At 44.5% G+C, this 72,089-nt stretch overlaps 2 protein-coding genes across 4 annotated transcripts in view; both read left to right on the top strand.

The window, feature by feature from the left end:
* The window catches only part of caprin2 (caprin family member 2), a 35,083-nt gene extending 24,335 nt beyond the window's left edge, over positions 1-10,748 (top strand). The window contains exons 13-20 of the mRNA XM_080491602.1: positions 1-253; positions 517-618; positions 771-911; positions 1,313-1,445; positions 1,537-1,650; positions 1,836-1,894; positions 6,273-6,324; positions 9,626-10,748. The exon at positions 1-253 is cut by the window's left edge and continues 253 nt beyond it. Of these exons, the coding sequence (XP_080347728.1) occupies positions 1-253; positions 517-618; positions 771-911; positions 1,313-1,445; positions 1,537-1,650; positions 1,836-1,894; positions 6,273-6,324; positions 9,626-10,203 (1,432 nt within the window). The 3' untranslated portion in view covers positions 10,204-10,748. The remainder of the gene's footprint in view (positions 254-516; positions 619-770; positions 912-1,312; positions 1,446-1,536; positions 1,651-1,835; positions 1,895-6,272; positions 6,325-9,625) is intronic.
* A 16,294-nt stretch (positions 10,749-27,042) lies between these two features.
* ipo8 (importin 8) lies at positions 27,043-60,074 on the top strand (the record flags this gene model as incomplete). Of its 3 annotated transcripts, none has more annotated exons than XM_080492518.1 (25): positions 27,043-27,247; positions 30,059-30,140; positions 30,460-30,616; positions 31,126-31,284; positions 31,364-31,520; positions 36,477-36,566; positions 37,512-37,606; positions 37,691-37,775; positions 39,067-39,201; positions 43,786-43,885; positions 44,195-44,271; positions 44,525-44,641; positions 44,726-44,815; positions 47,516-47,681; positions 47,956-48,116; positions 50,342-50,467; positions 50,657-50,732; positions 54,372-54,497; positions 56,165-56,262; positions 56,342-56,437; positions 57,260-57,480; positions 58,605-58,810; positions 59,117-59,338; positions 59,511-59,640; positions 59,939-60,074. In XM_080492518.1, coding segments are annotated over exons 1-25 (3,057 nt in total). In that variant the 5' UTR covers positions 27,043-27,163. The 3 variants fall into 3 exon arrangements, with proteins under 3 accessions (XP_080348644.1, XP_080348645.1, XP_080348643.1); XM_080492519.1 differs by having other exon boundaries at positions 50,657-50,723; XM_080492517.1 differs by lacking the exon at positions 59,939-60,074 and having other exon boundaries at positions 59,511-59,644.
* Between the last annotated feature and the right edge of the window lie 12,015 nt (positions 60,075-72,089).

A 72,089-nucleotide genomic window follows, 5' to 3' on the forward strand; every position in this document is an offset into this window, starting at 1 on the left:
GAAGAGCCCGGCGGGGGTGCAGCCGGTGAAGAGCCCGGCGGGGGTGCAGCCGGTGAAGAGCCCGGCGGAGGTGCAGCCGGTGAAGAGCCCGGCGGGGGTGCAGCCGGTGAAGAGCCCGGCGGAGGTGCAGCCGGTGAAGAGCCCGGCGGGGGTGCAGCCGGTGAAGAGCCCGGCGGGGGTGCAGCCGGTGAAGAGCCCGGCGGAGGTGCAGCCGGGGAAGAGCCCGGCGGAGGTCCAGCCCGAGCCTATGCATGTAAGCTCTTAAAGTTTTATGATGAACCTGGTTTTCATTATGAAATTGAACTCTACAATAATTCCTTATTCAGTCCACCCCCCTGCCTGCCAGGCTTTTGGAGCGCAAAGCCAGTTTTGCCAGTGGAGAGCAGGGCCTAGGAACATGTGACCTTAAGCTTCTCCAGAAAGACTTGCCTCATGTAAGGGGCTGGGTAACCGATGCAACATTTCTCCCAAAGTGTAAAGTCATTGAGGACAAGCAAGATCATGTTGTCTCCACAGGAGCCTTTCCGGTTGTCTGCAAGGAAGACGTTTCCTTCTCCCCCACTGTACCGCAGGGAGTCGAACATCTCAATAAATCTGGACATCAAGAGCCGTCCCCAGGTAGATTATGTTTTTCAATAGCTAGCTCACCTTAGTTGTTCTGAAGTATGGCTGGCAGGCCTCTCTTGTGAATGACACCCTGGGCTCATATTACCTGGATCATCCAAAGTTGGGAAGATTTCTACCAGTAAACTTTGCTTCATCCTCCCTAGACACCAGTCTATGAATCGGAGAAGCTGTCTCCTTGTAATGGAGTGGAATCCTGCTCCTCCACACCGCCTCAGGGCCAAACGTTTTCTACTTCACCGTCCAGGAGATCTCTGACCTCCACACGGTTTCAAACCATTCAGTCAGTAAGTTCATTTAGTCTATCGTCCTGGCTCCTTCAAGGTTATGGTCAATGTGACCTTGTTCACCTCACTTCCTTGTGGTCTTATTATTAGTTATGTAAATACATACAGTATGAGAAAAAACAGACTGAATGGTATCTATTGATTTGCATGTTAGGCTAAACCTTTGAACCTTATGTGAATACTGGGATAAGTTGAACAGATATCCACAGGGTATTCCTGTAATGCAGCTACAAGACAGCCACCAGGTGGATAACCACATTAATTCTTAAAGGCGTGTACACAGGACTCTATTGTACCTGTTGATTAAGTGTTGTCTGCACTTACTGGGGTCTTATGGCATTGGAAACCACACAAGTGAGAAGACTGATTTACAAATGTTTGTCATTTTCTGCTTTCTGTAGGTCTTCAATGTGAATGCTGCCATACCAACAAAGCTGAAAAGCAAATCTGACTCTGTGTTCTCTGAGCCAAAAAACACTGTTGGTACTCAAACACCACCAGAGTTTGCACCTTCAGAAGATGAGCCACAGTCCGGTATGCTTATTGTAACATGTTATTAACTCTTCTACCTGACCAGCCAGATGTTTAACAGTCTGAGATGTTTGTCTTGCCATATAATTTGTAGTGTACCAGACGGATTACTTGGAGGATAACAGTGGACAGGTCATCCTCTCTCCTGGCCAGTTGAGTGGGAGGAGTCGATCGGATCAGCTCTACTACATGAGAGGATCAATGAGAGGTATGGCGCTTCGTGGCAAGGAACTGGCACAAAGGTGTCTCTCCTCTATCTGAAGCTTTTTCTGTCTTTTCTACTATTTTTTGTTCAACTTGTTCATCTTTGCACAGATCTGTCCTCACTTGGTTAATGATAAACCTGAATTGAATGTCATTAAGCCTTTTTTGAAACTTGTTCCTGCACCCTAGGAGGACCCTATACACCACAGGCTGTAGGAGACACAGGCGCTCTCCTCTATCCTGCAAGAGTAAGCTCGTTTGGATCGTTTCTTTTTTCACTGAATTGTTCGTTTTTCCTTGCAAAAACAGTAGAAAGTCCAAAGAATTCATTCCATTTTAATGAATAAGATCATTGGGATAGCACATGTTAACTTTTCGATGCACTCCTTGGTTCTCACTGCCTGCTAGCAGGATGCTCTGAAATGTTACTGAGCAGGAGGACTATTGCAACAACACATCATCAGCAGGGTAAAACGAACCTGTCTCACCACAGTCTAAACCCAGCTCACGTTCCCTATTAGTGGGTGAACAATCCAACGCTTGGTGAATTCTGCTTCACAATGATGGGAAGAGCCGACATCATGGCTTTTTTACAAGCAAGATGTTGACATCAAATATGTTTGGTGTATTTCAGTACCCTTATGAGCTGAATAATGGAACCCTTGAATATAGTTGGTAACGGGTCTGTGGTGTGCTTTTCAGCAAATTATGATAATTTATCCCGCACTTGAGGTTAATCCTGGATTTCAAGAGCAATTAAATCATAAGCAAGGAAGCAGAACTCTTGGTGTTGTGTGTCTTCTGGATGCCACTGTTGAATTCTGCCTAACCCCACCATCTGCAAAACAAAGGTCGACTTTCGGTTGGAACCATATTCATTTCACAAGTATGAATGTCAAGTTGTGCGTTTGCATTGTTGGTGATGCCTGTTTCACTGTCTCTCTGCACTGGCTGATTTCTGTGTGAAACCAGAGCAGTTTCCAGGATAGTGAATTGAAGCATTGCCTTCGTATTCTGTGTATTGACAGATGTCAGTTATTTGGTGAGAGAAGACCCCTTTGCCAAGTACAGATTGCTTGCATTTTTTGAAAGGGCTAAAGGTCCCACCTGTCAGGATTGGAGAAGACCCTCTAGAACAGGGGTGTCCAGCTCTGGTCCTGGAGGCCCGAGCCCTGCATGTTTTCCATGTCTCTTTGCTTCAACACAGCTTATTGCAGTGAGCGGCTCGTTATCAGTCTTTCTGTTGAACTTAGGGATGGCATCATCACGACATTCGGGCGTGTTGAAGAAGATAGACATGGAAACCATGCAGGGCTTGGCCCTCCAGGACCAGAATTTGACACCCCTGCTCTAGAACTTGGCAACACTGATGACTTACTTTTATCATTGGACAATCGGTCTCGGTAAGAAGACTGCACAGGTGAAGCAAAGAATGTTGTAAGAAGCCCTTGGTTGTCAGTTTCATATCGGGATGTCATCAATGCTGTGGTAGCCCAGACTGCTTCCTCACCACCAACAAAACTCGGTACCAAGTAATTATGTCTGTCCTACCTGTACTGTCTCCTTTGGCTCCTGCTGCTACTCAAGGTGGAATGCTGAAATATCCCTGTTTGGTTTCAGCCTGAAGTTGCAAAGTCCCACTGCGGCGCAACATAAATCGGTGGTTTAGAAGTTCACTGAAGGGCTCAACCTTCCCTCTTGATGTCTTCAAGTGTCTGTAGCAAAACCCCATCTCTCATTTCATTTTTTTAAATGTATTATTCATTTCAGGCATGTAACATTTAATACATTTTGTGTAATCAAACATATCCAATATTTCTATACACACATGCATCAAAAAATATATACACCATTTGATGTTAATAAATAAATAAATAATTATATCTTATGAAACTATAGTTATACAAAAAAAGATATAATCTACGTTTAATTAGACCCACACATACTTATCAACATAAAGTACATACACATCTCATATATCTGATTAGCATGCCTGAAAAGGTCTTGGAAGAAGTTAACTTACCAAATACTACCCCTTCTCCAATATTTAAGTTATATATTAGAATTATCTTTCTGTATTAAAAGTAGCATTTTATATGTTAATATAACTGTAAGAATGTTATCTAATATCAGACTTTTATATCCACACAGACACTCTTGTCCATAAACACAAAATGTCAAGTTTGCATTCCTATACATTGATTCACACAGTGCTCCCCTTCTCAATATGCCTGGAAACACCCAAAACATATATATATAATTAGATCTACAATCATCCCTGTATAATCCCGTTTGCAGTGTAAGACACCCTATAGTTTCTTCACCGTTCTTCATACATGTATTTGGTTAATATCTTAAGTTTGGGCCTTTTTTTTTTTTTTTTTTTTTAAACCGTCTCATGCTTGGACATTGTTTCAGGTTTTGACTGAGTTTGTTCCAAATCCTCCTCCACTGACTGAAGAGCGCCGCCTACTCACTGTAGCTCCTCCTACGCACTGTAGCTCCTCCCTCCACTGACTGAAGAGCTCCTCCTACTCACTGGAGCTCCTCCCTCCACTGACTGAAGAGCTCCTCCTACTCACTGGAGCTCCTCCCTCCACTGACTGAAGAGCTCCTCCTACTCACTGGAGCTCCTCCCTCCACTGACTGAAGAGCTCCTCCTACTCACTGGAGCTCCTCCCTCCACTGACTGAAGAGCTCCTCTTGAGACTGCAGACCCAAACCCTCTCTATCAGTAAAAAGATTCTGTATGTAGTCTGGTGGTTGCTTATTCCCGCATTAATTTGGCAGTTTCGAATTCTACCAGATTTGGGAGTTTTAGTCGGCCGGAATGAATAAATAAGGTGTTAGTGTGTTCCAGGAAATCTGCCTTATGAAGCAGTCTGATGGTTCTTTTCTGGAGTGTGCTCAACCGTCGGAGTGAGGGGTTGTAGGGGTTGCCCCACACTTCCACACTAATTCAAATAAGGCAGTTCTCTAGATTTTATTAGGAGCCAGTTTTGTATTTGTACCACAGACAGAATTGAATCTTGCAGAGATTTCATGATAATTTTTCTCTTGAGCAAAATGTTGGGCTTCTTCTATTTGTGAAAGCATTTATTCTTCAGAGCTCTGATTCTTTCCCTGTTCAAGCTCTTGTTTTAAAAGGCCAGCTCGCCGACAACGGCATCAAAACAATGAGCAGCAGCTCCTCCGGGCTGTCAGCAGGCGATTCACGCCTCCGTGAAGCTGCGTCCTACTCCACACTAAACTCCCTGGAAATAGTCCCAATCATTTGTGTTGTGTTCGAGCTGGAAGCGCTGCTGTTTGTGCTGCGTTGCTACGGAATATCCCCAGGGATTAATGAAGGGATCCTGAGGTTCTAAAGATAGAACTAGTTTATTATGAGATGATGACGTCACGCTGACCCCCACATTGTCCACATGGAACAAAAATAGTTTTTACTGCTTCCTTTTTTGACCTGATAGTGACCTCAGGGGGCCTTTTGAGAGAATATGTGTATACATTAATACATTTCATACTTGACTGGAGAGAGGAGTTTATTACAGCCTCTTATAAAATCAACAATAATGATATTAAAGCAAACAGAGCTCTGCTATCGGAAAAGTATCAGTATGGACAGATATCCAAATTCTGGTCTAGGGATCGGATCGGAAGTGAAAACACGTGGATCGGTGCTTCTCTACTTTTCCTATCTAAAGAATCAACATTGAAGGTGAAACCCTTGTTTTGTTTTTGTCTAAAAGAAAAAAAAATCTCTTGAAGAATTCCAGAGCTGACTTTTAATGAAGCACATTAGCATTTAGAAGTTTCCCAAAGACTCTGAAAGCAGTTTTATTCTATCAGTTTTTAGAGCCATCAATTTCAAATCTACAGTTTGTACAGATAGCTTAAAAAGAAGAAAAGTCTGAGAATTCAGCGTTTATAAATGGATTGTCTGCTTTGACACAGATCATTTAGACTTTCTGTTGTGCTTCACGCTGTTTCGGCAAGGCAGATTTATTTATAGAGCATCATTCAGACGGGGTAATTCACAATGCTTTATAAAGAAATAAAAGAAATGCAGTCATTTCTATGATGACTATCTCTCTCCTGATCTGATTCAGAAGCTTGGTAATCATATTGGACTATGACAACATATGATCCAAAACTGAGAATACGGTTTATAAATCAAATGGGAGCTTTTCCTTCCTGCAGTTGCTTCCAGTTGCTCGTGTGAAATTGTTGGGGTTTTCTCTGTAAAAGCACCTTGAAATTGCTGCATTTTGTGTTTCTTAAATGGAAATAAATTGACATGAAAAACATTAGAAAAGAGAAACTGATCAATGCTTGTCATTTCACAAGGATGGACTATTCTGATGCTTGACAGAATATTAACTTTGCCACTGCTAGGATTCTAGAACTGATCTTATGTTTTGTTGTCTGCCTGCTTCCAGCCCCCCCCCCCCCCCCCCCCCCCCCCCCCCACGCACGCACGCACGCACGCACGCACGCACGCACACCAAAAAAAGTATTCTGACATTTAAAAAGCAAGAAATGGATTCCAATAGTTGGATTGAAATGAGGTGGAAGTGGGTTTCGTCTGTAGGTTCTTTCTATGTTAAAGTGCCTCTGGTCTTTTCCCAGGATCAGGCGTATGAACAAGATTACAGAAGAGGAGGGAGACATCATTCTGGTGGTAAGACAAATCTTACTAAGCTGTGAAATTTAAGAAATTAAGTATGCAAAGAAGAGCATTGTGGCACAGCAGCTCCCCATCCATGAGCTTCTGCAATCCAGTCAATGACTTTCCATCGGATCGGCAAGCCGACTCCGGATCCATGAGCTTCTGTAATCCAGTCCATGACTTCCCAGTGGATCAGCTAACTCTCAGCCTCCAGGTCTGTGAGATGTGTAATCCAGTCCATGTCTGAATCAGATGGTATGACACCATGGCGTGACGTCACATCATGTGACTCACATGTAAACAGGAAGCTGAGCAGACCGGCTTGAACCGGTTTCCCACTGAACAGAAACTTTGGGAGCCACTGCGTATATCGATTTTAACCTCTGTGCTACATTAAAATACTGGTGAATGTTGGGTTGAAAATAAGAATAATAAACAAAACCTCATCTCTAGAATTAACTGAACATATCTAAGTAAATGAATGTACAGATGAGGACTTGAACCTTCGTATCCCTGCATGGAAGGTAAACGTGCATTTACACATCGGCACGATGAGTTATGAATATCATTTTCCCTTCATTCGTGGCACATTACTGACATTCTTTATGTGACCTAATGCATCTGAATATAGTTCTTAAATGGGCGTGACACTCTTGATATTCATGGGGCATGTTTTTGGCTGCCAAAAAATCTTCCAAGAATATCAAGAATCGCCTGGATTTTTCAAGAGTGTGTGGCTGCAGTACCTCCACTGCCAGACAGGAGGTGCTCATTCAAAATAAAATGCAACAGAATGAAATACCGAAATGCTCGTGGAAAATTCAGAATGTATTAATTAATCAACAACGCAGCATTAAAAACTACTTTCTTGAATGTAGTTCAGTATATATCGTTTTTGCCTTTTATCTATATAGCACATGTAGCCTGAGTGTTTAAGATAATAAATGATTGTATATTATACTATTTCTGAATGTATAATTTACGATCATTTATGGCCACAAATGATCATATGATATTGTGTTGTGTATTTCGAACATGCACAAAATCAAATAACAGTTCATAATAGAAGATATCTCACCAAACAAAGAGAAGAAAGAAGTATAACTTATCAAATCCCCCCCCCCCCCCTATAAATACTAGCATGTTTATTTTTTATTGTATAAATGTGGGCGATATGTACAGTATCTCACAAAAGTGAGTACGCCCCTCACACTTCTGTAAATATTAAATTCTATCTTTTGATGAGACACTGAGGAGACACTTTTCTTCAGTGTCCCATCGAAAGATATAAACCTTCACAGAAATGTGAGGGTGTACTCACTACCTTCTGGTATCTAGGGCTCAAGTATGTTTATATTATAACTCAGCTTGAGTTAAAGCTCTTTTTCTGAAAATGACTTATTTTATAAGCCAACATGTCATACCTATTGTTGTAAAGTGTTCTACCATGTGATACTTAGGATTTACTTTCAGTTATCATTTAAACTGTACATACTATTACTTTAACGTGCATTGCTCCATTTTCCATTTGATCTTTTCTTTTGTCTTATTCTGTGTTAGTGGCCATTATTCATTTCTTATTAGGTCTTAATTCTTCTTCTGTTTCGGTGCTTGTTCTGCTGGATCACATAGATTTACACCTGGGGAATGTCACTAGATCTACTACTATAGCTCTGAGATGTCTACGGTACAATTGAATTGAAATATAAAGTACTCCAAAAAGGAAATATACGAAGGAGAAAACACAAAAAGTCAAGACTATTTTATTATTCTTTACTCAGTAATCTGTGTGGCATTCGCAATGTCCCTGATAATGTCTTGTCAACGATTTCTTAACAAAATGTCCACATGTCCAATATTATAGAGAACAAATTTAAATGGCTCAAAGTGATTCATTTTCAGGAAGGGCCTGTTCCTGCTCCCCCATGTCCAGTACTGAAGGGCCTGTTCCTGCTCCCCCATGTCCAGTACTGAAGGCCTGTTCCTGCTCCCCCATGTCCAGTACTGAAGGGCCTGTTCCTGCTCCCCCATGTCCAGTACTGAAGGCCTGTTCCTGCTCCCCCATGTCCAGTACTGAAGGGCCTGTTCCTGCTCCCCCATGTCCAGTACTGAAGGGCCTGTTCCTGCTCCCCCATGTCCAGTACTGAAGGCCTGTTCCTGCTCCCCCATGTCCAGTACTGAAGGGCCGTTCCTGCTCCCCCATGTCCAGTACTGAAGGGCCTGTTCCTGCTCCCCCATGTCCAGTACTGAAGGGCCTGTTCCTGCTCCCCCATGTCCAGTACTGAAGGGCCTGTTCCTGCTCCCCCATGTCCAGTACTGAAGGCAGGTCAACTCGGCCAGTACCTTGGTGCATGTTCGCCTGAACCCACTTTGCTGCAGGTCTGCAGTCACCAACAATCCTTGATTCACACGTGTCCTCTGGGAAGGGTCAGGGGCTCCGATGGAAAACAAGAGTGTATGATTGGCGGCTGAATAGGAGCACTCCTTTTGGGAAACGACCAATTTCAACTTGAATCGAGCTGGTCAAATCATACAGCGTAGACATATTCTAGTTGGTCCGAATCTACGATATAGTTACTTTGACTACACCATAGACATACTATGTACTAAGTAGATCATTCTACTATATCACTATATCTGCAACAATCTATTCTGCTACCTCCAGCATGCTTCACTTTGAAGTAATGGTGGTGACGGCATGATGATGGTAAATGGACTTCACTTATGGCGCTTTTCCGCCGTGTGAGCAGCCCCCAAAGCGCTTTACATGGTTCATCAGATTCAACCAATCACAGACACGTTCACACACCATTGGAGGCGCTGTCACTCCAAAGGTTCATTGTCTTGCCCAAGGACACTAAGGCACTCAGGCAGGCAGAGATGGGAATCAAACCTGAAACCTTCCGATTGGGACACGACCACTCTATCAACCAAGCTATGATGGGAGTGGTGATGAGATGATGCTGCCTGTGGTGACTGAGTGAGTCACATATGGTAACCCCGATGCTGACCGGCATAGCATCCATATTTACTTATTCAGCATGTTTGGTGTAATGTCACACCATTTTCTGTACCTGCGCTCTGGGTTCTGACACTGTATGCTCCAATCACGTTCACATGGCAGTCTAATAGGGGTCACCTTTAAATTGTTGTTTGAACGACCGCGCAAAGAATCGGATCCCAGCAAGAAATGCGACCTGAGCATCATGACCTGCAGTGTGAAAGGAGCCTGGCGTGGCTCCTCACTGCAGCCATCTAACCAATAGTGTCCTTAATGATGCTCATACTGTCCTTAACCGTTTTATCTCTGCAGCGAACTGGAATGACTCTTCCCAGATGAGCAGCCCAGACCGGGATGGAGTCTTCACAATTTTGGACTCTGGGCTTGGGGATTCCATGTCTGTCTCAACTGTGGAGGTTCCACTCACTCCCCATAGCCACAATCAACACACAAACCTGCTTTCCATGCAGCTGTACCCGCTCTCTCAGCCCATGCGTGTGGCCTTTACTGCCTCTCGGACAGTGAACTTTGCCCCCGGTAACCTTGACCAGCCCATTGTTTTTGATCAGCTGCACAGCAACCTCGGGGGTATGTATGACGCGCACATTGGTCGCTTCACCTGCCCAGTGAATGGAACCTACGTTTTCATCTTTCACATCCTAAAGCTGGCCGTCAATGTGCCGCTCTATATCAACCTGATGCGCAATGAGGAAGTGATGGTGTCAGCATATGCAAATGATGGAGCCCCAGATCACGAGACTGCCAGCAACCATGCCATCCTGCCTCTCTTTCAAGGAGATCAGGTGTGGCTCAGGTTGCATCGTGGTGCCATTTATGGCAGCACCTGGAAGTACAGTACGTTCTCTGGCTTCCTGCTGTACCAGGACTGAGCAATCCTCTCCTCCCAGTGTGGACGATTTGCTTTGCACTAAATGGTGACTCAACTCGCATTTCAATTTGGTGGTTAGGCTTCATGCCAGTGTCTTTTAAACCATTGAAGTTTGTTGTAACATAAAGCTTTATCAATAGCCAAATGTTGTGCTCTACATTCACAGCCATGAAGTACATTTAAATGGGTGAGGGGTGGGCACTACAAGTACTGGACAAAACTGGATGTTCTTGATTCCCCTAATGGTTAATGGTGGTTTTCTCATGACTGATTGTGACTGCAGAGCAATTTTTGGCAAGGTGACAAGTTCTAGACCCAATTCTACCCTAGCCTGCTCCACTCATAAATGGATGTCTAACTGCCCCTTGTAGACGAGGCTACTGAGCTCTAATGGCTTCACTCACTTCTCTCCATGTGAAGCCGAAAGGCGACAGATTGTTCTTGGTGGTGGGTGTGGTGTTAAACACTTGATGCCAAATTGTTGCACTAGCAGACTGGAGGGATGGAATTGATCCCTTGATGTGCTGAAATAAAAGATGAGCAGTGAAATATAGGTTTCTTGTCTCTTTATTGCAATTAACTTTTAAAATCATACCCGTGAGCCCAACTTCACGAGGTCATCAGGAAACATTTCGGCACCAAGTTGTTGGACGTTGAGCAAAAGGAAATAATTTGCCAGGTTTGTACCTCATGTCTGCACCCCATGGCAACACAACCAATTTAAAGAGGCCATATCAGGCAAAATTCACTTTCTAATCATTTCAAATATTTTTTCCCCACCTCTTTTCAAATCGGGTGATTGAGAAGGGCCCTTGAGTCTGAAAGTTGGCACATTTATTGTACCTGCTGTCCCAATGCACATATTGAATTTCAGCAATGTAGCTCAATTCGTTCTTTTGAAATATGAAAAAAGTTTTTGAAGAATCCGTTTATTCTCCCATTTATTTAACTTTATGGTTTAGCAAATTCAATAAGGATATATCCAAGTAAGAAGAAACGGTAGACCTAATGCATCTTCTGTTACTTTATTCAAGTTAGAAACCAGAAAGTTGGACTGAATGTTGTTATGATGGCCGGTGACCGGCTGGAACCTTCACACTCAGTGGGTTCATGTTGACAAGTTGCTCCTCGGGTAACTGGATCAGCGACCCAACACTTTTGGGAAATGTGGGTAAGAGAGTTCAAGATCATAACACTTCAGTTGGGGTGTTTAGGGCAGATGTTATTCTAATCCTAGACAGGATTACCTTTTAACTTGGATCCTAAATACCAAGTATGGTACAACTAAATAATTTCTAGTTGGAATGATAGGGGGATGAGAGAAGTGGTGGAAATCAGGCAAGTTAAGGAAGGATGAGCCACTTAAATCTCACATAATTGTTCTACAAGAAACCCTTTGGGAGATGTGGAAACTGACAGAATACATCTAATGACCATGCTGGAGGAGAGTACTCCTACTCATACATAAACCCTTAATGTTTCACATTTCTATTGTGATTCGTGACCAAACTGGAAGATTCATTGTTGTTCAAGGAAACAGATTTCTTCCTCACTCTGCCCCCTCTTCCTCACTCCATCTACTCTACCGGGTGCTTATACTACCGAAGAGTTTTAGGGCCACTGAAGAAAAAAAAAAAATTTGGAGGCTAAAAAAAACCCAAAACCCTTCGTGGCCTCAGAAAAAGTCGAAAATCAAAGTCGAGATTTTTTTTTTTTCCACAATGGGGAAAGAAAAGTCTGTCCCTCCTCCTGCCAGCGGTGGGACTGCTTCCTCCTGATGCATCAGGCGGTGTGATGAAAAGACGCTTCAGGACAGAATGTCTCTCATAAACACAGTCAGTTCTCATCAGAACCAGGACCAGAAGAGACAGAGCAGCTGCAGCCTGGTTCTGTTGCAGAAGTTCGTCGAGTACGAAGGACCAAGGCAGGGATCCTGGGCTGCTGATTTAAATGTTCTTATTAATCCAGGAAATCCTGTGTAACATCACACGTCCATCAGCAGGAAGCAACCCGATCTAGTCACAATGAGGGGATTTAATGGGGTTTCACATCGAAGAGCAAATGATGAGGGACAGACAGATGAGGGACGGACAGACGATGAGGGACGGACAGACGATGAGGGACGGACAGACGATGAGGGACGGACAGACGATGAGGGACGGACAGACGTCTCTCCGTGGAAAAAAAAAAATCTCGACTTTGATTTTCGACTTTTTCTGAAGCACATGAAGGTTTTTTTTGGGTTTTTTTAGCCTCCGAATTTATTTTTTTCTTCAGTGGCTTTAAAACTCTTCCGTATTGTACAGTATTAAAGGGGGAGATTTTAATTGCACTTTCATATCAGAAAATAATTTGGTTGAAATTTGAGGGAATTACACCCACAGAAGTTGTAAGACTCATGTTACTCAAGTACATCACTCAAGTTCACGTATTTATTATTCGGTCCCCCTCAAACTTTTGCCCAAAATAAATGAATGTTGGTATGACGGCTGCCTCTTCAGAATTACATGTCGATGCAGGTACATCTCAAAAAACTAGAATATGAACATTTTCAATCTTTTTTTTTTTTTTTTTGAACGTCTATTTTTAAATAGAACAAAACATGAACTTTTACATCAATAATAACTGGATTTGAGGTAAAGGAGGAGCGAGGCTGATTTAGTGGTAACTTGGAACATAATAAAGCTGCTCATGAAGTAGAACCGATGGAAGTTTTCTCTAGCGCCGCCCGTTCAGGGCCATTGACATCAATGCCGTCATTCTTCACCCAATATAACAAAGCTCTGATATCAGCCCAGTAGTAGTAGTAGGACATAACATTTGGAAGTGCCATACCTCCAGTTGAGCTCTGTAATATATTCATGTTGATTCTTGGTGATTTTTTTAATGCCATATGAAGGATGATATCTGGCTGTTTAAGTTGTGGAAGAAAGACTGTCAGGAAGTTGGGGAGGTACTGAAATAAATAAAGAAACTTAGGGACTTCATTCATCTTAATTGTGTTGATCCTGCCCCTGAGGGAGGGAGGGAGGTAGAGGCTCCCACCGTTCGAGGTCTTGCTTCACATTTAATAGCTGAGGTTGTTAATTGGCCTTAAACAGATCTTTGTAGTCTGAAGTAACCCATATGCCTAAATACAGCGCCTTGTGAAAGTATTGGGCCCCTTGAACCTTTCGCCACATTTCAGGCTTCAAACATAAAGATATAAAATTTAAGTTTTTTGTCAAGAATCAACAAGTGGGACACAATCGTGAAGTGGAACGAAATTTTCTGGATAATTTAAACTTTTTTAACAAATAAACTGAAAAGTGGGGCGTGCAATATTATTCGCCCCCTTGCGTTAATACTTGGTAGCGCCACCTTCTGGTACCATTACAGCAGCAAGGCGCTCGGGGTATGTCTCTACCAGTGCCGCACATGGAGAGAAATTCTTGCCCATTGTTCCTGGAAAACAGCTGGAGCTCAGTGAGGTTGGATGGAGCAGCAGCTTTCAGCTCTTTCCACAGATTCAGGACTGGATTCAGGTCTGGACTTTGCCTGGACCATTCTAACACCAGGATCCGGTTCTTTGTGAACCATTCCATTGTAGATTTGGCTTTATGTTTTGGATCATTGTCCTGTTGGAAGATAAACCTCCGTCCCAGTCTCAGGTCTTTGTATTTGGCTCCATCCATCTTCCCATCAATCTGAACCATCTTCCCTGTCCCTGCTGAAGAAGAGCAGCCCAAACCATGATGCTGCCACCTCCATGTTTGACAGTGGGGATGGTGTGTTCTGGGGGATGAGCAGTGTTGATTTTACACCAAACATATCGTTTTGCATTGTGGCCAAAAAGTTTGATTTTGGTTTCATGTGAGCAGAGCATCTTCCTCCACACGTTTGGTGTCTCCCAGGTGGCTTGTGGCAAACTTTAAACCATATCTTTGAGGAATGGCTTTCTTCTTGCCACTCCTCCATAAAGGCCAGATTTGTGCAGTGTACGACTGATTGTTGTCCTATGGACTATGTCCTATGGACAGACTCTCCCACCTCAGCTGTGGATCTCTGCAGTTCATCCAGAGTGATCATGGGCCTCTTGGCTGCATCTCTGATCAGTCTTCTCCTTCCTCCAGAGGAAAGTTTGGAGGGACGGCCGGGTCTTGGTAGATGTGCAGTGGTCTGATCCTCCTTCCATTTCAATAGGATTGCTTGCTCAGTGCTCCTTGAGATGTTTAAAGCTTGGGAAATCTTTTTGGCTCCAAATCCGGCTTTAAACTTCTCCACAACAGTATCTCGGACCCCCCTGGTGTGTTCCTTGGTCTTCATGATGCTCTCTGCACTTTAAACAGAACCCTGAGAGCATCACAGAGCAGCTGATTCCACACAGGAGGATTCTATTGATCATCATCAGTCATTTAGGACATTGGATCAGTCAGAGATCCTCACTGAACTTCTGGACTGAGTTTGCTGCACCGAAGGTAAAGGGGGCGAATAATATTGCACGTCCAATAAATTTCGTTCCACTTCACGATTGTGTCCCACTTGTTGATTCTTGACAAAAAATTTAAATTTTATATCTTTATGTTTGAAGCCTGAAATGTGGCGAAAGGTTCAAGGGGCCCAATACTTTTGCACTTCGGTGGCTTATTTTAAAGGGGACTGACACTAAATGCTGTTCCTCCACTTTAGTAATGGGCATAAGTACTTTTATGGAGGTTTATTTTGTCGCCCGATATTTTTCCAAATTTTGAGAGTAGAGCTAACAGTTTAGGAAAGCTTGATAGAGGGTTCATGATAAACAGTAAGATGTCATCTGCATAAAGGGAGACTTTATGCACTGAACCTGCCCGATGGATGCCCCTGATAGAAGGACTCTGTCTCAAGGCTAATGCAAGCGGCTCAAGTGCAATAATGAACAGGAGTGGTGACAGAGGGCAACATTTTCAATATTTTTTGTCACTCATTTCAGAAAGTCTAACCCATATTTGACATAAACTCAGGACAGAGAGTGAAATATTTCAAGCCTTTATTTCTTGAAATTTGGATGATTATGGCTAACAGATAATGAAAACCCAAACTTCAGAATAAGGACGATTTAGTTTTGCTGTGGAAAATAGTCTTGTTTGGGTTCTTTTTGAGTAAAATACAGAGGAAAACCCTTCTTACATTATAAATCTTGTCATTAGGGAAAAATGTAATGTTCATGAATGTAAATTCTTTGGAAGAAACATTTTGGTAGCACATTCAAACCCAACATTTGATCAAGTCAGGGGGGTATTCCAAAAAATGGGTTGTGTAAAAACTGAGCGCATGTTAACCCTGAAATGAGGGAACCTGAGTTTTTCGTTCCAGAATGAGAACTGAATGAAGCTCGGGGTCAGTCACCACTGTAACAGACTCTGTGAACAGAACCTGCTTGGTTAGGGTTATTAATTTCATTTATGAGTCAGATAATCAGATAATGCAGATCTATCCTTGAAATGAAAAAGCATTATGGCAAATGCATTTAAATTTTCAAATTTGACAATTTCAAATGAATTTTGGTCACTATTTGCTGGAGTATCTTTTTCAAATTCAATCTTAATCCTCATTTTATTTTTGATTTTCATTTAGTCACAGAATAAGCAGCCTTGTCAAAGAAAATTAAAATGCAGTTTGGATGATTGATTATTAATTTTTATTTTTGAGTCAAAAAATGCAGTTTAATCTGAAAATGAAAAAGCATTTCTGTTAATACATTTCAAATTGATTTTTTTTTTTTTTTTTCTTTTTTTTTTTTTTTGCCCTTGTCCTGTTCGGCAGCTTGGGCCAACAATATGATGTGATTGAGAGCCTTCGGAGTCGGAACAGATTTTGGTCTTGAACAGGGAGAGACCTGGAGTCTCCTCCTGTTGCCTTCTCCGTCAGAAGATGGCATGGCTGCCGTACACGACCGGGGGGGAACGCTCAAAGAGAGAGAGAAGAGAAGAGTGAGAAAAAGGTTGAGGGAGGAGGGGGGAGGGGGATAACATACAATATCCTTGTTGTGCTACATATATTATTTGCAGTTATCACACTGATCCAAATATTTTCCAACTGTTTTTGGATTAAACCAGCCTGAGCAGCTCTATCTAGACAGTAAAATGATTTCTTAGATTAACCAGCCTGAGCAGCTCTATCTAGACAGTAAAATGATTTCTTAGATTAACCAGCCTGAGCTGCTCTATCTAGACAGTAAAATGATTTCTTAGATTAACCAGCCTGAGCAGCTCTATCTAGACAGTAAAATGATTTCTTAGATTAACCAGCCTGAGCTGCTCTATCTAGACAGTAAAATGATTTCTTAGATTAACCAGCCTGAGCAGCTCTATCTAGACAGCAACGTGAAGCAGGAACATGAATTAACAAAGAGGCAACAACAAAAGAGGAACATGACCTCCAAAGTTTGAGCAAATGATGATAGAGAACAAGCAACTTCAGAAGCACCTTTCGTGAGGAGTGAAAGTGTGTGTGTGTGTGTGTGTGTGTGTGTGTGTGTGTGTGTGTGTGTGTGTGTGTGTGTGTGTGTGTGTGTGTGTGTGTGTGTGTGTGTGTGTGTGTGTGTGTGTGTGTGTGTGTGTGTGTGTGCGTGTGGTTTGTCCACTGGGTGGGACCGGAACTGCTGTGGGGGGACCCGTGGCGAGACCCCGGGGTCCGAGGCACCCCCGGGAACAGGCCCACCCACCGCCCCCCCCCAACCCTGCAAGGCAGAGACGGCCCCAGCCGCCGCGCCCCGGACCAGCCCCGCCCCCAGACCCAGGAAAGCGAAGGCCCCGGTCGGAGGACAGTCAACTCTACACCCCCAGGAGCCTCATATCCCACCCGCCCCATGACCCTCCCCCCCGGTTTTAATTGAAATACCCAACCCCTGACCCACCCCCCACAGACACCCACCCCTGACGCAGACGCACACACACACACACACACACACACACACACACACACACACACACACACACACACACACACACTCGGGACGGTGGGGGAGTGATGACTCTGGCCCCCCCAGGCCGCCGGCCGGGCCCCCACCCGGCCACCGCGGTGTCCCAACCTCCACTAATCCAACAGCAAATGGAGAAGGAGCACCGCGCCCCAGCCCCCCCACGAGCGCCATGCCCGAGGGAGCGCGCCCCCCGCATCCCAGCCGCACTCACCCCGGGCCGGGGCGGGACCCCAGCGGGAGGTGCTGGGGGGAGCCACGTCTCCCGCCCTTCCCCTGCCCTATATGTGTGTTGGATGTATGTAAGGGTGTGTCTTTGTGTTTTGAAGAGGTGGATGCGATGTGTGTGTCTATGGTGCGGTTTAAAATTGGGGGGTAGCGGGGCCCGGGCGTTCTACCGCTGACAAGCGGCAGAACCCCGAAAGCGGCTTACCCCCTCATAACCCTGCGTGACTAAGTGTGGTTAAAATTGTGGGTGGTGCAAAGTCGGGGGAGGACCCAGACCGCAGTTAAGTAGCCCGGACCCCCCACCTAGGCACCGCCCCACTGTTCCCTATTGTGGAGTAATATAAGGTGAGGTAAGGCAGGGAGGGTTCTGAGGGAGGGGGTCCCCCCGTCGCTAGGACCTTGGCCCAGCTGGACCCCCCGCGCTGCCCCACCCCACCCCCGAGCGGCCGGCCTAGGACCCGGGGAGCCACACCCCCCCCAACAAGGCGCCGTAAGGGGACCCGGGCAGGGAGCCCCCACCCCACCCAACGGCCAGACAGCAGAGTCTGAGACCCGCAGGGCCCAGTGCGAGCCCAGCCGGAGGCCAGTGGTCAGGGCACCCCCCCTCATTCGCCCACACAGCCCCACCCCCCAACGCACACACACACACACACACACACACACACACACACACACACACACACACACACACACACACACATCAGGCCCTGGAGGTCACTCTCAGTCAACCGTCCATCCAGAACCCGGAGCCCCCCCGTCCCCCGCTCCCCCCAATCCAGGAATGAGGCAGACCCGGAGCGCGGCAGCAGGGGCCAACCCGCCCCACCGGGGGAGGGGGCCAGAGGGAGGACCCACCCCCAGCGCCGCAGCGGGCACCCCCGCCGGAAAGGGGGAGGCCCCGCACCCCCAGGGCCCGGACGACCCGCCCCCAACCCCCCCCAGCCGACAGCCAAGCCGGGGCCCGACGCCCAGCCCCCCCACCCCACCCCAGCGGGCCCAACCCCCGCCCAGGGCAGAGCCCCCCCCACACCCCCGCCCAGGACTCCCCAGGCCAGGCCGCAACCCCCCAGCATAGACGCTAGGACCCCCCCGAGCCCACAGAGCCACCAACCACCAAAGCCACGACGCCCCAACCACCGACGGTCCCCAGAGCCCCGGGGTGGAGCCACCACCCCCCCACAGGGCTACATGGTGTATTTAATTATTGGAGACCATGTGGACTCAAATTGTGTCAAATGATTTTTCCTACAAGCAGACATTCTCTCCAATGTGATGTGGTCTAGAAGTAAGTTTTTAAATAACTTTATATTCAAATTACTTTTGGATTTCCAGTTCATGAGGATCGCCTTTTTTGCGACGCTTAGGGAAACCAGGAGCATGCAGGACTCATTTTTTTCTCTTTTAATTTCTGTGAGATCTCCTAACAAGCAAAGTGAAGGTGAGACTGGAATAGGGGGGCCCAGGCATAACGATAAGTCTTCACAAATCTTTTGCCAGAAGGTTTGGACTGGCGTACACAGCCAAAGTGCGTGTAAATAGGTATCGGGGAGATCACCTGTGCAGTTTGAACATATGTTAGTGGGAGTGAGCCCCATCTTGAACATCCTTTGTCCTGTGTAATGAACTCTATGAAGGATCTTGTATTGTATGAGCTGTATATTGGGGTTTTTGCTCATTTTGAATGTATTTGTACAGATTTCTGACCAAAACGTTGGGTCTCTGTTGATGTTGAGATCTTCTTCCCATTTGAACGTGGGAAGGGATATTGAGATATTTGAACCTGACAGGATTGAGATAATTTTAGAAAGAGGTTTAGGAGCTGAGATCTTCAGGAGGTTTGTCACTGTCTGAGGTAAGTTCAGGTTAATCTGTTCTAGTTTGAACTTAGTTTGTATTATTGACTTAAGCTGAAGATATTCCAGATAGTTGCTTTGACTGATACCATATGTTTCTATTAGCTCATTAAATGGAATAAAAGAGTTATTGGAGATAAGTTGTTCTAAGTGTCTTATTCCTTTATTTTGCCATCTTGGGAAGTTTGTTGGTTTTTTTCTTTGCAGGATGTCGGGATTGTTCCAGATGGGTGTGAGTTTGCAGGGAATGAGTGTAGATCCATTTATTTTAAGAAATTCCCACCAAGCTGTCAGCGATGTGTTTATATTGATGCTTTTAAAGCAGCTGTGCTTTTTGATGACAGGAATGAAGAAGGGAAGATCTCTGACTTGGAGATCTTCACAGAATGTTTTTTCAACGTCTAGCCAGCCTTCATCTAGGGGTTTCTGATTAATCCATTTTACAACATAAAGTAGTTTATTGGCCAGATAGTAATTATAAAAATTTGGGAGTTCTAAACCACCTTGGTCCTTGGTGTTCTGGAGTGTTTTTAAACTTATACGTGATGGTTTATTTTTCCATAAGAATTTTGAGACATGAGAATCAAGAGTGTTAAACCAGGTTTTTGGTGGTTTTGCTGGGATCATTGAGAAGATGTAGTTAATTTTAGGCAAGACCATCATTTTGATTGTTGCTACTCTCCCCATAAGTGAAATTGGGAGTGTCCTCCATCGAATGAGGTCCTCCTCTATTGCTTTAATAAGGGGGGTGTAGTTTAAGTGTACCAAGTCTGAGAGTTTGGCTGAAACGTTAATGCCGAGATATTTGATGTTCCCTGGTTTTAGTAGGGTGTTCGGTGTGTGCTGAAATGTAGAGTTGATAGGCAAGACGACTGATTTGTTCCAATTTATAGAATATTCTGAGATTGAGGAGAATCTATCTATTAACCCTTTTGTTTCTGGAAGAGAGGTCTGTGCGTTTTGCAGGAAAATTAGCACATCATCTGCATAGAGACATATTTTATGTCTTACATTTGCTGTTCGTATTCCTTTTATGTTATTGTTCTGTCTGATGGCTGCTGCTAGTGGTTCGATGAAAATTGCAAAGAGAGATGGTGAGAGTGGACACCCCTGTCGGGTGCCTCTCTCAAGATTGAACCTTGAGGACATTTGGTCATTGGTTTTAACACAGGCACTGGGTGAGGTATACAGTATTTTTATCCAGGAGAGGTAATTTTCTCTAAATCCAAATTTCCGTAGTGTAGCAAGTAGAAATTTCCAATTTACCCTATCAAAGGCTTTTTCTGCATCTAAGGAGGTGATAATGGCTTTTTGTTTATTGTGGTGGCAGTGGTCTATAAGATTAATTAATCTACGTGTATTGTTAGTGGAGTGGTCTATAAGATTAATTAATCTACGTGTATTGTTAGTGCAGTGGTCTATAAGATTAATTAATCTACGTGTATTGTTAGTGGAGTGTCGTCCTTTAATAAACCCAGTTTGATCTGGGTGTATGATGTGGGGTGTGATTTTTTCCAGTCTGCTTGCTAATGTTTTACTAATTATTTTAAGATCTACATTGATTAGTGATATCGGCCGATAGCTAGATGGTAGTGTGGGATCTTTATCCGGTTTTAGAAGAAGACTGATATTTGCACAGTTCATATGTTGGGGGTGAGTTGAAGATTCTTTAATTTCCTCAATTATTCTGAAAAAAATAGGTGAGAGTAAAGACCATAATTCTTTGTAAAATTCAGTGGGGTATCCATCAGGTCCTGGAGCTTTACCATCAGCCATGTGCTGGAGAGCTTCCTGCAGTTCTTCTACTGAGATGGAAGCTTCTAGACCTTGGATCTGTTCTTCTTTTAATTTTGGGAGGTCAACTGTGCTCAGAAAGTCTATTTCAGATTGTGAAGGATCAATTTGTGAAGAGTAAAGTTTTTTGTAGAATTCTCTGAAGGTATTGTTTATTTCTTGTGGGTTAAAGGTGATTTTACCATTTTGAGTTTGGACTGAGGGGATCGTACATTTTTCTTTATTTCGTTTTAACTGATTGGCTAAAAGTTTGCTGGATTTATTACCATGTTCAAAGTTCTCCCAGCGTAGTCTCTGCAGTTGAAATTGTGTTTTATGTTCGATTATTTTGTTTAACTCTATTTTCAATTTTCTTAGTTCCATTAATAGGCTGTCGTCTTTGCAGGCAGCATGAGCTGTCTCCATGGTTTTGATTTTATCTCCCAGTTCTTTCTCCTTTATTTTTTCCCTTTTGGTCTTGTATGAGGAATAAGAAATGATTTTACCTCTCATGACAACTTTAGCCGTCTCCCAGAGGACGCAGGGAGAGACACCAGGCAGGTCTAGCACCTCCCAGAGGACACAGGGAGAGACACCAGGCAGGTCTAGCACCTCCCAGAGGACGCAGGGAGAGACACCAGGCAGGTCTAGCACCTCCCAGAGGACACAGGGAGAGACACCAGGCAGGTCTAGCACCTCCCAGAGGACGCAGGGAGAGACACCAGGCAGGTCATTTGTTTCTAAAAAATTTGACCATTGTTTTTTAAAGAATGTGCGGAAGTCTGGATCCTTAAGCAGTGACGTGTTAAATCTCCACTGTCTAATAGGAGGGGTGATTGTTCTATTAGTAACTGTCATAGTGACAGGTGCATGGTCACTGATAGTAATGGGGTGAATCTGTGTGTCCAGGATGTCTTTAATCACTGATTTACTCACCAGAAAGTAATCTAAGCGCGAATAGGATTGGTGCACTGCTGAGTAGAAGGTGTACTCTTTAAAGGTGGGATGAGAGGTGCGCCAGGCGTCGCAAAGACCATAGTCACTCATGTACTGCTGGACTATGTCTGTAGATTCCCAGTGTCGGGTGTTTGCTGCTTTACTAACTCTGTCTACTTGTTGATTGAAGGCGATGTTGAGGTCTCCTCCCACTATCAGTGTTTTATCAGAGTGTGTTGAGAGGGTGGTGAAGAAATTATGATAGAAGGAGGGGTCATCAACATTTGGGCCATAGATGTTTGCGATACACATCTCTATGTTCTGCAGAGAGATGTGAATAATTATAAATCTTCCCTCTGGATCTGTGGTTGTGTCTTTACAAGAGAATTGTATTTTATTGTTGATTAATATAGCTACGCCTCTCTGCTTGGAGTTAAAACAAGCTGAGTATGTGTGAGGGAATTGTGGTGATATCAATTTGTGATGTCCTGTTGTAGGTGTGTGTGTCTCTTGTAACAAGACAATGTCTGCCTGTAGTTTGTTTAAGTATTCAAAAACTTTTTCAAATTGATTTTTGAGCCACATTAGCTTCCATAAGGCAGGACTGCTCATACTCAGATAAGAAGCTGTTGAACTTGTAGGCCACACCCCCTTACAGCAGGACACGCCTCTTGACAACAGGCCACGCCCCTTTCAGCAGCCACACTGTGTCTGTGAAGCAGCGTTTTAACTTTTCAACTGCACAGTTAATTTCTGGCCTCCAGAGCTTTCAGAAACACATTTCTCTGAACTGTTTATAAGAGTGTGAGTATACTTAAATATAGATTATTTTCTCTGAATATTCTTTCATAAGCTATATTTATTTATAATATCATCAAAGGGTGTATATATATATATATATATATGAATGAATAAATCATTTTTTTTATTTCGAACATGTATAAAAAATCGAACTATTTGTACATACAAAAGAAAGAAAAATAATAATAAAAAAAACAAAACAGCCAATACATAACAAAACACTGCACATTGTTCGAAAAAGGAGTGGGAAGAAGTACAAAACTTTTTTTAATTTCCCACCCCTTATTACCTATTCTTTAGTTTGTACACAGGTGTCCTTATAACTACATAATACAGCTATATAAATATATAACCATAAATAGACAAAAGCAATACAAAGCAAATCAGCGAGGGCTGTGGGGGGTCTTTCTGTTCAGGGGGACTAGTCCATACCTGATCACACCTTCCTGCTTACAGGGGCTCTGCAGTAGCAGGAAGTAGACGCATATGCAGGTTGATTTGAAGTAAAAGAGGGAAAGTTAAATATGACGGACGTGGAGGAATTGAGGAGAGGCTCCTCCATAGCCACTGTACGCCGGCCTTAGTCACACAGCGAATATATGTTTCCTCTCAAGTCCTAAATGTCGTCTCTCGTTCATCGGTAACCCTGGAAATATAAATAGGAGGATGAGTGGACACGCCCACATTACACCAACATAACCAGCGGATTTTTCATCAAACAAAAATACTTTTGTTACCAAAGTAATGATATGTACAACATTGTACAAGAAATCAGAAATGTGTAAAAGGAAAAATAAATTAACGACTTCAAACTTATTCTTAATGCAACAGTGCCATCTACTGGCATGAACACAAATTGCTCAACATGACGTCCTTCCAGCAGGAATGGTGCGATCAGGAATGGAGTAGTCCCCCTGAACAGAGAGACCCCCCACAGCCCCTGATGATTTGCATTGTGTTGCTTTTGTGGCTTGACTCATCCAGTAAATGCAATGAAAATGGAGAAGACAAAGACAAAACAGGAGAAGCATTGACAAAATGGAATAATCAAAGACAAGCTAGAAAAACAATATGACTACGTCTGTAAATCTTTTGTATTATTGATTCTCTTTATATTTCCACATTTAGCTCCTTTTAATTTTGGCACTCCTGTGATTCCATCGAAATGGACCTGATTGAAAAGATAAATTGCCGATGTGGGTGAGTGGTTTTACAGTTCCTTCAATAACTGTCTTTGTTATTGACATGTCTATATCATTCCAGTAAGCAGAGGTTTTGTTTTTACATTATCTTACAATTCCCATAATTTCTTCATTATCAACTGCACTTTGAAAAATTGTACTTGGATTTCTGTACCCCATATCTTCTATGTCCCCACGTTGTGTTGTCTCTGGTTCCTTTATTTCCGCTGCTAAATCTGGTCCCACATTTACAAAGAATTGGTTAAAACCATTCGCCCCATCCTCCATATTATTTAGGGTCTTGTCATTTTCGGTGTAGTACTCCAGGTAAGTTGTAGTTTTGGATCCATTTCTCTAGTACAGTCCATATACCCTTAATATTGTTTTTATTTTTCTCCACTAATTTATTATAGTATTCTTTCTTACATATCCTCATAACATTAGTTCATTTATTTTTATATTTTTTCCTCTGCTTCTATAGTTCGATGCTTTAAGAATTGTCTGTATTTTTCTTTTTGCAGGCATTTTGTAGCCCCTTGGTGTCCCACGGACTATTTGTATGGTTATGTATATTACTGTATTTCTTCATAGGACATTTTTTATGATATAATTGTGACTCATTGAGCATTTTTAGGAATTCCTCATATGCTTTATCATCATCTTTTTCTTAATAAACTACATTCCAGTCCTGTATCATTAAGTAATTTTTTTAGTGCAATTATGGCTTCTTCTGTTTTCACTCTTATATATTTATAATTTTTGGTATCCTTTTTCTTGCTATAATTACAGTAATATACATTAAAAATATGCATGTCGTCACTGATGTCTGTTAATAGTAGTTCGCTCTCTCTATTATTTTCCAGGATATTAGTAAATATATTCTCTATTAAAGTGGCACAGTGAGAAGTGAGTCTGCTTGGTCTGGTGATAGTTGGATATATAATGCCATACTGAACACTGAGTTCATGAATTCTTCTCTCATTTTATGTTTCATGTGATGTAAGAGGTCGATGTTAAAATCACCAGAGATGTACATGACCTCCTGTGTTGATTTTATGAACGTATTTTCCATCCAGTCTCTAAAAACGTTGTTGCTTGATCCAGGCGATCTGTATATACAGCTGAGCGTTATACTTTTCATTTTTTCACTACATATTTCTACTGTGATGCACTCAATCAAATCATCAACAGCTACCGTCACTTTTTAAATTAATTTTATATTCCAAACTATAATCAACTTTTTTTTTTCACTCCTCCTCCGTTTTTGTTATTTCTGTTCATATAATTAAATTCATACCCGTTTAAAATCTACTCCCTTCTCATCATTGATCCAGGTTTCTGATATGGCTATTATATTGAAGTGACTGAGATATTCCTTCATTTTATGGAAATTGGCAAACAAACTTCTGGTGTTGAAGTGAATAATTGATGTCTTATTTTCTTCTCTGATCGTTGCATTGTATTGATTTCCAGTGTTATTTTCGGGATCAATGTTATTTCCCATATCTTGTGATCATTTATGCTCAGTATAAAGGAACGTTTCCCGCTCAGGTGTCCAGTGTCCTTGGGTCATGATTGTAGGTTTTTTCTTGTTTTTTTGACCCTGAGTTTGATCATTTCGTCGCTTCGATTCCTCAGAATTTGTCCAGTTCCCCAATATCTCAGATGACCAAGACCTTGGCCTCTTCTGGAGATCCCTCCAGTTTTATGAATATTTTGCAGTTTTGGATTCCCCCTGCTTCCTCAGTAGTCTCGCCTTTCTTGCAATGTCTGCATTTTTTTGGTTGAGTGCTCATTTAGAAAAGCGTCTGAGCCTTTCAGTTTCCTCTCTTGCTTTAACTGTTGCATTTGATGCTTTCTGTTGGCAAATCGTATTACTACGGCCGGTTTGTCTGTGTTGTTTCTCTGGGGGAGAGGGTGACATACTTCCATGTTTGTGCTTTTGACCTCAATCCCGTTGGAGTGCAGGAATGCTGTCCCCTGTTGCTCCACAGAGTGAGCATCCTCCACTGCTCCAGCAAATGACCGGGGCTTAATCCGCAGTCTGGTCACAATCATGATATTCATCCGGGTGTATTGCTCCAGATCCTTCACTTGGTTCTTGAGGAAGGCGATCCTCTTTGCCTTCTCCATGTTCGGCAGCCGCAGAACTTTGTTGTTGTTACGCGGCCCGCTGGTAGCCTAGTCGGCTATATGAATTTGTATATGTATATAGATGGACTATATGGATATTGGTTTAAGTATGTGATTGTACACAAGTGAAGCACCATATGCCTGAAATGAATTGATAAAAAATAAAAAATATAGAGTTTGTTGTAATTGATAATTAGCCTATTGTCTTGTATCTTACATATGGGTTTATAATGTATTCATATTATTTTTAAATTTTTTAAAATGTCTGTGTCGTGCACCATCTGGTTCTCTATCGTGTGTTTGTGTGTGTGTGTGTGTGTGTGTGTGTGTGTGTGTGTGTGTGTGTGTGTGTGTGTGTGTGTGTGTGTGTGTGTGTGTGTGTGTGTGTGTTTTACCGATCATATATCACAAATCAGAAGATTCTATTATTGTTTAGCCCACTATGAACATTAAAATACGCTAACCCATGTGTCCAGTGTCAGATCTACATGTTTGACGCTTGCAGGAAAGAAAACCACGTGAAAATCAGTTGAGTATTTAGTGAGTAATGATTGATTAAAATCACTGACACTTCATTGCTCCTGTCAAACAGATCACACTGAGCTGAGCGGATGACCAGACCAAGATGGCGGTGCCACCGCTCGCCAGCGCCAATAGGGAGCAGCGGTCATGCAGCGTCTACTCTTTATGATGTCTATGGACCGGAGCACCTCGGCAGGGACGCTGCAGAGCCTCCGTCCAACCTCAATTTCCCCTCGGGCCTCTTCGGGTCTTGTCGGGCTTCGTTGTTCTTCCTCGGGTTTTGTCGGGCCTCTTCGGGTCTTATCGGGCTTCCTCGGGCCTCTTCGGGTCTTGTCGGGCTTCGTTGTTCTTCCTCGGGTCTTGTCGGTCTTTCTCGGACCTTCGTCAAGCTACCCAGTGTTAGAGCGCCACCTGGGCGGGGGGGGGGGACTTCCTCCAGCGGACTTTGTACTTCCTCCAGGACAGTTCACTTCCTCCAGCGGGCGGTTCACTTCCTCCAGCGGACGGTTCACTGCGCTCGGTTCCAGGTTTGTTCTCCCAGGCTGAGAGCGAAGTGAGACGGAGACTCGAGGTGAGCTGATGTGAGTCCGAACACCGATGGATCCCAACCGGATAGTTCAGGCGCTGAAGGGGACCATCGACCCCAACCTGAGGATCGCTGCGGAGAATGAACTCAACCAGGTGGGACAGCGACTCTCGTTTTACCCCCAGAGAGGGGCAGTTAGTGGATGAGTGGAGGGTGTGGATTTACCCCCAGAGAGGGGCAGTTAGTGGATGAGTGGAGGGTGTGGATTCACCCCACAGAGAGGGGCAGTTAGTGGGAGAGTGTGGACCGTGGATTTACCCCCAGAGAGGGGCAGTTAGTGGGGGCGTGAAGACTGCAGCTTTACCCTCAGAGAGGGGCAGTTAGTGGATGAGTGGAGGGTGTGGATTTACCCCCAGAGAGGGGCAGTTAGTGGATGAGTGGAGGGTGTGGATTTACCCCCAGAGAGGGGCAGTTAGTGGATGAGTGGAGGGTGTGGATTCACCCCACAGAGAGGGGCAGTTAGTGGATGAGTGGAGGGTGTGGATTCACCCCACAGAGAGGGGCAGTTAGTGGATGAGTGGAGGGTGTGGATTCACCCCACAGAGAGGGGCAGTTAGTGGGAGAGTGTGGACCGTGGATTTACCCCCAGAGAGGGGCAGTTAGTGGGGGCGTGAAGACTGCAGCTTTACCCTCAGAGAGGGGCAGTTAGTGGATGAGTGGAGGGTGTGGATTTACCCCCAGAGAGGGGCAGTTAGTGGATGAGTGGAGGGTGTGGATTTACCCTCAGAGAGGGGCAGTTAGTGGATGAGTGGAGGGTGTGGATTTACCCCCAGAGAGGGGCAGTTAGTGGATGAGTGGAGGGTGTGGATTTACCCCCAGAGAGGGGCAGTTAGTGGGGGCGCGAAGACTGCAGCTTTACCTCCAGAGAGGGGCAGTTAGTGGACGAGTGTAGAACGCAGATTTACTCCCCAGAGAGGGGCAGTTAGTGGGGAAGTGTAGACTGTGGCTTTACCTCCAGAGAGGGGCAGTTAGTGGGGGAGCGTCGTGTTACCATAGAAACGGCTATAGAACCGTTCCACCCTTCTGTGCCTGAGTTCCGCCTCCGATCTGAACCCATCAGCCAGTGGCAGTTTCTTTTAAACCTTATCGATCAAAGTACATAAGAGTTTTCCAGCATTCGTATTATTGTTTGAATCACTAATAGTTTTTTTGTTATATATTGTTTGGTTTCCTTTTCAAATGAAGGCCGTGTCTTACTAAATCTTCTTACAGAATCTCCCAATGTGGGATTAATAAAGTCTGACTTAATCTAATCTAATCTAAATTTACCTTTATGAATGTAGTATTCCTTTTCTAAAATAATAAGATAATAATAATTTTGTGTCTTTACTTTTGCTGCAATTTATACCGAATAATACATCTTACTGGTTTTGTCACGATACCAACACCACCATGTACTTCGATACTTTCGATACTTTTCCAAATAAAAAGAGAAGACATAAACTTCATTGGGTCCAGCCTGTCTTCAGTTGGACCGATGTCTCTAGGTCTCCCTTGTAAACGAGATGTTGCATCTCAAGGGGCTTTCCTCTCAATAAAGTCAAATTCTTTAAATGGTATGTTACTATGCAGTCATCTTTATAAGATTAAATGGCTAAAATTGAATATTTTCATATTATATTCTTTTATATTATTTATTATATTTATAATATTAACAGCTTACATTTTTTTCCAGAGCTATTTTTTCATGGCTGTATAAGTTATTAGCTGTGGTTCTTTGAACTCCTTCTGCAGGTCTGGGTGTTTGTCCTTCAGGAGTTTAGCAGGTTAGTAGGTTAGTAGGTTAGTAGGTTAGTAGGTTAGTAGTGTTTCCACTCTGGACCAGACGTGTTCTCTAACACTGTTTACACAGTGGAGCTTCAGTGTTGATGGAAACACCGTGCTCTTTTGTTTTGAAGCCAAAATACTTCATATAGTACTTCTAGTACCTGTTTCTACAAGTTACGGCCTTGTGGATGTAGCAGCAGTCTCTCTCTCTCTCTCTCTCTCTCTCTCTCTCTCTCTCTCTCCCTCCCAGTGATGCACTCTCTTTCTTTTTACGGAGTTTCCACGGGTCCTTTGAGTCAGTTACGCATGCTCATCCGGTGTTCTTTTCAAAGTACAAGCTCGGTTGGGAGAAGATTGTTTTGAAAATATGATATTTTGACTTTTATTTTGAAGTTGTGTAGGTCGAGTATTAGCGGTTATAAGCGGTTATTCAGTTGCGGTTCTCGCGCTCACGCATCCTGTCTCGAAGAAACCGGAGTGCGAAAAAAAGAAAAGAGGGCGGAGCGCTGTTTCCACACTTTTGATTGTCCAAAACATGTAAAACAAGTCAGAAAGAAGAGCAGCCCGCCGACGCCCCCCCACAGAGAGAGACTGACGACTCTCCTCGGTTAAAATTACAACAGTGACGCTCCGCGGCAACGGGGGGAAAAAACCTGCCGGGTCCAGTATAGTATCGTTTTAAAGGCGTCAGTACCATAATACCAATACAGTACCGGTATACCGAACAACCCTACATCTTACCAATATAGATGGAATTCAGAGGTGGGGGTGTAGAATGGTAGAACACTTCTACAGCTGTTTCCATGGTAACCTATGTAAACACGACATAAGAAAGGATGAAAATGGACCCGGGTCCATATACAACAATACACCGTCACAAACACGGTGGGATCGCAGCTTTTGCCTCGTCGTACCGTCCCAGCCAGCCTCGCTTGAAAGGGACTTTCATAGGTCTGGAGGAGTCCGGATCTAAGCAGGTCTGTTACACATCTTTCTTCAGGTGGTTGGAGTGTAATAGCTTCTATAGCTTTCAAACAGGTCTTAGTTTTACTTTGATCACAGTAAAGCCTCTAGAAGACTCTACATTCACTTTAGTTACTGGGTTTTGATGAAGTGGTTGCTCTGTTTGTATGTTTCAGTCCTACAAGATCATCAACTTTGCCCCCACCCTGCTGCAGATTATCGTGTCAGAGCAGGTGGAGTTCCCTGTTCGCCAGGCAGGTGAGACCTGAGATTTCTGATTGTGTGATATGTCACGACTGAAGCCACAGACTGGCACTGGTCCTGTGTACCAAGAACCAGCACTTAGAAAGGGTTTAAACCTGTGTGTGTGTGTGTGTGTGTGTGTGTGTGTGTGTGTGTGTGTGTGTGTGTGTGTGTGTGTGTGTGTGTGTGTGTGTGTGTGTGTGTGTGTGTGTGTGTGTGTGTGTGTGTGTGTGTGTGTGTGTGTGTGTGTGTGTGTGTGTGTGTGTGTGTGTGTGTGTGTGTGTGTGTGTGTGTGTGTGTGTGTGTGTGTGTGTGTGTGTGTGTGTGTTCACAGCTGCCATCTACCTGAAGAACATGATTAGTCAGTACTGGCAGGACAGGGAGCCGTCGGTCGGCGAGGTCGTCTTTCCCTTCAACATCCACGAGAACGATCGGCAGCAAATCAGAGATCACATCGTGGAGGGCATCATTCGCTGTCCAGAGTCCATACGGTACACACACACACACACACACACACACACACACACACACACACACACACACACACACACACACACACTAGGTGTTAACTTTAATTGATTCTACGATGTGGACAATTCTGCGTCGATAAACATAAACATCATCGATTATAATGTAGTAATATTGTATCTTGATTAGAACAATAATGTTCTAAGGTTATAAAGTTCTTGTTTTTGTGCCCAGCTGACCTTGTGTTTGATGTTCCGCATTAACAAGTCAGGAAGGTTCTGGCTTTGGATGCAGCAGCAGTGTTGCTTCTAGCTGCTGGATGTGTTTGAATTCTTCATAATCTCAGAGAAAAACTGCTCCTTCAGTAATATCCTACAGGATTGTTGTTGTTGTGCCCAGCTGATCGTGTGTGTGTGTGTGTGTGTGTGTGTTTTTATAGTATATGAAACACTTTGTGCTACAACCTTATATGAAAAGTGCTGTATAAATACAGTTTGATTTGCTGTGTCTGATGTGATTGTTGTTGTTGTAGCGCCCAGCTGACCATGTGTCTGCGAGCCATCATCAAGCACGACTTCCCCGGCCGGTGGACTGCCATCGTGGACAAGCTGAGCCTGTACTTGCAGTCTCAGAACAGCGGCAGCTGGTACGGCAGCCTGCTCGCTCTGTACCAGCTGGTCAAAACCTACGAGTAAGTAACCTGCTGCCGTCCTGCATGACTCCAGGAAGACCAGGTCCTGGGCAACTGGTCTGAACTTTCTTTGTTTCAGATACAGGAAGGCAGATGAAAGGGAGCCTCTGCTGGCAGCCATGCACATATTCCTTCCAAGGATTCAGCAGCTCATCGGCCAGCTGCTGGCAGATGTCACCATCTTCTCTGTCCTCATCCAGAAGCAAATTCTCAAGATCTTCCATGCCCTCGTACAGGTGAGTCTGTGTCTTAGGGCACGTCCACAATGCCCTGTTCGTTCCGGACCAGAGTTCACTTTCTGGGAAAGTCTGCTTTGTTTGGGCTGGTGTGAACACTCCCCTGAGCTCTGATCCGGATCAAACAAGTGGACTCTGGTCTATTTGACAACATCGGTCTGTGTTCTCATGCAAGTCAGCCATCTGCGGACTTTCCAGCGTGTGGGGTGAGACGACGTGATGCAGAGCGGAGCGCAATGTATTTTAGGTAGCAAACAAACTAAGCTAACCGCGCCACTCAGTGCAGCCGCTGATCGATCTATGGTCAGAAGACTGTACGTCGCTGTGTTCAAACTATTCAGCGAGAAGATGGTGGCACAGGGATTCCAACGGTTGTGCGGATCGGTGCTACATCAATGTAAAAACAACTCAGACAGCAATACATCAAGGTCCGTGACTCACTCTGCAGGAGTGGTAGCTCGGGAGAGGAAAAGAGGAAGTTAGTGTGGTACATTGACCTGGAAGGGGTTCTCAGCACAAGACTGACCAGCAGCCCTACGCACATTGGGGCTTCCGTGGAAGTCCTTCAGACCTCGACACAAACAGCCGGTTGATCTGTACGGGTGCCCCAGTAACCTGGAGTCGCACGGCGTCAACAGTGGTAAGTGTGTTTGATGTTACAAACTTTTCTAATGCGTTGAGTGTGTAGAGTGTTGGTGGTGGGGGGAGGGGATACAAATTGTGCTATAAAGGTGTTTACTCTGACTGCTGATGATGCCTTCATGTTTCATGACATGTTTCTAATAGTTGGTTTTTAGTTACATACAACACGTGTATGACTTTAACATAACAACAATAAGGTGTTCATACTAACAGACTGTGCTTGCAGGGGATCAAGGCTGTGGGGAAGAGGACACTGGAACAAGCTCCAGGAACCTCAGACACTCCTCCCCCAGGCTGGAATTTCCTGGTGCCCAGCTGAGAAAGAGTTTAATGCAGACCGCTCGCTTGGACTGTTTCCTCCAAAATTATGAGCAATAGATGAGGGACCTGGAGGTAGCTGAACAAAAGCAGCATGAGGAGATTAAAGCTTCCTTTGAGGAGTTTAGAAGGATTTAGCGAGCAGCCGAGGAGCTATGAACGAACAACTGCTGGCCAGAAATCGCATTTTAATGCAAATGATTGGAATCCTTTCAAAAACATTGTCTCCCCAAAACCACTCTTCTGCTGCATATTGGATGCCCACAACCCTGACAATAGCCCCAGATGCCCGGCCCCCTCACCATATACCAGCAGCTGTGGCCAGCCCACACCATGCAGCTTCATGTCACCACACCTCTGAGCAGCCTCAGGGCTGCAGGATGTCAATAAAAACTCTTCAGCATGCAATTATTACATTGCAATTGTATAGACATATAAGTGTGCTTACATGTTTGCTGAGTTATTTAAATCTATGGTAAAGGAAAAAAAGACAGTGCTGTTGGTGTGCCATCATTTAAAGATTGTGATATGGTGTCTGACACATTTGTATTGGTTACAGCTACCTCTTTAGTTCTTTGTTCTGTTTGTTATATTTGCTGGTAAATTTGTAATTGAAGAAAACTTGTGGAATCTTCCAAAACATTAAAAGATTTTACACACTGGAGAATTGATGGATGATTGTAAGTCACAGTCAAGGAAGACAAATGGAGATAGAAGTCAGGACTGTTTATTATAGATGCTGCGATGATGTGGCTGACCAGGGAAATATGTATCATGTCTTTTAGGAGGCATCTCCAGATTTCATTAGGAAAATCATTATTGCTCTTTTATGTGTTGTTAATGGACATACATGTGACCTAAAAACTTAAATCCTTGAAATACCGGACTTCAGGTTGGGCAAGCGAGGCTATGGCTGTGTAGGAAAATGGGCTAAAACTTGCTGGACCCCCGGCCCAGAAGGCCCAGCATTGAGAACTCCTGCTATACATACTTCTGTAATCCACATTCGGTATATTCAAGGATTGATTATTTGTTGGTCTTTTGGAAGGATTTTCACCGGGTTGGTGACTGCAGCATCAGAATTATGGACCTGTCAGACCATAGCCTGGTGAAATCCTTTATTTTCATTTTTCACTTAAATATATTTTTTGAAATGTAGGTGTTATTTTTTTCAGTTGCAGCTTTATTATTTATTATAATTTAGATATTATTTATCTTATTTTTTTCACAGTCAAATCCTGTTTTCAAGTTTCACATTTTTGTTTCACTTTCAAAACTTTTTTTTCACTTTCAGATCGTTTTCGTCAGGTTCTAACTTTCGGCCCTCTTCTGGCATGGGGTCCTTTCAACATTCAGCTTCAAAATAGGTTTTGTCAATCACGTTTTTTTTTTCAAATGAACAAACCTTTTGACCTGGATCTAGCTCCATAGTCACGCTCCCATGACTAAAAGATTATATGGCTGCACAACTGAGACCCGCAGATATGTTGGTGTAATCCAGAATAGAATAGAAACTTTATTATCATTGTCACCAGTACAAGATTAATAAGGGTCAACCTATCTGGGCATCATAAAATTAATAAAAGTATAAATAAAAAACGTTAAAATAAAAAAATAGAGGGATAAAAACAAACAGATACTCAACAGTCAAACACACACTAGAGCAGTGACGCCGCCAGTCGGAATCCTGTATGCACCGTGTGTACAATTCTTTTTTTAAGGTGTGAAAAAACAAATATGTTAAAGGCAGTGGTCGGCCGTCAAGGCCTGCAAGGACTTCTCTGCAGGCCTAAGAAATATCTGAATAACAGGCTTATGTTATATTATATTTTGTCCATGAATACTTCTTAAATAATTCCAACTAATTCCAACTAATTCCTAACCCTAACTCTTCACTTTCAATTCTGCAGGCGTCTGCAGTGTAAATCAAGTGTTGGTCACGCTGCTGCTTCAACCAATCAGATTTTGATTTTGCCGACGCAGGGCCTTCTAGCAGGCCTAGCGTGACGTCAGCATATTCAAGCCCTCTGATTGGATCGTCAGAGAGTTCACTCTCCAGCGCGAGCTGACTGCATCTGGAGTGAGCTGCACGAACAAAAATATAGTTGTGTTGATATAATAGCGGTTTTGTCAACCTCCAATGGCTGAAGGAGAAGATAGAGATTTGGTTGCAGATTTATTGTCAAAACAATTTTCAAGTAAGACATTTCCAAGAGGTCTTTGAACGCACCGCAGCACTATGCGTTCTATGAAATGGAATCCTGCCGGCGCCACTGCACAAAAGTACATTCCATTGCATTGGTCCCTTTAACGATATATTGCACATTATTTGCTTTTTGTTGTGTTAGGTAAAGTGACTGCATTGGGGCAAAACCTGTCTTTTGATCTGCTTGTTCTTGTTTTTATTGCCCTGGAGCATTTCCCTGATGGCAGCAATTCAAACAGGGAGTGTCCAGGGTGTGAGCTGTCCATGAGGATATTGTGGGCTTTGTTGCAGTAGCGGGACTGAGCAGTTCTAGTGTTTGGAGAGGGCAGCCGACAATTTTTTGATCCATTGTAATGAGCCTCTGATGGGCTTTCCTCTGTGCAGCTGTGAAGCTGCTGTACCACACACTAATGCAGTATGTTTGGATGCTCTGGATAGTATACTGGTAGGACACCAGCAGGCTCTGTGGGATGCTGTTCTTCCTCAAAACCCTCAAGACGTGCAGTCTCTGCTGGGGCTTCTTGAGGTGGTGGTGTTCAGGTCCAGGTCAGGTCCTCCTCGTCCTCCACAATCCAGTTCAGAGGCATTTTGTCCCCCTTTTTCCTCCTGAAATCCATGATGACCTGCTTGGTTTTGGAGGTGTTTAGCAGGAGATTGTTGTCGTCACACCAACCAGTCGGCTGCTTCACCTCGTCCCTGTAGGTGGTCTCATCCCTTCTCGAGATCAGTCCCACCACCGTGGTATTGTCCGCAAATTTCACCATGGTGTTACAGTGGCGGGTGGGCGTAAAGTGGGTTAGGGTTAGGTTTCCACAGTTTGCAGCCAGCGAGCAGGCTAGCGTAGTAGCACTGTGCGATCCAACTTTTCATGACAACATGTCCGTTGTTTGGCTGTATGTTACGCTCAAAACACCGCAGAGCAACAGCAACAGGCAATGTTTCCAAAGCCGTTGTACAGTGAGGTGGCCGCTCTGCAGCGAGACGTCACCGTTTTAAAACTCCACCTTGCTGAGGAGAACAGCACTGACAGCGGCATCAAAACAAAGAAAAGCCACCCAGCAGGCAATTCAGACCTCCATCAACCTGCTCCACGCAAAACTAAGTGAAAACCAATTTGTGCTGCGTTACAGCTGGAAGCACTGCTGTTTGTGCTGCGTTGCTAAATAATTTCCCCAGGGATTATTAAAATGATTCTGAGCTTTTAAAGATAGAACTAGTTTATTATGAGATGATGACGTCACGCAGACCCCCACATTGTCCACATGGAACTAAAATACTTTGTACTGCTTCCTTTTCTGTCCTGATACTAACCTCAAGTTGTCTTTAGAGAGAATACATGTATACATTAGTACATTTCATACTTTACTGTAGAGAGGAGTTTATTACAGCCTCATATAAAATCAACAATAATGATAATGATAATATTTAAAAAAAAACAGCTCTGGTATCAGAATAGTATCGGTATCGGCAGATATCCACATTTAGGTATCTGGATCGGATCGGAAGCGAAAAAAGGTGGATCGGTGCTTCCCTAGTTTAAACTTCAGCACCTCACCTTCACCATGTGAACATCAGACGTGAGTTTCCGCCTCTTGATTGGCTGATGAGACCACTGTCTTTCCATGCGGACTTCATGTTATCAGTGCGCATATAACTTAAGTTTCACAGGCAACGTCAGTGTGAGCCGTTTAGTTTTCATTTACAAGAGTAAGCAAATTGTTTTGAGGACTTGTGCAACACGTCATTGTCTCACCCAAATAACTGATTATTACCTGTATTGATCCCCACAGTACTCACTACCGCTGCAGCTGATCAACAACGCAGTGATGACGCAGTGGATGGAAGTTCTGCGAGCCATAATGGATCGAGATGTTCCAGCTGTAAGACACGCACGCACGCACGCACGCACGCACGCACGCACGCACGCACGCACGCACGCACGCACGCACGCACGACCTGAATGTGGCGTTGCCCTCCATCATTCAGTCATCAGTGCCACTTGATGGACTCTGATCTTAAACCTTGAAGTTCGGAGCTTTGCGACCTAAAGTGTCATTATTTCTTAAATGCTGACATTCATTCTTAGTATTAAGTTTTACACGTCACCATGTTACAACTTGTGGTCTACCTCCGAGTCCTGGACCCGGGTCTGGTCCTCCTCTGAGACGTGGACCCGGGGCAAAACCTCTGCTTTAGACCATCAAACAATAGAAGCGGAAAGAACATTCCAGGAACTGGATACTGGCTCTAAACGATGTTCTAACCCAACTAATGAGCCCACTTGAAGAACTTTGAAGAAAATGTAGCTGTGCTCCAGCTGGAGTTTATCTTTAAAGAAACGTGTAGCTGTGCTCCAGCTGGAGTTTATCTTTAAAGAAACGTGTAGCTGTGCTCCAGCTGGAGTTTATCTTTAAAGAAACGTGTAGCTGTGCTCCAGCTGGAGTTTATCTTTAAAGAAACGTGTAGCTGTGCTCCAGCTGGAGTTTATCTTTAAAGAAACGTGTAGCTGTGCTCCAGCTGGAGTTTATCTTTAAAGAAACGTGTAACTGTGCTCCAGCTGGAGTTTATCTTTAAAGAAACGTGTAGCTGTGCTCCAGCTGGAGTTTATCTTTAAAGAAACGTGTAGCTGTGCTCCAGCTGGGGTCTATACTACAACCCGTGATGAACAAACCGGGATATCTCTCTGTTGCCTGGTTAACTTACTCAGACATGCGCAATCCTGATCAGCGTCAAACCATTCCCTGGTCCGAGACTGTCCCTTGGTCCCAGACCTGAATGGGGTCCTGTTAGAGGGGGGCTTGTGTGACTGACTGTTGGTTTGCTAGGAGACTTTGGAGGTGGATGAAGACGACCGTCCGGAGCTGGCCTGGTGGAAGTGTAAGAAGTGGGCTCTTCGGATCATTACCAGGCTCTTTGAGCGGTGAGCCTCAATGGTTTGCAGATTTGGACTTGTCAGGCGGACATCGCCAGCCCTGGTCTTGAAATTTTCAATGATGCGTTTCAGGTATGGAAGCCCTGGCAACGTGACAAAGGAGTACTATGAGTTTGCAGACTTTTTCCTCAAGACATACGCAGTGGGAATTCAGCAGGTAAGAGGAAAATTGTAGTATGGTACAGTCTGGCATTCATGTCATGTCACTTCATCATTAACGGCCCTGGTCTGTATATTCATCCTGTATGTTCGCTTTTCTTATCATTGAAACCCTTCCACTGAGGCACGGGTCCGTTCACCTTCAGTAGAGACGGATTCAAACTGTGATTACATTCTGGTTGTCCCAGTCGGATGTGTCGCTCCTGTTATGGACGTTTTTCTTTTGTGGTGTTGAGACCAATTCATTTCTTCTATAAAGGAGAGAGAGTCTCTCAGTGCATGACTGACCAAGAATGTGAGGGTCGGTGGAGTACACAGATAAAGCCCCCCGGACCCTCTCCTCTCCTCTCCTCTCCTCTCCTCTCCTCTCCTCTCCTCTCCTCTCCTCTCCCAGGAAAAAAAATGATATATACCGTTGCATTTTATGCTGCTGCTGGGATGTTTAGATTAACATCAGGTGTCATGAGCTGATCTTTTTCATCCCATCTGTAGAATTTCGTGTTCTAGTTGAGTTTTCCTCTACTTCGCAGTAGAAGATTATCATGGTATACAAAATAAGGACTTTTCTGAGCTGCTATATATTATCCGGTCCCTATTGATTTGTTCCCGTCCATTAAATGATGGGTGAATTCCTGCCCTCTGCATCTCCTGGGAATTCTTTTGCACGTCTGATGTCAACACTGTGTTGGTCACTTTATTTGGCCAAGATGCAGGATCAGTCAGATCAAGTTTCTCATTAGCCTGCTCAGACCCTCCCTGCTCAAACACTGCACAGGAAGTTAGTTCTGGTGACTACACAAATAACCTGGTGGACGCAATCTCCTTCACAGCCTTTATCTCCGTCACCTCATCCGGTTCTCCACTTGACTCATGAGTGTTGGATTTGTTTTGAGAAGCATTTAAGCTAAATGCGACGACAAGGCTTTCAGAAAGGTTTTAAAAGACTGAATTCTGATTCTGTCAGAGAATATTTTTTGTGTCATGCTTTAAACCACATCATGTGATTTTTAGACTGTAAATCCAAACCTCGACACATAATAAAGTATTTCTATAAATCTATCTGACCTCGTTTCTGAGTTTGATAAACTACATGTGTATAATAATTATGTGAGATTTAACAATAGGTCTTAAACTGGCTGAAATGGATGAAAGGAGTTACACACTCTGCTTTTTCGTTGAGGTCTTGCTGATCCTGACTTGAATCAGCAGAGTGACAGACAGCACAGCAACAGAAGTTACAGGAAGTGTTCTGACCCCTAGTGGGCTCTGGGTTCCTCTGTTCTCTCCAGGTCCTTCTGAAGGTGGTGGACCAACACCGGCAGAAGCACTACGTCACGCCTCGTGTACTGCAGCAGTGCCTCAACTACCTCAACCAGGCCCTGTCTCACTCACTGACCTGGAAACAGATGAAGCCGCACATGCAGGTTAGAAAGATTCATACCTTTATACAAGTGATTTGAACTGTCAAGTCTACTGAAATATTAAAATCCTCGCCATGCTCCCAACTTCCATCTATTGTCCTCTGGAGCCTTGGACAAAACCTTGAACCTGAAATATACCAACCTGTCACATCCAAATTATATCAGCCATTTGTTCTTTAGTACAAACTCATAAGTTGCTTCACCTTAAGAAAGAAAAGTATTGAATATATGAAGGTAGCCCAACATTTCTTTGTCTTTGCATGTGAGGCCAGTGAATTCCTTCAACATACTCTGCTTCCCAGGGAAGTTTCCAGAGGTAGAGACACTTAATGAGATCCTGAGATTCGACTCAGGCTTTCTTACAATCTAAGAACCAAGCAGGTTCGTCTCCCGATGTTACGGAAATGTACAAGATGTTTCTCTTCCTGAATTTGGCTGCTGATTAGAAATGAGTATGTAGAGCTGCAGGTTCTAAAATGTGAATCTAGTCAGAAGGTCCTAATGCCCCAACAGGGCCCGGTCCTGAAGCGGTTTCATTTGCTCCATTTTTTAATGCAAGGAATTGGATGGTGCTGATGAAGTTGGTTGCTTTCGTACCGGTTCTGGCACCTTTACGACTTTTATTTTTATCTAAGTTTTTACTTATCCCGTTTCACAGTCTTCAAATCAAAACAAATCAAATCCAACTTTATTTATAGAGCACTTTTCATACACAGACAATTGTAACACAAAGTGCTTCACATAAATTAAAAAAGAAGAAGAAAAAAATAGAAATGTGCATGAACGCACACACACACACACACACACACACACACACACACACACACACACACCCAACCCAACTGCCCGTAACAAACTATAAAAACTGATGTAAAAGAAATGGCCGGGCACTGATGATCTAGGAGAGAAAACATCATCCTAGGGGGCCGTCCACATCTAGATGAGCCACAGCCTAAAGCTATGGGGGGCCCCTCCACAGCGGACAGCCCTGACCCACCTGGCCAGGAGCCCACACCACGGTCAGTGAACCACAGTGCTGAGCTCCACCGCCATGGCCAGAATGGTCCCCAGGACTATGCCCCCCGCAGAGAGAACAGACTCAACTCCCGATGCGGAGCCACTGGGGTAAAATAAATAAAAGGTAATAAAGTGAATCAATAAATGAAAGTAATAATGAAGTATAATCGACCAATAAAGATTAATAAATAAGAGCTTATAAAATGAATTCATAAATGAAATATAAGATTAAGCTAAAACATTGACTATATTAGAAAATAAAAGAATAAAAATAACAAGTAAGCAAAATAGTCAACTAATTAAACACTTAATTAAAAAAGTGGGTTTTGAGCCTGCCTTTAGATTAGATTAGATTAGATGATTTATTTGTCGCGTACAATGTTAACAACACAGTCACTAACATGTCGTGTAATGACTAGACACCAATGCCCCTATCTTTAGCTGGTTAGTTTGAGCTCTCAAAAAGAAAAAAGCAGAACAACAATAGCTACAGTTAAAGTGTTCATGAGGCGTAAAGCCTGGTGGAAGAAGCTCCTATTTAGTCTCTCAGTTCCTGCCCTGAGAGAGCGCCGCCTCCTTCAGAGGGGAGCCACTGGAACAGCTCATGAGGGGGGGGGGGGGTTGAGTGTCCACCATAATGTCCACACAGCCCTTCTTGTAGAGCTCCTCGGGCTGAAGCAGTGTTGTCCTTGTGATACGCTCAGCACAGCGCACCACCCTCCTGAGTGTCTTCTTGTCCCACACTGTCAGACAGCCAGAGAGCACTGACTCCACTGTGGCCCAGTAGAAGTTCTTCTGCTGTCTGGTTGGGACATTTCCTGAGCTGGTCCAGCCACTGCCTGGACTTCTTTACCACCCAGGTGATGTGCTGGTCCCATTTCATGTCCTCAGTGATGTTCACTCCCAGATATTTATAGAGTCAACCCTCTCCACCGTGTCTCCATAGATGTTGAAGGGAGTCTGATGGTGCGTCCCCCGTCTCTATCCACCACCATGTCCTTAGTTCTGGAGATGTTGATGACCCAGTTGTTCTCTTTACAGCAGTTTGCCAGCAGAACCACCTCTTCATAATAGCCTCATTGTTATTGGTAATGCACCCCACCCCCACTGTGTCATCGGCACATTTCATGATGGAGTTGTTAGTGTGTGTGGCTGTGCAGTCCTGTGTGTAAAGGCTGAACAGGAGGGGGCTCAGGACACATCCTTGGGGGGCTCCGATGTTCAGGGTCCTGCTGCTGGAGATATGTGCACCTAGTTTCACCACTTGAGGCCTGTTGGTCAAAAAATCCTGGATCCAAGAGCAAAGAGCAGCGTTCAGCCCCGGTAGTTTCCCGGTTTGCCTCAGTGAGGCGATCGTATTGAATGCTGAGCTGTAATCCACAAACAACAGGTAGACATATCCCCCCTTCCCCCTGTCAAGGTGTGAGAGAGCGGAGTGCATGACGTGAGAGATGGCATCATCTCTGATTCTATTTGATCGATAAGCAAATTGAAGGGGATCTAATTGAATCAGGAAGACAGGAGCAGATAATAGTTTTAACCATTCTGTCAAAGCATTTCATTATAATTGCTGTTAAAGCCACCGGGTGGTAGTCATTTGGGCATGTGGGATGCTTTAACTTTGGAGTGGGAATGATGGTTGATTTTTTAAAACATGCAGGTACCGTGCACATTTCTCGCGACCAGTTAAATATAGAGGTAAGCACTGGGGTTAGCTGATAAGCGCATGATTTTAACAACCGACCTGGAATACAGTCCGGTCCCGGTGCCTTCCTCCCGTCAACCCGCAGTAGAGTCCCCCTCACGTCCTGGTCAGTGAGAGTGGCGCGTCCTCCCTCGTCGCCCCCCCCAAGGCTTGTCTCACTTACGTTGTTTGCCTCGAACCACATGAAGAATATATTTAAATCTTTCACAAGCTTTTAGTTTGCAACAACCGGTTTATGAGCCGGCCCTTTATAGTCTGTAATAGACCGTAGACCTTGCCACACACGTCTGCTGTCCTGGTCCGCTAACTGGAGCTCTACTTTGTTCCCATACCTCCGCTTAGCCATCTTCACAGCTCTCCGTGCTTTATAACACTCCGCTCTATATGGGGCAATATCGCCCGTGTCACAGCCCTGATTGTAAGCGGCTGTCCAAGCGTTAAAAGCGGCTCTTACTGATCTGTCCACCCATGGCTTCTGATTCTGAAATACCTTTATTGTCTTTGTGGGTACGATCTCTTCTATCAATGTGTAAACAAAGCTGGTCACAACAGTTGTAAACTAGTGCAGAGCTTCCTGGAGTAACTCCTCCGATTGGTTGGTCCAGTGCCTGACCTGCTTTGATTGCTGAAGTCCAGACTTTAGCTTTTGGGAGTATTTTGAAATGAGTGAAATAGAGATGGGTAACCCACGACCAAGGAGCTGATTGTGAACAGAACCACTCTCCCCAGGAGCACCATCAGAACCAGAACCACCCTCCCCATGACCACCATCAGAACCACCCTCCCCAGGAGCACCATCAGAGTCAGAACTACCTCCCAACCTGCAGGACATATGCAACAAACGATGAAGTTTAAAGGCCAGGGAGATTCTGAGCGACCCCCCCCTCAGCCACAGACTGTTCTGTCTGCTGCCAGCAGGGTGGGGTTACTGCTGTCTGAAGGCAAACACCGAGAAAATGAGGAAGAGTTTCTTCCATCAGGCTGTCCACCTGCTGATCCGAAGAAAATAGACCTGGCAATTTGCCTTGTATATACTGTGTACTTGCACTTTTGACACAGGTCTACCTTTATTTATCTATTTATCTCTTCTCTTTCATGTGCTTTAATCTTTTTATTATTAATGGTATCATTTAGTGTGATATTTTCGTTGTGTGTTCTAAATTAAAATTTTTATTCTTCTATAAAAACTGTTGTTTCAGTGTGGAACATGTACTTAAAGTATTCCACTGCACATTATACTACTTATAATTGTTGTGTGTGACGAATAAAGGACTTGACTTCACTTCACTTGTAGGTCATTGCAACAAATGCATCCAGATGAACGGAAGCTCTTCCATCAAGGTTACTGTGACCCAGTTTGAGCAGTTTGTGGTGGAATCAAAGGAATTCAGTTGAACTAAGGGTTTGTTGCTAAATGGTCCTTGAAATCCCTTTTTTTTTTTTCCAGTGAAAAGGAACCCTGAAAGTCTATTTTTGGTAGTGTGAAAGCCGCAGTCTGAACCCTGAGGTCAGCTGAACAGAGGAACCAGTGTGGTGGTGTGTTTTTTATTCAAGTCTGATATGTGATTTGTAAGTGGATCAAACACAGAAGGTGAAAGCCTTGAGAATCTCCATGTCAGACATTTTCTGAGCACCAAGAGAATTGTACCACAGTCCAAACTTCAGTTGTGAGTGTGTTCATACGACAGTGCAGAGTGCTTAGACACTATCGTCATGAAGACGTACAGCAGTCGTGAAGTCTTATCAATAAAAGACTGAAAAGGTTTGAACACTGAAATGGATTAACAATGTTGTAATCCAGTTAGTCAAAGTCCAAACAGAAAGAGTTCTTGTCATCAGCTCATTTCACTCTTTGTCTCTCTCAGGCCATATGCCAGGAGGTCATCTTTCCTCTCATGTGCTACAAAGATGAGGATGAGAAGCTGTGGCAGGAAGACCCGTATGAGTACATCCGCATGAAATTCAGTGAGTGTTCAATCAACCTTCGTGAATGACCTGGCCTGACTCAACTGGTTCAGTTCTTTCTCCTATTATGTACCTTAAAAACCCTTTACAATTTGTGGTTAGATGGTCACACAGAGAAGAGAGTTCTTAGAGCTCCTTTTCCTTCTATTCTTGAATTTTTACTCCGAACTTTCTCCTCCATTGCACTGAAGGTACAGGAAGGGTGTTCCCCCTATTTTCTGAGTGTTTCTGTGTGTTTTCTACATTGGAGACTTAGCTTTCAGCCGTACCACCTTAAAACCACCTGATCTCGTCTGTTCTACTTCGTAGACCTCTACGATGACCACGCGCTCCCGGTCACCGCTGCTCAGAGTCTGCTGTGTAAAGCCGCCCGTAAGAGGAAGGAGGTGAGGACGAGAGTCTTTACACGCAGCGTCAATCCATTTAGTTGTTGATGACCATGGCTGCCATCAATCAAAAATAGAATCCATCGCTGTAATGTCTTGTGTGCTGTAACGTCCTCTGCTCGGCGTTCGGTCTGCCCGCAAGCCAAACTCAGATTATTTATTTATTTATTTTTTTCAACTTTCTACATTTCGGCTAGTTTTTGAATGACGTTTGAAATTGGAGACTGGGTGGTATGACTTTGCTCTTTGGCAGGTTCTTCCTCAGATGATGGAGTTCTGCCACCAGATCTTGATGAACCCATCTGCTGACCCCCGCAGGACAGATGGAGCGCTGCACTGCATTGGAGCAATGGCTGAACTCCTGCTGAAGGTATCTCTGGCTTTGCATCATTGGGGATTTTCTGGAACATATAAAGAAGTCGTATGATATGCTGGTCTGTATTTGATGCTGCAGAAGCGGGCGTACAGAGAACAGATGGAGTTGATGCTGCAAAACTACGTCTTCCCTCTGTTGAACTCACCCATGGGTTACCTGCGAGCAAGGGTGAGTCACCTGAACAGTCTGACCAGAGTGATGTGAACGTTATACAGTAAACCATCGGCCTGAAAAAATTTACTGTATCCCTCTGAGACATAACAATCTGGAACGTGGCCTCGACACGGGAGGGATGATTTCACTACTGCTGTCCAAGTTCTATATAAAGTTGTTCGCGCAGTGGATGAGACACTCACATGTTTACAGGCGTCTGCATTAATGGAGAAGACCACAAGGGAGCGCTATACGCTGACCACGTCTCTGTCTACTTCATTACTCCTCCTAATTCACTCCCCAAATGAATCAATAACCCCAGACTGCAGAGCAGAGCAAACGTCCGGGCAAACGTTTAGGAATGTGGGCGGAGTCAAATGTTTAAGGCATTTTTACGCGTTTGAGGCCGAATGTGGGCGGAGTCAAACATTTGCGGTATTTACGGTCCGGAGAGTGAAATGGAGAGAGACTAATTGAACTTATTAAGGCTCCTGCATACTCCCATAAGAACCTATAAGAACAAGAAGAAAAGTCGGACTGTGACGTCAGCCAGCTGCCAATGAAAATGCTTTTTCAGCAGGAGACTTCCTACTCTGTGAAGAAGCTGTCGAACTCATAGGCCACGCCCTCTCACAGCAGGCACATATCTGTGAAGCAGCGTTTTAACTTTATAACGGCACAGCTTATTTCTCGCTTCCAAAGTTTTCAGAAATACATTTCGCTGAACTGTTTCAGTAATAAAAGAGAAAGTGCGTCTGATGGTCTGCTTTTAACTGTAGGAGCTGAAAGCTTTTAGTGATGCGTTCAAGTGCATCACGTAGGTCCGCCCTCCGACATGCTAACGAGCTGTGGGGCCCATAGAGTCACGAAGTTACATGCTCGACATGATGTAGTAAAAACATCAAAGATCAACCCACAAAGCAACTCATAATAGAAATATATATCAATTGGGATGAGAATTAATTCAAGTATTTTATAATAAACTTACCAAAAGAATTCAAACACTGGCAGAGATAACTTATGCCCTTCAAGAAAATTAAAGAAGACATACACAGATGAAATTCAGTTTCTTCCCTGATTCTTACTCGCAGAATAGATTCTGTATGAAAGAATTTTCTCACTTGATATGTCTTCTGGTTCACACACCCCTGCAGAAATTCCCTCAAAGTTATTTTCTTAATTGAACAAGAGTATTTCCAGATATTTTTTACAGGGTAAAAACCAGAGTTAGATTTATAACTTTATACCTTCCAAAGAGCAGGGGGAATGGCCAGGTGGGAAGTTATTTAACTCGCTACTGTGGTTTAGCCCGGAACAAGTACTACCTCGATACAAGCAAATAACCCCAAAATAAGCCGACTACCTCGATACAAGCCGACTACCTCGATACAAGCCGACTACCTCGATACAAGCAGACTACACCAATACAAGTAGACGACTTCGATATAAGCAGACTACCTCGATACAAGCCAACTACCTCGATACAAGCCAACTACCTCGATACAAGCAGACTACACCAATACAAGTAGACGACTTCGATATAAGCAGACTACACCGATACACGCGGACTACATCGATACAAGCAGACTACACCGATACACGCGGACTACATCGATAGAAGCGGACTACCCCGATACAAGCGGACTACCCCGATACAAGCGGACTACCTCGATACAAGCCGACTACCTCGATACAAGCAGACTACACCAATACAAGTAGACGACTTCGATATAAGCAGACTACCTCGATACAAGCCAACTACCTCGATACAAGCCAACTACCTCGATACAAGCCAACTACCTCGATACAAGCAGACTACACCAATACAAGTAGACGACTTCGATATAAGCAGACTACACCGATACACGCGGACTACATCGATACAAGCAGACTACACCGATACACGCGGACTACATCGATACAAGCGGACTACCCCGATACAAGCGGACTACCCCGATACAAGCAGACTACCCCGATACAAGCCGACTACCTTGATACAAGCAGCCTACATCAATACACGCAGACTACCCCGATACAAGCGGACTACACTGATACAAGCAGACTTCTCCGATACAGCAGACTACACTAATACAAGCAGACTACCTTGATACAAGCCAACTGCCTTGATACAACCAGAATACACCGATATAAGCAAAATACACCGATATAAGCCGACTACCTCGATACAAGCGGACTACCTCGATACAAGCAGACTACCCCAATACAGCAGACTACCCCGATACAGCAGACTACCCCGATACAAGCGGACTACCCCGATACAAGCAGACTACCCCGATACAAGCCGACTACCTTGATACAAGCAGCCTACATCAATACACGCAGACTACCCCGATACAAGCGGACTACACTGATACAAGCAGACTTCTCCGATACAGCAGACTACACTAATACAAGCAGACTACCTTGATACAAGCCAACTGCCTTGATACAACCAGAATACACCGATATAAGCAAAATACACCGATATAAGCCGACTACCTCGATACAAGCGGACTACACCGATACAAGCAGACTACCCCGATACAGCAGACTACCCCGATACAGCAGACTACCCCGATACAAGTAGACTACCCCAATACAAGCGGACTACCGCCAGACAAGCAGACTGTGCTATGGAGTCTGTGGTTACTCTGCAGCGTTATAAGTGGCAATGAGCACTGTGCTAAGCTTCTGTTTCTCTTGTGGACTTGGCAGTCCTGCTGGGTGCTGCACTGTTTCAGCCCGCTGCGTTTCCATGACGACCTGGTGTTGAGGAACGCTGTGGAGCTGGTGAGACAGGATCTGATTGATGACAAAGAGATGCCCGTCAAAGTGGAGGCTGCCATCGCTCTGCAGACACTGGTCAGCAACCAGGAACAAGGTGGGTGGCATTTCACCAGATGGGGGAGCTGGTTGGTTCTACTGGTGACTGATCTGCTGCCAATTGTTGTTTTTACTCTTCTTCTGTGGAAACAACTCAAACTACTCATTGGATCATAGCAAGACCTCAGTGGATGTCTTCTCAATGTCTTGATTTGTTCAATCAAAAACAAATGTGTGATGAAATAGAAGCAGAATGTGACCCTCTTCCTTCAGTCCTGCTGTCAGATTGCACAGTCTCAAATGGCTCTGTTTGTGTGTGTGTTTGTGTTCAGCCAAGCTCTACGTCAGGCCGTACATTCGGCCCATCATGCAGGAGCTGCTTCATGTTGTCAAAGAGACTGAAAATGATGACCTCACCAACGTCATTCAAAAGATGATCTGCGAATACAACCAGGAAGTGGCAGCCATTGCTGTGGACATGACGCAGAACCTGGTAGGAACCTTGCACATACTTTTATCTAGGGACGTCCCGATCACACTTTTTTGCCCCCGATACCGATCCGATTTTTCAGAATTGAGTATCGGCCCATACCGATACTTTCCCGATCCGATACTTGCGTTGCTATTGCAAATATACTCAATAGTCTATTTGTGGAGCAACTAAGATGTCTGAAGCTAAAAGTACAATTGGCAGAAGCTTTGTTTAGCTAGAAATTATTGTAAAACTCACTTATTGAATCACAATTCTTCTCAGAATGACTTTAACATAAATGCTCTTAGGCTACAATGTAACTTCTTTGTAAATTAAATTTCAATTGAACTTAAAGCAGTATGAGAGGTTGGACCTGAAGGTCACTAAACATTTACATTTCATTGTGAATTATAAACACTTAATTCCACATCAAAGTGGTAAAACCTGTTTGACAAAAGTAGTCTGAACGTAGTTCTCTCTAAAACTTATTCAGAATATCCCCTCTCCCTTCAAACTAGTGTAACCTTCTGGGTTATTTTTTTCACCATATCGCTCCCCTGTGGGTCTTATCCTTTATTTTAAAATCTTTATTTTAAAGCTTTTTTTTTTTTTATTTAAGGCTTTTTCTTTAGTTGTTGTAAACTGGTGGTACATCCACACGACGAAAAAACTATCTTTGTCCTCCCTGGCCTTCTCCCAAAAAACTTCTGTCCACACCTCACTATGAACACGGCTCAACACGAAGCTTCAGGTCATGTCGTACACAGGCCAGGCCTTTAGGGGCGCTGTGACTCACCAAACACAACAAAAACGCAGAAGAAGACAGACCACATAGAAGTTTAGAAGTAGACTCCTCTAGTCATTCAGTAACATCTAATGAGCTGCTTTGCCCCTCATGTCTCTTCTCTTGCACAAGCTCAAATATGCACAGCGCCCCCTGGCGTATTAGATGCGCAGCACAGTCAGAAGCAGTAGAGCCTCTGACGTCACTGTCCAGCGCCACTTGGAAATGCTAAGTCAAATTGAATTTTGATCCATTTTTTGCAGGTCGGACATGAAAATGAAAAAGCAATTCTCTCTTTAGGTTTTCTTTTGAGTTCTGCCATAACATGTTCAACCTGAATAAGGAAATGAAAATGCGGCTTGAATGAACTATTATTAATTTAATTTATGAGTCAGATAATGCAGCCATATCCTTGAAAGGAAAAAGTATTTTTGCTAATGCATTTTAATTTTCATATTTGACAGTTCAAAATTCATTTTGGCCACTATTTGCTGGAGTGTCGTTTGAACATTAAATCTTAATCATCATTTTCTTTTTCTTTTTCTTTTTCATTAAGTCACAGAATAAGCAGCCTTGTCAAAGAAAATTAAAATGCAGTTTGGATGATTGATTATTAATTTTTATTTATAAGTCAGGTAATGCAGTTTAATCTGAAAATGAAAAAGCATTTCTGTTAATACATTTCAAATTGATTTTTGAGCCACATTAGCTTCCATAAGCTTAAGGGCTACCCTCATAGCTAGCCTAAGAGCTCGTGTAAGTGCTACCCTCGGACCTAGCTTCAGGGCTAGCCTCGGAGCTAGCTTCAGGGCTACCTTCGGAGCTAGCTTCAGGGCTACCTTCGGAGCTAGCTTCAGGGCTAGCCTCCGACCTAGCTTCAGGGCTACCCTCGGACCTAGCTTCAGGGCTAGCCTCCGAGCTAGCTTCAGGGCTAGCCTCGGAGCTAGCTTCAGGGCTACCTTCGGAGCTAGCTTCAGGGCTACCTTCGGAGCTAGCTTCAGGGCTAGCCTCCGACCTAGCTTCAGGGCTACCTTCGGAGCTAGCTTCAGGGCTACCCTCGGACCTAGCTTCAGGGCTAGCCTCCGAGCTAGCTTCAGGGCTAGCCTCGGAGCTAGCTTCAGGGCTACCTTCAGCGCTAGCTTCAGGGCTACCTTCGGAGCTAGCTTCAGGGCTACCCTTGGACCTAGCTTCAGGGCTAGCCTCCGAGCTAGCTTCAGGGCTAGCCTCCGACCTAGCTTCAGGGCTACCTTCGGAGCTAGCTTCAGGGCTAGCCTCCGACCTAGCTTCAGGGCTACCTTCGGAGCTAGCTTCAGGGCTACCTTCGGAGCTAGCTTCAGGGCTAGCCTCCGACCTAGCTTCAGGGCTACCTTCGGAGCTAGCTTCAGGGCTACCTTCGGAGCTAGCTTCAGGGCTACCCTCTAAGCCAGAGGCTTATTCTCTTCAATCTTAATCTGTGCTTCAGGCAGAAATTTTCACTCGAGTTCTTCAGAGCGAAGAGTACGAGGAGAACGAGGACAAGACGGTCATGGCCCTGGGTATTCTCAGCACTATCGACACCATCCTCACTGTCATGGAGGACCACAAGGAGGTGACACACACACACACACACACACACACACACACACACACACACACACACACACACACACACACACACACACACACACACACACACACACACACACACACACACACACACACACACACACACACACACACACACACGATGGAAGTCAGACCTGTGTAGAACATGACCTCTGTGTTCTCCTCCTCTCAGATCACTCAGCAGCTGGAGGGGATCTGCTTGCAGGTGATCGGCCTGGTCTTACAGAAGCCCATCATAGGTATGGCAGGTGTGTGTGCAGGGGGCAGGGTTACATCCAGGGACAGAGCTGTGACTCTGAAGGTCACCCAAACTGCATCTGAAGGATCCACATGAATTCAATCACGTAGCGCTGTCAGAACATGTACTGTAGCATGAATGTGAAAGTACAGTGATAACACCCTCATCTTTTTTTGTCGAATACCATAATTGTTCCTAACGTTCTCCACTTATTGGATTACACCTTTGGACACACAGGAGACTTCCAGTGTCTGAATATAAACCACTGGCTGTCGGCTGAGGTCACCAACTGTTGGATTATCTTGCACAAAAGGAGACCATTGCTTGTTCTTTTTATTGGGAACACGAATGGTGACACTGGTTGGTTGATTAATGATGATCAAGGATAGTTTTGAATACTTTTTTATAGAAATGGAATCTGATATGCATCAGATAAAGCTGTGGCACCACCTGTTAAACAGGAAATGATATCAGTCTAGTTAGTTACCAGTAGTTAGTTACCACGTCCTCAGTGCCTTCGAAGAAGGAGCTGGTTGTCGTCTCGCTCGGAGGAGCCTTGGGTTTACAGTTCGCCCCTCCGCACTAACTCTGGACATGCTGAGTCGTGGTTCAGTAGCAGTCTTTGCAGCATCCTGGTGGTCCCGTGCAGATCCAGGAGCTCGTCTCTTGAGATTTGAGAAGCTTTGTTCTGCATGCTCTCAGCAGGGGCTTTGAGATTCTGCTTGCTGGGGAAATAAAGTAGAAAGACTTCTGTGAGCTGTGGTCTGCCAGAGTTGGCTTCTGGGGGAACACAGGGTCTGTTCTTCTCTCCTGATGAGGCACGATGCTGAGTGCTGGCTCTGGTTGTGGTGGAGCTCCAGGATGTGAGCCCTTCCAGGGTTCAGGCTGCCTCTGTGTTGGCCTTGAGCCCGGGGTCTCAAACTCAGGTCCTGGAGGGCCCGAGCCCTGCATGTTTCCCATATCTCCTTCCTTCCACACGACTGATTGCAGTGACCAGCTCGCTGTCAGGTTTACTGCTGGACTTGGTGGTGGACCACCATGACATTCAGGTCTGTTAAAAAAGGGAGCCATGAAAAACATCCAGGGCTTGGCCCTCCGGGACCTGAGTTTGACACCCCTGCCTTTAGCAGTCCTGGGCTGTGGAGCTGGGCGCCTCCTGCTGCTTCGTAGTCCACGGAGCAAGATGAGGAGACGGGAGCACCTGGTGTGGCCGACCCTGTGACCTTTGACCAAGTTAGTGAGCTCATTGTGTTTCCTGGGAGGTGTCAGTATGCCTGAGGGCTCGGAGGCTGCACAGCCTCCGTGGGGGTGACACCTGGCAGGACGCGGCTGAGGCCCCGTTTACACGACAACGAATTAGTGTATCCGCAAAACTTTCTTCACTTTTGGGGGGTCCGTTTATACGGCACCAGTTTGCGGATGCACTGTATCCGCAAAGTTTTTAATCCGGCTCCCAAGGTGGAAAGATTCTTTCATGGCGCAAATCCCTCCTGCAGAGACTGATGGAGGCTCCAGAGCCTGTTACTGCCCAGCATATCTCTCCCCCTCCCTCCTGCTCATTCAGTTGTAAACAAATTATGGCGGCAGCGTAGTGGAACAACTCACGGTCTATATTCTAGTTTTATCTTCCAGACCAGCAGTTTAATAGTTGAGACTCTCCCTGATAACATCCGATGTGTCATCAGTCCATATGGATGTCAGGTTCTCTCCATTTTCTTCACCTTTAAAGTGTTTTGTTCTCTGCACACACATCTGTGTAGTTTCATTACAAAATCAAGCAACAGCGCCCTCCAGTGGCCCGGCATACTAACTACACCGTTGTCTCTGTGTCCTCTGCTGCAGTGGAAACGCCCCCATTTCTTTTGCGGATTAGGTGTTGTCACGTGAGACGTTGTCGTGTAAACAGGGCCTGAGACTCGCATGTAATGATTTTAATGTCACGAATAATGAAGTACTGTGTCCAGGCAAATCCCAAAATTTTGCATTCACTCTGTACTTTTATCTACATTACATAGTGTCAGTTACTTTATTCACCTCCTGCGGGGAGAGATACCTCGGCACTTTTATCTGCATTAGTTTGTGTCATTACACTGATCTTAAGCCTTTCCTTCCCCCAAATGCTGAAAGCTCTTCATTTTGTCTCCATCACTTACTGTGCACGGTGGGTTATTGATTATTGATCCATTGTTTCAGTCCATCACTTACTGTGCACGGTGGGTTATTGATTATTGATCCATTGTTTCAGTCCATCACTTACTGTGCACAGTGGGTTATTGATTATTGATCCATTGTTTCAGTCCATCACTTACTGTGCACAGTGGGTTATTGATTATTGATCCATTGTTTCAGTCCATCACTTACTGTGCACAGTGGGTTATTGATTATTGATCCATTGTTTCAGTCCATCACTTACTGTGCACGGTGGGTTATTGATTATTGATCCATTGTTTCAGTCCATCACTTACTGTGCACGGTGGGTTATTGATTATTGATCCATTGTTTCAGTCCATCACTTACTGTGCACGGTGGGTTATTGATTATTGATCCATTGTTTCAGTCCATCACTTACTGTGCACAGTGGGTTATTGATTATTGATCCATTGTTTCAGTCCATCACTTACTGTGCACAGTGGGTTATTGATTATTGATCCATTGTTTCAGTCCATCACTTACTGTGCACAGTGGGTTATTGATTATTGATCCATTGTTTCAGTCCATCACTTACTGTGCACGGTGGGTTATTGATTATTGATCCATTGTTTCAGTCCATCACTTACTGTGCACGGTGGGTTATTGATTATTGATCCATTGTTTCAGTCCATCACTTACTGTGCACGGTGGGTTATTGATTATTGATCCATTGTTTCAGTCCATCACTTACTGTGCACGGTGGGTTATTGATTATTGATCCATTGTTTCAGTCCATCACTTACTGTGCACGGTGGGTTATTGAATATTGATCCATTGTTTCAGTCCATCACTTACTGTGCACAGTGGGTTATTGATTATTGATCCATTGTTTCAGTCCATCACTTACTGTGCACAGTGGGTTATTGATTATTGATCCATTGTTTCAGTCCATCACTTACTGTGCACAGTGGGTTATTGATTATTGATCCATTGTTTCAGTCCATCACTTACTGTGCACGGTGCTGTTAGTGATTTTGCTAGTCTTGATTTTCCCGGACTGCAGTCAATTAGTTCAGCGGTATTTGCTTCATTGGTTTGTGTTTCAGTTTGTCCGGTGGAGACCTGGGGGTTCTAGTGGTGGAATCCCACAGTCGACGCGTCACTACTGTGGGTCTCTGAACGTGACCCTTGACCCCATCAGCTCCCCCACTGCACTCTGGATGGTTAAATGTTAACAAAATGTATCCCCACCAGAGATCCATTGATTATCCCAAATTACACAATTGTATTGTGATTTGTTGCAAGAAAAAAACATAATTTGATGTTTTAAATCCAAACTCACAGTTCCTCTTGGCTCACAGTCCCATCAGTTTGAAATGTCTTCCTTCTATCAGCCCCAGAGCAGTGGCTGCATTTACAAGGTTGCCTTGTTTCAAAGTGACTGTCGGCTGGAGACTGTTAACGTATGTCCTCCTCCCTCTGCTGGACACTACTAACCTGTGTCCTCCATCTGCTGCAGAGTTCTACGAGGAGATCCTGTCGCTGGCATTCGGCCTTACCTGTCAGACCATCTCACCCCAGATGTGGCAGCTGCTGGGTGTCCTCTACGAGGTGTTTCAGCATGACTGCTTCGACTACTTCACAGGTACACTGCACAGAGGCCATGGTTCCATCCCTCATGAGGTGCCATCCCTCACAGGGTTCTATTGCTCCCATGGTTCCATCCCTCATGAGGTGCCATCCCTCACATGGTTCCATCCCTCACATGGTTCCATCCCTCACGTGGTTCCATCCCTCACATGGTTCCATCTCTCACAGGGTTCTATTGCTCCCATGGTTCCATCCCTCACGTGGTTCCATCCCTCACATGGTTCCATCTCTCACAGGGTTCTATTGCTCCCATGGTTCCATCGATCACGTGGTTCCATCCCTCACATGGTTCCATCTCTCACAGGGTTCTATTGCTCACATGGTTCCATTTCTCACATGGTTCCATCCCTCACATGGTTCCATCTCTCACAGGGTTCTATTGCTCACATGGTTCCATCTCTCACAGGGTTCCATCTCTCACAGGGTTCTATTGCTCCCATGGTTCCATTTCTCACACGGTTCCATCCCTCACATGGTTCCATTTCTCACACGGTTCCATCCCTCACATGGTTCCATCCCTCACATGGTTCCATCTCGCACATGGTTCCATGCCTCTCTTGGTTCCATCTCTCACATGGTTCCATCTCTCATGTGATTCAATCTTTCATGTAGTTCCATTTCTCACATGGTTCCATTTCTCACATGGTTCCATCTCTCACAGGGTTCTATCTCCCACATTGCTCTCACATTGTTCCATCTCTCCCGTGGTTCCATCTCTCCCATTGCTCTCACATTGTTCCATCTTTCATGTAGTTCCATTTCTCACATGGTTCCATCTCTCACATGGTTCCATCTCTCACATGGTTCCATCTCTCACATTGTTCCATCTCTCCCATGGTTCCATCTCTCAGATTGATCTCACATTGTTCCATCTTTCATGTAGTTCCAGCTCTCACAGGGTTCGGTGTCTCACATGGTTCCATCTCTCACATTGTTCCATCTCTCACATTGTTCCATCCCTCGCATGGTTCTGAAGGATATTACATTAGCAATAGTATGATCACAGTTGAAATGTATGCTGAAAATCTGACAGTTCATTCTAACCTGGACATTCTGACCGTTCATTCCAGGATAAGGTTGTTCTGCTATCAGCCTGACGTATGATGGCAGCGCAAAAGAGATAGAACTCAGCTCCTCCGGATAACAACATACACACTTACAGTTTTCATGACACCCATTGATTAAAGACGTCTGATTTCAGTTGGCAACAGACGCTGTGACACAATTGACCAATCGCGCTGAAGCCCAACCTATTGTCAGGTTGTGGCCCACACCCAGAAGAAAAATGTCGAACCACGGAAGTTGGACACTCTGCTTGTACTCCTGCGTGAGACATGTTCAGGTCCAGCGCTGCGCATTGCATATGGCTATCTTTACTTTCTTTGCTGAATAAATTGTAAAACGTATCTTGCTGTCTTGAGACCCTTTTCCAACAGTTCCATCGCTCACGTGGCTCCAATGCTCATGGATACATCACCTACATGTCACCAACATTAAAAGCAAACTCAACTCAACTCCAGACTGAGAAACAGTCATTTAGAGCAAAGAAAAGAGTTATGGTGATGATGGAAGCCTGACCCGTTCACACTGGACTTTTAGTCTTCTCTGCTCAGAACTAACTTCTCAACACAACGTCAACCCCTCATGATGTTTCCTTCACAGACATGATGCCTCTCTTGCACAACTACGTTACTGTGGACACAGACATGCTTTTGTCTAACCCCAAGCACCTAGAGGTCATCTACAGCATGTGCAAGAAGGTCAGTCTGTTCACCTGCTGCCCTAGGTCACAATGATGTGTGTGTGTGTCTGTGTCACGTTTCTTTTCATCTGTTCAAGGTGCTGAGCATCGACGCAGGAGAGGATGCAGAGTGTCACGCTGCCAAGCTGCTGGAGGTCATCATCCTGCAGTGTCGGGGTCGCGGCATCGACCAGGTTAGGAGCAGCTGCGTCCTGTCAGAGATCTATTGTACCAGTATTGCACCGTTATCGTACAGTTAACACTGTCAGGAGGCAATCGTGCGGTTATCATACATTTATCATACATTTAGCACAGTCAGAGGTCTATCGGCCAGTTTTCGTGCAATTACCACAGTAGAAACACACATGCTGGAGTGTTTTCATTCTGGGTGAGCAGGTATTTGTGGAGATGTGGGTGGTGGTGGAAATGGAGGAGCGGGTGTTGGTGGAGGAGCAGGCAGCAGGTGGGGGTGGGGGAGCGGGTTGCAGGTGGGTGGTGGAGAAGCAGGTTGCAGGTGTTGGTGGAGGAACAGGCAGCAGGTGGAGGTGGAGGAGTAGGCAGCAGGTGTTGGTGGAGGAACAGGCAGCAGGTGGAGGTGGAGGAGTAGGCAGCAGGTGTTGGTGGAGGAGCAGGCAGCAGGTGGAGGTGGAGGAGTAGGCAGCAGGTGGTAGTGGAGGAGCAGGCAGCAGGTGGTGGTGGAGGAGCAGGTTGCAGCTGTTGGTGGAGGAACAGGCAACAGGTGGAGGAAGAGCAGGCAGCAGGTGGTAGTGGGGGAGTGGGTGGTTGTGGAGGAGCAGGCAGCAGGTGGAGGAGGAGACACACTGCACAGGGACACACATGCCAGTTCCCATGAGGAGTATAGAAGGAAACCTGATGATACAGCCTCAGGAGAACATGCAAACTACACAGCAAGGACAGTCCGAAGGGTGAAGTCCTTCTGACAGGTCCTCCTCCACCCTGACTTGCCGACAGCTCAACCCTTTCATGCTAACTGCTCCACCTTCTGTGTCTTGCAGTGCATCCCCCTGTTCGTGGAGGTGGTGTTGGAGCGGTTGGTGCGAGGGGTGAAGTCCAGCGAGTTGAGGATCATGTGCCTACAGGTGAACGTCGCTGCTCTCTACTACAACCCGCCACTGCTGCTGCACACACTGGACAATATGCGGCTGCAGAACAGTCCGCAGCCAATCACAGCTCACTTCATCAACCAGTGGATGAACGACACCGAGCTCTTCTTAGGGTGAGAAGTCATTACAATCGAAGTATTGATCCACAGCTCGTTATTGATCCTCATCATCAATCAGCTGCATGCCTGAACGCATCATTCATTATTTCATTAACGAGGCACACCTCCTCCACACCTCCACGCTCCTCCGCACCACCTCCACTCCTCCATCCTCCACAATACTTGAATAATGACGCATTCAAATGAAACCGTCCACACCTCAGCCCTCCACCAGTCTCTTCTGATTTTTCTGTACTTTGACACTGAACATCTGTATTTTGTTTCACTGAATCAGTTGGACTTAAATTGTGAAGCTAGAGTAGCTGTTTAAATGTTCGACCCAATAACAGACCGACAACAGATAAATAGCAGATCAATAACAGACCAATAGCAGATCAGTAACAGATTAAAAAACAGACCAATAACAGATAAATAACTGATCAATAACAGACCAATACCTGAACAATAACATACTAATAACAGATTATTAACAAACCAAGGCAAGATTAATACCAGATGAATTACAGTCACAAGCGAGTAACGGACTAATAACAAACAGTAACAGATGAGTAACGTACAGTAACAAACAACTAACAGATGAATAAAAGACCAGTAACAGATGAGTAGCAGACCAGTAACAGACAGTAACAAACGAGTAAAAGATGAGTAAAACATCACTAACAGACCGATAACAAACAGTAACAAACAAGTAACAGATGAGTAACAGACGATAAGAGACCGATAAACGAGTAACAGATGAGTTAAAGACCAGAAAACAGATGAGTAGCAGACCAGTAACAGACTAACAAGAATAACAGACCAATAACAGTCAGTAACAAACAAGTAACAGATGAATAACAGCCCGATAACAGACTAACAAGAATAACAGAACGATAACAGACAGTAACAAATGAGTAACAGATGAGTCACAGACCAGTAACAGACTAACAAGAATAACAGAACGATAACAGACAGTAACAAATGAGTAACAGATGAGTGACAGACAAGTCACAGACCGATCACAGAAAGTCTTCAGTTGGTTAGTTTGGAAGCAACATGAAGACATGAAGATGGAAGATGTTACTCCTTCCTGAGAAAATGTGGAATGTGTTGATCAGCTGAGTGTCTGTGTGTCTCAGCCTCCATGATCGTAAGCTGTGTATCATCGGACTCAGCGTGCTGATGGAGCTTCCTGGCCGACCGGCGGTATTGGAAGGTGTAGCTGCTCAGATCGTCCCCTCCATCCTGCTGCTGTTCCTGGGCCTCAAGCACTTGTATGCCTCCCGCCTCGTCACCAAGCCCCACCTGCTGGCAGGGGGGGGGGGCCAGGACGAGGACCACAATGGTGAGGGGGTTGGGTCTGGGACCCCGGAGTACCACGGTGGGGGGGGGCTCTTTCAGTACGGGTTAGGGAGGGTTCTGTCAGTACAGTTCATGGTTCTGTGAGTACGGTTTAGGGTTCTGTCAGTGTGGGTGAGGTTCCTGTCAGTATAGTTTATGATTCTGTCAGTGTGGGTTAAGGTTCTGTCTGTGCGGTTTATGGTTCTATTAGTACAGTTCAGGGGTCTGTCAGTACAGGTTAGGGTTCCTTCCATACGGGTTGATTCGGAACCGATGTTGATTCCCAGTTGTGTCTTTGTGTTGGACACAGAAGAGATTCCCAGTGATGAAGACGAGGGGAGCGAGAACCCGAACGCTGTGCAGCAGCAGTCCTGCATGTCAGCCGTCCAGGGAGGCGAGGATGATGATGATGATGAAGACGACTACTGGGACGACGATGGCTTTGAAGGAACGCCGCTGGAGGAGTACAGCACGCCACTGGATTACGACAACGGAGAGGACGAGTACCAGTTCTTCACTTCAGCCCTGCTTAGTGAGTCAGAACCAGAACCAGACAAAGAAAACGTCTTTAGGTCTAACCCAAATGTTGGAACCTGTAAACTCCTGATTTCAAGTCCTCTTCTCTAACCTGTGTGTGTGTGTGTGTGTGTGTGTGTGTGTGTGTGTGTGTGTGTGTGTGTGTGTGTGTGTGTGTGTGTTCTCAGGATTGCAGACCTCTGATGCAGCCTGGTACCAGACTCTGACGGCGCCGCTCAGTGACGACCAGAAGAAGCAGCTGCAAGAAATTTACAGCATCTCCCAGCAAAGGAGGAGCACAGCTGCAAAGGGCCAGTGGTGAGAGCAGACGCCAACATCTGGATGTTCAGTCAGTCAAATTCCTTCAGTCTGTGTTCAGTCTGCACTCAAAAAAATTCATTTCATTTTACATATCAGAAATCTGTTTGATTAACGTGAGCATATTGAGTTCCTGACATGACGTGTTGTTCAGATAATATGAATAAATGAGATTCAATCGACTTAATATGAATAGATGGAAATGTGTCACAAGATTAAATTACATTATCTCAACAAATTATTTTTGTGTTTGTGGAAATTACAATTATTTTTTCAGTGTGTGTTGTTTTGCTTTCAGAACCTGACTGAAGTTAAGTCTGCTGAAATAAGGCCCGGTCCGACCGGGAGACCTGGTCAGACCCAGTCCAGTCTGAGTTCTCTGTCCAGATCAGACCACATCCCACCAAGACCTAATCCTGGAGCCCCGCCCCACCTGGATGGAGCAGCAGCATGTCTTTGGGTCCAGGTCGGGTCCCAGTAGTCTGAGTCCTGCTGCACTGACAGGACCCTGACTACAAGGGTCCAGAACCTCACTGGTCCAGTCCAGGAGCTGGCCTGTGTGTGTGTGTGTGTGTGTGTGTGTGTGTGTGTGTGTGTGTGTGTGTGTGTGTGTGTGTGTGTGTGTGTGTGTGTGTGTGTGTGTGTGTGTGTGTGTGTGTGTGTGTGTGTGTGTGTGTGTGTGTGTGTGTGTGTGTGTGTGTGTGTGTGTGTGTGTGTGTGTGTAAATGTTGAGCATCAGAATGAGTAGTTTTTGTACAGTTGTACAGTTTGTGTCGTACTAAAAACAGTGTGTCCGTACTGTAAACAGGGTGTCCGTGCTGTACACGGTGTGTAAGTGCTGTTAAGAGTGTGTATGTACTGTAAACAATGTGTGTCTGTGCTGTAAACAGTGTGTCTGTGCAGTAAACAGTGCACATACTGTAAACAGTGTGTATATACTGTAAAAAGTATGTGCTGTTAATGGTGTGTGCGTACTGTAAGCAGTGTGTATGTACTGTAAGCAGTGTGTATGTACTGTAAGCAGTGTGTACGTACTGTAAGCAGTGTGTACATGCTGTAAGCAGTGTGTATGTACTGTAAGCAGTGTGTACGTACTGTAAGCAGTGTGTACATGCTGTAAACAGTGTGTGTGTACTGTAAACAGTGTGTGTGTACTGTAAGCAGTGTGTACGTGCTGTAAACAGTGTGTATGTACTGTAAGCAGTGTGTATGTACTGTAAGCAGTGTGTACATGCTGTAAACAGTGTGTACGTGCTGTAAACAGTGTGTATGTACTGTAAGCAGTGTGTACGTGCTGTAAGCAGTGTGTACGTGCTGTAAACAGTGTGTACGTACTGTAAACAGTGTGTATGTACTGTAAACAGTGTGTATGTACTGTAAGCAGTGTGTACGTACTGTAAGCAGTGTGTACGTGCTGTAAACAGTGTGTATGTACTGTAAGCAGTGTGTACGTGCTGTAAGCAGTGTGTATGTACTGTAAGCAGTGTGTACGTGCTGTAAACAGTGTGTATGTACTGTAAGCAGTGTGTACGTGCTGTAAGCAGTGTGTACGTGCTGTAAACAGTGTGTATGTACTGTAAACAGTGTGTACGTGCTGTAAACAGTGTGTATGTACTGTAAACAGTGTGTACGTGCTGTAAACAGTGTGTATGTACTGTAAACAGTGTGTATGTACTGTAAGCAGTGTGTACGTGCTGTAAGCAGTGTGTACGTGCTGTAAGCAGTGTGTATGTACTGTAAGCAGTGTGTACGTGCTGTAAACAGTGTGTATGTACTGTAAGCAGTGTGTACGTGCTGTAAACAGTGTGTACGTACTGTAAACAGTGTGTATGTACTGTAAACAGTGTGTGTCTGTCTCTGTAACCGAACACGTGATCATGCGGTGGAGCAGCACTGACTTTGTCAGGGTGCCTTGTACAGAGGTCAAAGGTCGAGGCCTCTGCTGTAATGTCACTTGTAAACTAGAAGCAGCTTCCTGTCCTTTTGTTTGGCTTCTTTTTTTGTAACATTTTTCAGAACTAATTTAAGAAAATCATTAAGTTCATATAACATTTTCTCATTTGTGGTTATTTCAGACTTTTTCACTTTTCCTTGAATTTGAAGTGTTTTCTGAACACGACATGAGTTCAAGAAAAACCTAATTAAAGCAGGAAACCATGAAGAGTATTGATCAGCTGCTGGAGAGAGAATGGGGAGGGGGGCATTGAGAGACAGAGTGAGATGGATAAAACCACGGGGGGGGGGGTGGAGAGAGGCACAGAGATGGGGGCACAGAGCGAGAGAGAAAGGGATGGAAAAAGGCACAGATGGGGGAGAGGGGAAGAGTGAGAGGAGAGAGGTGGTGGTTTTCTGTTCGAGATGGAGAAGAAATGAAGTTACAGACACTCGGGACGTTCAATCACTTTTCTGCTTCCATCAATTCGTAGGACTCAGAAAAAGCAGATTGGAAAATGATCAATTCTTACGAATAGATGGAAGCTAAAAAGTGGTTCTTGTTAGCAGAATAAACCCCACCCCCGAAACCACGGGAGTCTGGAGGTACAAAGGTCAGTACCCTGGTATCTTGAAAACCCGTCACAATAGAAATCGTGTGGGCGATGTGGTCAGTTAAAGTTGGTACGCTCGCAGACCCGACCACGACGTCTCCTGGAGTGTCCAGTCGTCCAGTCTTCATATGAAGACATTTTTGGGGGTTTCCTTTTAATGTGTGTTTTTTTAAGTAATAAAAACAAGTGAAATAAAGATTGTTTTTTAAAGAAAAAAATTGGTTCGCCCAGTTTTTCCTAAACTCTTTAACAGATCCTTGGAAGCACAGCAGGTCCCCAGGATCTGGAAGGACGCTGTCATTGTCCCGGTCCCTATATCCAGTCGTCTCACGACTCTCAATGACTTCAGACCGGTGGCCCTGACATCAATCATAATGAAAATCTTTGAAAAACTGGTGCGGTCTGAAATTTTGGTAAATACTGAGAGTGCAATGGATAAATTCCAGTTTGCCTTCAGGACCAAAAGAGAAGTGGAGGACGCTACATCACTCTGCTTAACATGGTGTTTAAGCTCCTGGAGGGGAGTGGGTGTCATGCACGGCTTTTATTTGTCGATTTGTCTTTTGCTTTCAATATTATTCAACCACACATTTTAACCCAGAGACTTTTAGAACATTTTAACCTTAACAATAATCTTGTGGGCTGGATTTTAAACATTTTAACAAACAGGACACAGAGGGTGAGAGTCAATGGGTTAATCTATCAGATTAACTGTGCTCCTCCACAGGCTCACCACAAGGGTGTGTGCTCTCACCATTGTTATTTATTCTTTATACTAATATGTGTCAGAGCACTTTTAAAGACTGATTTATTTTAAAATATGCCAATGACTGGTAATTGTGAGCCAGCTACATGTAAACGAAAACAGTCATGGCCCTGTCATTGACCCTTAGTCAGGTGGTGCGAAGACGCACACCTACAGCTCAATATATCTAAGAGCAAGGACATGACACTGACTTCAGGAGAAACACACACAGCTGAGCCCACCATCATCCAGGGACAAACGATTGAACAAGTACAATCATATAAATAGCTGGGCACTATCATTGACTCAAAGTTCAACTTTAAAGAAAACTGTGACAGTGAACAAGAAAAGACTGCAGCATCTGTTTTGTCTGCAAAGGTTGTGCCGTTTCAATGTGGACAAAAGCTTGATGACACTTTTTTATCGTGCTTTAATCGAATTCGTTTTATCTTTTTCACTGGTGGCTTGGTTTGGAAACGTTCATTTCAAAGAGAGGAACTCTCTCAGTCAATTATTAAAATGGGCCAGTCGGCTGATTGGACAGTCACAGCTGAGCTTACAGTTGCTGTGCAGCAGGCAGCTACAGCAACTGGTCAACTCCATCTCTGGAGATGACTCCATCACCTGACCAGAGAGTTCCAGCTCCATCTCTGGATAAGACTCCATCACCTGACCAGAGAGTTCCTGCTCCATCTCTGGAGATGACTCCATCCCCTGACCAGAGAGTTCCAGCTCCATCTCTGGAGATGACTCCATCACCTGACCAGAGAGTTCCAGCTCCATCTCTGGAGATGACTCCATCCAATGACCAGAGAGTTCCAGCTCCATCTCTGGAGATGACTCCATCACCTGGCCAGAGAGTTCCAGCTCCATCTCTGGAGATGACTCCATCACCTGACCAGAGAGTTCCAGCTCCATCTCTGGATAAGACTCCATCACCTGACCAGAGAGTTCCAGTTCCATCTCTGGAGATGACTCCATCACCTGACCAGAGAGTTCCAGCTCCATCTCTGGAGATGACTCCATCACCTGACCAGAGAGTTCCAGCTCCATCTCTGGAGATGACTCCATCACCTGGCCAGAGAGTTCCAGTTTCTAGGGAGATTTAAAGCCCAAACGTTTAAGACGAGCCGCTAGAGGAGCAACTTTGTTCCTGCTGCCATTTCTGTTTTGAATTCATCTTGAAAGCACCTTACTCTTAGGTCATGTTTAGTAATGAATTTCGACCTGATTTTTATCAATTTATTTTTCCTTTTTTAACTTTATCAACAAGTTGTCATAATGTTTTTTTGGTGGCTCCTTTTATTTATTTATTTATTTATTTATTTATTTATTTATTTATTTATTTATTTATTTATTTATTTATTTATTTATTTATTTATTTGTTGATTGATTTGTTTGTTTGTTTTGTTTGTTTGTTTAACCTGTCAGTGAGTCTCTGATTGCCCGTCTGTTTTTCTAGTTTTAATATATCGGTATGTACTGTCAGATGCCCTCTCTGCTGCACACAAATCTACCTATGGGTATCGATAAAGTTACCTGGACCTTGACCGCGACCTCTCTCCTCGTGTGTCCTTCCACTCTTCTGATACCTCCCTCCTATCCTTTAAAATGAACGAATCACATTTCTTTTTATTTCTTACTATTTATTTCAGTTTTACATGGCTAATGCATTTTGGTTAATATTTTTTTCCAAACAACAGATAATATGTTTTTCTTTGGCCTTGTCACTTTTAACCAATGTATTTATTGTTCAATAGAAAGTCTATTTCCTCAGAAAATACTTGAGACTTTAGAACCATCAACAATTTATAACTGACAGAAATGTATTTTTCATTTTAAGGCATAAGAAATATTTTCCCAAGTCATTATTTTGTTTTTAACTTTTTTGTTTGTTTTATGTCTTTTTTCAGTCTTTTTAATTTTCAGTCTTTTTAAAATCAATACAACATGACAAGACATTTCAAAGACTTGAAAGTTATGTTATGATGAACAATGGACATGACAAAAGAGAGGGATAAAACTCTTTACGATTTACTTTATTGTTGAGCTTCTTTTCTTTAATGCACAGAGTCAGACTTTTGAAAGAAAACCAAGACAGCAATGATAAACTTGAGGAAGAACAATGTCATATTCTCCCTTTAGGGTTAGGGTTAATCTACAAAGACCGTAGTCTTTGTTGTTAAAGAGGATAAAAAAACATGAAGACCAGAGAGCCATCTGGGAGGAAAGACGTGAAATCCATTAGACCTGTTGGACAAACATCTCACATATCCAGCACAACAGTCAGGGAGGCTGAACCGTCTCTACTGTGAAGGTTTTCTATTTAATGAAGCTACAGTGAAGCTGCTTCAGGACCCTGGAACATTTTCTAGTCCAGCTGATGTAGGTTGATACTGACAGAGGTTTACTGATGGACACATTGACTGATGGAGATTCAGCCTGACGGAGGTTTACTGATGGAGCTTTAGACTGATGGAGGATAACACTGATGGAGTTTCAGACTTAGCTTCTTTCTGTTGAGCTTTTCTTCCTAGAAAGTTTCCACCTCCTCAGCTTGGTTCTGCAGATTTCTTCCTGTTACAAAGGAGTTTTTCCTTTCCACAGTACCTTGAATTGACTGTATTGTGTTTATTACCCTATATCAATAAAGTTGAATTGAATTGATGGAGACCCAGATAATCCATAATGTAACTGCTGATCCCACATCAAAAGTCCAGGGGTATCTGGCAGAAGAAAACATTCTCAGAACGGATGACCCTGTTCAGTAAGGCCAGAGGTTGTCTCTAATGCAAAGGTTCTTTCTAAAAGAAGGAATCGTCTGTAGCCCCAGCACAGTGGAACACGTTTCATTTCTAATTAAAAATGAATAAAGTCCAGTTGCAAAAGCTCAATCACTGTCTACTTAATGTTCATTCACTCACTCACTGTCTACTTAATGTTCATTCACTCACTCACTGTCCTTTTAATGTTCATTCACTCACTCACTGTCCTCTTAATGTCCATTCACTCACTCACTGTCCTCTTAATGTCCATTCACTCACTCACTGTCCTCTTAATGTTCATTCACTCACTCACTGTCTACTTAATGTTCATTCACTCACTCACTGTCCTTTTAATGTTCATTCACTCACTCACTGTCCTCTTAATGTCCATTCACTCACTCACTGTCCTCTTAATGTCCATTCACTCACTCACTGTCCTCTTAATGTTCATTCACTCACTCACTGTCCTCTTAATGTCCATTCACTCACTCACTGTCCTCTTAATGTCCATTCACTCACTCACTGTCCTCTTAATGTTCATTCACTCACTCACTGTCCTCTTAATGTTCATTCACTCACTCACTGTCCTCTTAATGTCCATTCACTCACTCACTGTCCTCTTAATGTTCATTCACTCACTCACTGTCCTCTTAATGTCCATTCACTCACTCACTGTCCTCTTAATGTCCATTCACTCACTCACTGTCCTCTTAATGTCCATTCACTCACTCACTGTCCTCTTAATGTCCATTCACTCATTCACTGTCCTCTTAATGTCCATTCACTCATTCACTGTCCTCTTAATGTTCATTCACTCATTCACTGTCATCTTAATGTTCATTCACTCATTCAGTCCTTTTAATGTTTGCAAGGTCATTCACCGTCCTCTTAATGTCCATTCACTCATTCACTGTCCTCTTAATGTCCATTCACTCATTCAATGTCCTTTTAATGTTTGCAAGGTCATTCACCGTCCTCTTAATGTCCATTCACTCATTCACTGTCCTCTTATTGTTCATTCACTCATTCACTGTCCATTATCTTGTTAATTAAAATTGCAACAATTTGAAAACAATTGCTCATTTGACATCATGAGTTACACATTGACAACATTTATTGATAGACCTTTGACATGTAATATTAGTTTCACATATCATACATGTATTCATTCATATAATTATTTCTATTTTTTATTATTAATATAATTCTGTTTTTCCTTAGTGTATTATGGATATGTAACATGACAACCAAATGGAAGCTATTATAAAATTAGTTTCTTTCACTTGACTTAATCTTTTGTCGGTCAGTCCTGAGTAGAAGAGGCTCAAAGACTGTTTTGAGACAACTACATGGGAAGTGTTCTATGAGGGCCACGGGGAGGACATGGACAGCCTCATGAACTGCATCACAGACGACATAAACTTCTGTGTGGATTACACGGTTCCCACCAAGACCAGATGCTGGTTTGCCAACAGCAAACCGTGGATCACTCCTGAGATAAGAGCCGTCCTCAGGGACAAAAGGACGGCCTGTGAATCAAAAGACAGGGAGGAGATGAGGACTGTGCAGAGAGAGCTGAGGAGGAAGATCAGGGAGGGGAAAAGCAGCAACAGGAGGAAGATGGAGGAACAGCTGCAGCAGTGGAATGTCAGCGGAGTCTGGAAGGACCTGGAAGCCATCTCGGGTCACAAGGACTCCAACACCGAGCTGGTTCTGGACCAGGAGTGGGTGAATGATCTGAACATTTTCTTCAACAGATTTGAACAGCCATCCACCCCTCCCCCGACCCATTCCATCCCACTGCAATCACCACCACCAGCTGTCCCCACCCCCATCCCACCCCCCTGCACACTGCTCTCTGCTCCCCTCAGTGTCAGCCACACCCTCACTCCCACAACTACCCCCCCACAGCCCCCTGCTCCAGCCTGTCCTTCACAACAGCCCAGGTGAACAGAGAACTGAGGAGGCTAAAGGTCAGGAAGGCTACCGGTCCGGATGGCATCAGCTCCAGACTCCTCAGAACCTGTGCAGACCAGCTCAGTGGGGTCATGGGGCACATGTTCAACCTGAGCCTTCAACTGGGGAGAGTACCACAGCTCTGGAAGACGACCTGTGTGGTACCGGTGCCGAAGACCTCCCGCCCCAAGGACTTCAACCACTTCAGGCCTGTGGCGCTGACATCACACCTGATGAAGACCTTGGAGAGGTTGGTCCTTCTCCATCTGCGCCCCCTGGTGAGCTCATCGATGGACCAGCTGCAGTTGGCCTACCAGCCAGGCATTGGGGTGGAGGACGCTGTCCTCTACCTCATGGAGAGATCTCTCTCTCACCTGGAGAGGGCTGGGAGCACTGTGAGGATCATGTTCTAGGATTCCTCCAGAGCTTTCAACACCATCCAGCCCACGCTTCTGGAGGACAAGCTGCAGCACACTGGAGTCGACCCGCACCTCACATCCTGGCTCCTGGACTACCTGACCAACCGGCCACAGTTTGTGAGGACACGGGACTGTGTGTCTGACCTGGTCATCTGCAGTACGGGGGCTCCACAGGGGACGGTCCGGGCTCCCTTCCTCTTCACCCTCTACACTGCAGACTCCTCCCACAACACATCCACCTGTCACCTGCAGAAGTTCTCTGACGACTCCGCCATCGTCGGCCTCATCACCAACGACGACGAGGCGGAGTACAGAGAACTCAACCTGGACTTTGTGGACTGGTGCCAGCGGAACCACCTCCTGATCAATGCGGGTAAAACCAAAGAGCTGGTGGTGGACTTCCACAGGCAGAGACCCACTCCCCCCCCACCGGTGAACATTCAGGGAAAGGACATTGAGATAGTGGACTCTTCTAAGTACCTGGGTATTCACCTGAACAATAAACTGGACTGGTCCAACAATACCCAAGTTCTCTACAAGAAGGGCTCCCACCCCCTACATGGTACCGTCACATCACTGGGCAGCTCCTTCAGTGACAGGCTTCTCCACCCGCGGTGTCTGAAGGAGAGACTCCGCCGGTCCTTCCTCCCTGCTGCAGTCAGACTCTTCAACTGAGCCTCTCCCAGTAGACCACTGCACACCACCACCGGACAATATCACTCCACTGCAACTGTGCAATAAGTGGTGCAATAACAATAATAATTTATAAAAACGTATTTACTATGTGCAATACATCCACCCCCATATTCTGTACATGCCCACACTTATAGGCACCGTGTGCATATTCTTATTTTTATTTGTATTATATTGTATGATTATATACTGCTATGTGTGCTTCTTTCTCTCTACTATCCTGTTGTACCACTGCAAATTTCTCCACGTGAGATAAATAAAAGATATCTTATCTTATCTTATCTTATCTTATCTTTGTAAGGCAAGGCAAATTTATTTATAGAGCACCATTCAAACAAGGGGCAGTTCAGTGCTTCACAAAGAAATAAATCAAACAAATACAAAAAAACTTTACAAAAAATATTGAAAGCTTTAAAAGAAATGCATTAAATCAAATATTGAAGAATCTTGATCTCCAGATCAAGGCAATATAGTTGAGTTCTTTAGTCAACAGACGGTGAGACTTTTTTTACATTTATAGTTTTGTTTGGTACAAACCCCAAAGTCTCAACCGCCTCCACAGTTGTGTTCAATTGTTAGTTTTGATATTTAATAAACCTTTTTCTTTGTCACACCTGTTCTAACTTATCTAATTATTTGGTTGTTTGTCTCCTTTTCAATTTTCCACCACAGGGCACTCTAGAGAAGTGGGGCCTTGTCCCGGAACATTTTTTCCTGAGTTATTGGATAATCCAAATTGAGTCACTGTAGTGGAGGCAGAAGTAAACTTGAGAGGAGTGAGGTAAGTGTTTCTCCTGGATGTGTATGTGACAGGGTGGAAACAGGAAGTCAGGAGTGAAAGGGTGTTGAGAGGAAGTCTGCAGGAAGGGGGTGGAGTCTATAAAAAGGAGTGGGCAGCTCACCTGAGCCATTCCTCCTGTGCGGAGACACACCTGAATGAGAGAAGCTGAGGTCAGCATTTGTTTGGTGTACGCTTTGGAGCCAGGTGAGTGATTGTACTGGATGTGGAGGCCAAACACTTTGGAGCCAGGTGAGTGATTGTACTGGATGTGGAGGCCAAACACTTTGGAGCCAGGTGAGTGATTCTACTGGATGTGGAGGCCAAACACTTTGGAGCCAGGTGAGGGTTTCTACTGGATGTGGAGGCCAAACACTTTGGAGCCAGGTGAGTGATTCTACTGGATGTGGAGGCCAAACACTTTGGAGCCAGGTGAGTGATTCTACTGGATGTGGAGGCCAAACACTTTGGAGCCAGGTGAGTGATTCTACTGGATGTGGAGGCCAAACACTTTGGAGCCAGGTGAGTGATTCTACTGGATGTGGAGGCCAAACACTTTGGAGCCAGGTGAGTGATTCTACTGGATGTGGAGGCCAAACACTTTGGAGCCAGGTGAGGGTTTCTACTGGATGTGGAGGCCAAACACTTTGGAGCCAGGTGAGGGTTTCTACTGGATGTGCATTTCAATGGTGACAGTTTTTTGATTCACTTTTTATTTTTTCTCCTCCGATTCGGTTCTCCTGGTGTCCTCAGCCTAATGGCCAACGGTTTGAAGGCAGGTGAGTGTTTCTACTGTGTGTTTCAATGGTGACAGCATGTTGATTTAAATCTTTTACTTCTCCTCCCATGCTGGACTTCAGCGTTGGAGTGTGGAGTCGTATTGGAGTGTTCTTGGAGCCATGTTGGACTTGAGAATCACTGCACGCATTGCACTCAACGCAATGAGGTAGAATTGTGTGTAGCATCACACAATACATGGCCAAATAAAGATCATGTGCACACATATTTTGAAGGATAGTTGTAAATCCAATGCATTGGTTCCTGTAGTGAGTCACAAACTGACCTTTTTGACGGACTATACTGACTTTTTGACACTGAACTTTTACTTCCTGGTTACCATGGAGGCACGCAGCACTATGTTTGATGTCCCCATTTATACTGTTGTGTCCGCTGCTGAAACACAGAATCTTTTTTCTTTTTCAGACTGCTGAGGGGTTTGCGGCTAAATGTGAAAGGCTGAAAGCTGTCGAAGGCTAAGCTAAACCTAGCAGCCAGCATAAGGGATCACATCCATGGTGTCAAACAACAAATTAAAAGTAAATGGTGTGAGAGAGCTGTTTTGGGTGTGCAATGATGCCAAATGTGTACATGGAAGTTTGTTGGGTTTCATGTCACCTGATGAAAACAAGAAAAACCTGAAACTTGGTTTAAAGCAAAAATGGTCAAGAAATTTATTTCTGAGTGGGAACTGGAGGTTTCAAACAATGAAGGTGAAGCAGATGATGAAAACGATGGTGGTGATTCAAATGTTGTGAGCAAATAATAGGTGAAAGGGTAAAATCCAGCACCTCTTGTAAGAGCAGAAGTGGAAAAGGTGACATGCATTGTTAAAGAAAAGGCATGCATTGGAGCAGGAGGAACTGAGGAAAAGAAAGCAACTTGACTTGGAAGACAAATTGCTGCAACAACTGGAAAATGATCTGTTAAATGTCTCAAATGCTGGATGTTCCTCACAAGCCTCCTCAAATGCAATGAGCTCCGATTTTAGGAAAGTAAAATGGCATCTGTCACAACCTTAAACTCGGCAGCTCAGCCCTGGAAATCTGTGGACATCGAGGACTCAGAACTATCACGCAACAAACAGGAGGATGTGAAACCAAAGGAAAGAGTCTAATGGATTGAACCTGCCTCGAATTAACCATCCAGTCATGATCACAAGGAGGAAAATGAAAGCCGGCCAACTTGAGCCTTCTCAGACCCGGGAAGCTCATCTATGGTCTCCTCTTGTCATCTAATGCAAAAGGTGATCATCACTGGAGGAGTGGCAGGCTTCCTGCTGGTCACAATGGGGTGGGAGGCAGTCATTCCAGGCTGCTCCTGAACTGATTTGAAGGTAGCTGGTTTCAGCAGCAAGCATTTCTGTCCTGTTCTGAAATGAGAGAAAATGCAAGTCACCACTGAAAGCATGGTGACACCAGAAAAGCTGGCAAAATGTCCAAATAAATCCAACATCCACATCCCACACATCAAGGCAGGTGTTGACCTGCTGAGTGGTAAAGAGACACCTCAGGAATTGGAAGCTTGGGAGGTCATTGGTTGATGAGTGCATCTCCTGGATGTGTATTTTAATGGTGACAATATGTTGATTTAAAAATGTTTTTTTTCTTCAAGTGCCATGAGCCTAATGGCCATCAGTCTGGAACCAGGTGAGTGTTTCTAGTGGATGTGTATATAATGGTGACAGTATGTTGATATAAAAATGTTCCTGTCTTTACTCCAGGTGCCATCAGCCTAATGGCCATCGATTTGGAGCCAGATAAGTGTTTC

This window comes from Lipophrys pholis (assembly GCF_963383615.2).
Source record: "Lipophrys pholis genome assembly, chromosome: 22".
NCBI classification, from domain to species: domain Eukaryota; kingdom Metazoa; phylum Chordata; class Actinopteri; order Blenniiformes; family Blenniidae; genus Lipophrys; species Lipophrys pholis.